The sequence below is a fragment of the Pipistrellus kuhlii genome, unplaced genomic scaffold, assembly GCF_014108245.1.
Source record: "Pipistrellus kuhlii isolate mPipKuh1 unplaced genomic scaffold, mPipKuh1.p scaffold_m20_p_18, whole genome shotgun sequence".
Classification (NCBI taxonomy): domain Eukaryota; kingdom Metazoa; phylum Chordata; class Mammalia; order Chiroptera; family Vespertilionidae; genus Pipistrellus; species Pipistrellus kuhlii.
In genome coordinates this window covers 10,371,904-10,429,441 of record NW_023425493.1, presented here as the reverse complement: position 1 = coordinate 10,429,441, position 57,538 = coordinate 10,371,904, and the positions used below count along the sequence as shown (strand labels likewise).

At 51.3% G+C, this 57,538-nt stretch overlaps 1 protein-coding gene and 1 long non-coding RNA gene across 4 annotated transcripts; both read left to right on the top strand.

Moving 5' to 3' along the window:
* The first annotated feature begins 2,151 nt into the window (after positions 1 to 2,151).
* LOC118721338 lies at positions 2,152 to 17,090 on the top strand. Of its 2 annotated transcripts, XR_006741930.1 has the most exons (4): positions 2,152 to 2,687; positions 5,633 to 5,774; positions 14,148 to 14,265; positions 15,364 to 17,090. It is a non-coding gene; the product is annotated as an uncharacterized LOC118721338 (long non-coding RNA). The 2 variants fall into 2 exon arrangements; XR_004988701.2 differs by lacking the exon at positions 14,148 to 14,265 and having other exon boundaries at positions 15,364 to 17,089.
* Positions 17,091 to 19,767: 2,677 nt separating this feature from the next.
* Positions 19,768 to 54,727, top strand: LAMB3 (laminin subunit beta 3). Of its 2 annotated transcripts, none has more exons than XM_036442187.2 (23): positions 19,768 to 20,050; positions 21,498 to 21,562; positions 22,545 to 22,699; positions 33,417 to 33,531; positions 34,055 to 34,128; positions 34,315 to 34,506; positions 35,740 to 35,803; positions 36,206 to 36,402; positions 38,346 to 38,466; positions 39,107 to 39,295; positions 40,696 to 40,851; positions 41,197 to 41,393; positions 41,842 to 41,953; positions 42,720 to 43,091; positions 44,296 to 44,463; positions 44,577 to 44,800; positions 45,069 to 45,266; positions 45,847 to 45,991; positions 48,975 to 49,182; positions 49,585 to 49,726; positions 50,083 to 50,259; positions 51,278 to 51,431; positions 54,191 to 54,727. In XM_036442187.2, the coding sequence occupies exons 2-23, from the start codon at positions 21,535 to 21,537 to the stop codon at positions 54,325 to 54,327; spliced, it is 3,525 nt and encodes a 1,174-aa protein (XP_036298080.1). In that variant the 5' UTR covers positions 19,768 to 20,050; positions 21,498 to 21,534; the 3' UTR covers positions 54,328 to 54,727. The 2 variants fall into 2 exon arrangements, with proteins under 2 accessions (XP_036298080.1, XP_036298079.1); XM_036442186.2 differs by having other exon boundaries at positions 19,769 to 20,050; positions 42,720 to 43,098; positions 44,303 to 44,463.
* Positions 54,728 to 57,538: the final 2,811 nt, after the last annotated feature.

Sequence of the window (57,538 nt, the reverse complement as noted above, 5' to 3'; positions counted from 1 at the left end):
TCCGGTGTTTCTGTAACTCGAAGGACGCAAACCACATGTCCCTCAAGGTCAGCAGACTGTAATGTATCTGGGGTTCCCCTTTCTTGTGATTTTTGGTGGGAGGGCACATCACCAGCTCAAATGAGTTCTTTCCCTCTTTGACAATCTGACTTCAACCCCACAGACCTCACCAGTTTGCTGGCCAGGGCTGGGCAGAGAGGGCAGCAGGTGGTTTTGGGGTTGCCCTTGGACCTGGTGTTCCTGGTGTAGGTGTTAGCTGGGGCTGAGAGAGAGATGAAGGGAATAGAAGGCTGAGGAATCCATGACCACCCCCAGCTAGGAATTGCTGACACAGCTCCTCTGTCTGGGTGGGGAAAGAGAACCCAGCTTGTAGGGTGAGGGATTAGGTAGAGCTTGGGAAACCAAGCCCATGCCTTAAAGCCCTGATGTCACTTTAGAGATGTAAAGTCTTGCGTTGCAACACACAGGTCAGTCACAGGTTATTGCTGTGAAGTTCTGAGCAGCCTTGGTGACCAACTGTCCCTCTTTGCTCAGGGCTGAGGGGTTTCCCCAAGATGCGTGACTTACAATGCTGAAACTGGGGCTGTTCTGGGCAATCAGGAACAGCTAGTCTACCCCAATATTTAATTCTTGACATTTCTAGGAAGACAAAGAAGGCTAGTTTAAAATTTATTTTGCTTTCCAAATCCCTTTCTTCCAAACATTAAGGTCCCCAGAGCCACCTGCAGAGAAAACAATAAAAAGGGGGAAGTAGGGAAGAGGAGAGAGCTGTCCCTACCACTGTGCCTTGGAGACTGAAGGAGCAGGGGACAGAGGTCTTTTGGGTGGTTGGTTATGTGTGAACCTCAGTTATTAGTAGCATTATTTTGTTAACCAGAGGCTTGCTGCCTACTGAAGTCACTACCTAACCCAGGGTTCCCTGCAGCTGGAGGGAGGGTAACATCATGGGAGACATGATAAAACTAGTTGTGGATCTTACACTCAATTTTTTTCAATCCTTGAGTTACTTTTATTTCATGTAAATATCTTTTGGAGAGAAAGTTTCTTTTTAAAAAAAATATCTATATATTATTGATTTTTTACAGAGAGGAAAAGAGAGGGATAGAGAGTTAGAAACATCGATGAGAGAGAAACATTTATCAGCTGCCTCCTGCACACCTCCTCCTGGGGATGTGCCAGCAACAAAGGTACATGCCCTTGACCGGAATCAAACCTGGGAACTTTCAGTCCGCAGGCCGACGCTCTATCCACTGAGCCAAACTGGTTTCGGCTGGAGAGAAGGTTTCTTATCACTCTATGGAACCTACCTTTCTAATTTCTATCTTCCTCTGTTCTGGAAGATTAGCGTAATAGAGTCTAGACCTTTCTGTGTGGGTATCCTTCTTTTGTCACAGCTTGACACACTCCCCACATTGTCTGTACTCTTACAAACTAAGTCACCTTCTTAGCCTCATTTCTAGCAGCGGCATATCCATTTCACCTGTTCTCTGGGCTTGAAATATGGTGGCATTTTCTTGGAGGCCTTCCTGACCAGTTCACCCCATCATCCCATCACCCAATGCCTTGCTTTATTCTTCTCAGTAGCCCTTAGTACTGACTTTATATAGATACTAGAGGCATGGTGCATGAAAATTCATGTCCTGAGGGGGGCGAGGGCCCTCAGCCCAGCCTGCCCCCTTTCACAGGCCGTGAGCTCTCAGGGTATGTTGTACTGACAGCTTTTGGGAGCAGGCCTAAGTTGCAGTCTGGCCTTCCTCTTGGGAGGCGACTGGCCGATCAGGGGAAGGCGCTGCCCCATCACCCCACTGATGCTGCCACAGCTGCCTGCCTTCCTTGGCCCTCGCAGTGACTGCAGCTTTGTTCAGAAGGACACCTGGAAGACGTCTGGTCTACCTGGTCTAATTAGCATATTGCCCTTTTATTAGCATAAATCAGTAATCAGCAAACTCATTCTTCAGCAGAGCCAAATATCAACAGTACAATGATTAAAATTTCTTTTGACAGCCAACTTTTTAAAACGTAAACTATATAGGTAGGTACATTGTTATTAACTTAATTAGGGTACTCCTAAGCTGGCCTTTGCTAAAAACTCAAGGGGCCAAAGAGCCGCAAGTGGCTTGAGAGCTGCATTTTGCCGGCCACTGGTATAGATAGATGATTATTGGTTTGCTTTTTGAGTTGTCTTCCATATTCTTTGGAAAATGAGCTTCATGAGGACCAGGACTTTGTTTATTTCTTCCCTAGGTCTCCAGGGCCCAGTAAATTTCTTGGTACATAGTAGATGCTTCATAGGTGACTATGGGATTAATGAATGTCGTTCTCACTGGCCTGTGAGGCCTGGTGTGTGGGGAACCATGTAAGATTTTTAGCGCATGCTCAAAGAAGCATTCAGCATTTTCTTTTTTTTTTTTGGTGGTGGTGGTGTGTGTATATGGGGGGAGTTTGCTGTTAGTTCCTCACAAATCCATCTCAAACAGTACAACCGAATAAATCTTCCTAAATTACATTTTATTCTTCATTGCCTATGTGAAGCCTCAGGTGATTTCTCACCCACAGGATGAATTTCTGGATTCTGCGTGTTGAATTTGCTTGACCAATATTCTTGGAATCCAGAGCTTCTGTGATCTGATCTTCTCTACTCATCTTTCTCCCCTTCTCAGCTCCAACAAGAACCCTGAGCTCCACAGGTGGGTTTCTCACAGCCCAAGAAGTCACTCGTTTGCATTGTTGCTGCCTCCCCTTGGCTTGTACGCTTCTTTCTCCCTGGAATGCTGATCCCTTTCTATTCTGTCTTCCCTCCTTCAACTCATGGGCTCCAAGAAGCCACCACCGCCTGTGCCAGTGGTCCCTGACCGCTCCTTTCTATGGACTGCAGCCGCCTCTGTGTCTTGTGCTGCGCAGGTTGGCACTGTGTGGTGGACGGTGCCATGCAGCTCGCCATCGTTTCCCGTGGGCTTGGCCCGGAATCTGTGCTAGACCAGCTTTTTGTTCCCTTCCTGGTGCGAACATATAATAGGGGCCCAATCCATGCTGGTTTCACAGACCTGGAAGTCAGTCCTGGGACAGAGACTGCAAAAGGCTCAGTGAAGACTCTCTCGGGAAGTTATTTTGGGCACATTGGCTTGTCCTTAGGGTTATAATTACCCAAGCCCTGGCAACCTGGCTTAGTTCCCTCCACTCTGGGTTCCTCACCTTTCACTTGCATTCCCAGCTTAGTGTCTGACAACGTGGCAGCTATTGGCTCACTCTTGGGCACCCCTCCAGCCTGCTCTTGGGACACCAGGACCTTGTTAAGTTAACTCTGAGGAACAGACTTTCTGCTTTTGTCCCTCATGGCTCCTGGTCACACAGACCCACGAGCTGCTGGTGCATGCCCATGTGCTAGGAGCCTTGGGTAGCCATGGGCACCCTGCTGCCCACATACCACGTCTGAATCGCAGCGCTATACTTTACAGACTGCCACTGGCACAAGGGACTTCCCCCAGCTCAAATATCAGCTGGACTTGAGAGTACAAGGATCTGGAGCCAAGCAGATTTGGTTTCCTTTAAGTCTTAGCTCCTCTTCCCAGGGTCTGACCTTGGAAAAGTGACTTACCTTCTCCAGCCTCCATTTTCCTATCTGTGAAGTGAGAGTGATGGGAGCCCCTATAAGATGGTAGCCCCTATTTGAGGCTTGAGTGAGCTAGACCACTATAAAGGCTTAGTGGTCTGGCTCAAATGAAGTAATCAATCCGTTATTGATTCAGTTATTATTCTTTTATTATTCAGTTGTCTTTACCTCCTGCTCCATGTCAGCAGTTGTCATGGTCTTTTTTCCCCCCCCTAATATATATTTTATTGATTTTTTACAGAGAGGAAGGGAGAGAGATAGAGAGCTCGATGAAAGAGAAACATCGACCAGCTGCCTCCCGCACCCCCCCCCTCCCACCGGGGATGTGCCTGCAACCAAGGTACATGCCCTTGACCGGAATCGAACCTGGGACCTTTCAGCCCACAGACTGACGCTCTACCACTGAGCCAAACCGGTTTCGGCATGTCATGGTCTTTTATCTTAGCCCAGGACATTCACATTCCCCGGGGGGGACGTATAGGCAACAATAAGGTCCAAAAACCTTTGTTGATGCTAGCTATGTATTCAATACCGTGTTAAGTATAGTTATAAAAGCAGAATACGAAATTGTCCTTGCCTCAAAGTAGCTCATATTCTAGTTGAGGACACAGACATTAAATAAGTTGTTACATCATACCAGGATAGGCACAATAATGGAAATACTAGTATTTGCCTGGTATACAAAGAATAGAATGAGAAATATATTGATTCAATTCAGGAAGGTGGTAGTCAAAGAAGGCCCGAGAGTGGATGAGCAGCTTAGGGTGTTAAAGGATGGATAGTGTCCACCAGGGAACTCTGGGGTAGAGTGGGTGCCAGGGTTGGGAGGTTGAAATGAGAAAGGACTGCATGTAAAAATGGGAGGATGTATGAGAAAACATCACATGGTCCAGGAGAAGTGAGGCAAGACTAGTGTTAGAGCATAAAGGATGGGTTTTGGGAAATGAAGGAAATGAAGCAATGGCAGGCAAGAGCCAAATATTGAACAATTTCATAAATGATCAACTGCATATGCCTAGCAACTGCTGACCACTCCCGTTGTCTAGAAACTCCTTCTCCTTGGCTTCCAGGATGTTATAATCTCCTAGTTTCCCTCCTGCCCTATTCTGGACACTCCTCAGTTCTTTTTCTCACTTATGCTTTTTTTCTTGTTGATATTTTTTTTTTATTGCTTTTACAGAGAGGAAGGGAGAGGGATAGAGAGTTAAAAACATCGATGAGAGAGAAACATTGATCACTTGCCTCTTGCAGACCTCCTACTGGGGATGTGCCCACAACCAAGCTACATGCCCTTGACTGGAATCGAACCCGGGACCCTTCAGTCCTCAGGGGGCCCTCTCTCCACTGAGCCAAACCAATTAGGACTCACTTTTGCTTTTTATAAGACTTATAAATGTCAGCATTTCTCAGGACCCAGTGCTGGGGCCTCTTTTCTTACTCTATACACTCCTTTTGGGGATTTAGTTTTCTCCCAAGACTCCCATTACTGCTTCCATGCAGATGACATACGAACCTGAGCTCTCATCCTGCCTCCCCTGTCTGTGCTGCATCTCCACTTGGATATCGGGCAGGTGTCAAGCTGGTGTAAAGCCAAATTCAACATTTCTACCCCTTAAACTTGCACCACCATATTTAAAAAAAAAATATGTTACTGATTTTTTACAGAGAGGAAGGGAGAGGGATAGAGAGTTAGAAACATCGATGAGAGAGAAACATCGACCAGCTGCCTCCTGCACATCCCCCACTGAGGATGTGCCCGCAACCAAGGTACATGCCCTTGCCTGGAATTGAACCTGGGACTTTTCAGTCCACAGGCTGATGCTCTATCCACTGAGCCAAACCAGTTAGGGCCCAACATCTTTTTTTATTGTAGGCTTCATTGTCTACCGAGTAGCTCAGGCCCTAAGCCTGGGAGCCATCCTTTATTTGTCTCCCCCTCTGTCACCTCTCATTTAAACATTCACCAAGACTTGTCATCCAGCCTCTTAAGCATCTCTTGATTTTATTTCCTTTCTACCCCAGGAAGGAACTGAATTATTCTGCAATGACATCAGCTTGAAGGAAGACCCCCAAGATCCAGATGAGGATGCAGCTCACCAGACAACTTGATTTATTAGCTTCACGAGATCCCAAGTCACTGTGCCAGACATCTGACTACAGAAGTGTGAGTTCATGTGAGTGCATTTTGTCCTAATAAGTTTGTGGTAATTTGCTAGGTAGCGATGGAGAACTAATACAAGCTGCATGCTATGAGCTCTTGTTGGGTTGACAGGAGAAAACTCATTCAAACTTGACAAAGCCCCAGCAGGTTTGGCTCAGTGGATAGAGCATCGGCCTGTGGACCAAAGGGCCCCAGGTTCGATTACAGTCAAGGGCATGTACCTTGGTTGCAGGTTCCTCCCTGGCCCAGCCTTGGTTAGGGCTTGTGCGGGAGACAACTAATCAGTGTGTTTCTCGCACATTGATGTTTCTCTCTGACTTTCCCTCTCTCTTCCACACTTGCTAAAAATCAATGTAAAAATATCCTCGGATGGGGATTAACCAAACAGCAACAACAAACTTGACAAAGACTAGGAAGACTAACCAGGATGGGAAGAACCTGGCTTTGATTCTGTGGTCCATTGTCACCTTGAATTCTCTTGACCTTCTCTGTTTCTTTTATTTTTATCCAGAAAGACTTAACTATCGTTGGAGTCAGTCAGCTATCTGCTCTATGTCAATCTATACCTAAGTAGTTTATTATTGCTGGAGTAAATTATCCGTTCAGGCCGATTGTATTTTCTGTGAATTTAAGACCACAAATCTCAAAAGGGCAATCTGTTATAATTTATTGTGTTACTCAAGTCACTTATCTTTATTACTCTCTAAAAAGATTTTTCCACAGACACCTCATGACCCAGTGAAATAGAAAGAATCAGACAGGAACCACTTAATTTTCCAAACACCAAATCTATCTGCTCTACTTTCTGTCACTTTACCAGGGAGGAAGCATCCCTGATTCTTTTTATAAAGAACTGTCCCTCCATCTAATCCAGACGCATCTAATTAAGGTTTTGGGAGTCCATGAAAAACTCAGGTTGCTTTAGGCTACAAGTAAGAAAAGCTAATTCAATAATAATAAGAAAAATACATGATTTTACTGAGAGGGGATTTCAGAATCAATTCATTCGGTAGTGTAATATTATCAAGTACCCGGGTTCTTTCCATCTTTTCAATCTTATATCCCCAGCATGGAGACTTATTATAGTCTTCACATGTTGGTTCCAAGGTAATTGCCACAGTGCCAGGCATTTCATTCAATATGACAACATCCAGTGAAAAGAGAGAGGATGTTCTTTCTTGTTCATTGCCAAAGAAAGCTTGCCTAGAATCCTTCCAGAGACTTCCTTTCATGGCCAGAACTGGGATGAATGCCCATCCCTAAGACTACTTGAAGGAAAGGATTACCATCGTGAGCTTAGACCAGTAGTCTCAAAGGCTGTCCTTGGGAGCAGCGGCAGCAACATCATCTGAGAACTTGGGAGGAATGCAGATTCTTGAGCTCCTGCCCAAACCTATTGAATTACGCACGCAGGACAGGCTATCTTTGTTGTAAAGAATGCTCCAAGTAATTCTGGTACATGCTAAAGTTTGAGAACCACACGTCTAAGCTAATCTCTGAGCTGGAGAAAGGACAACTGCCCCGAATACTGGAAAAATACTGGAGATCTTTAGCAGGAAGGAAGGAGGGTATGGATTTTGGGTAGGGAGTGAACTTCCTGCATATTTCTCCCCTTGTTAAATAATTATTTTCTCCTTTCATTATAGTATTCTGTTAGCATACAAATATACTCATATATATATATATATATATATACACACACACACACACACACACACACACACACACACACACACACATATATTTTTACTGATTTCAGAAAGGAAGAGGGAGAGAGAGATATAAACATCAATGATTGGAGAATCCAAGATGGCTGCTCGGGTAGGCAACTAGCCGCAGCCGCACACAACAATTTCAACAAAATACAACTAAAATATAAAATGGACATTACTCAGAACTACAGGAAAGTCGACTGACTGGAAATTCTACAACAAGAAGCAAGGAGAAAACCAGAAGGAAGCGCGGAGGAGCTGTAAAAGCCCAAGGTACGGAGACACGCGGCGTGCGTGGAGAGGACAGAGCCAGAGAGGAGGGAGGCCGAGTGCCTGGCTGGCGGTCCCAAGCGGGAAGGAGAGAAAAGCTCCAACTGTGCTGGGCCCAGCTCCAACTGCTCTGAACCCCAATTCTAGGCCAGACCCCGGGGACCCAGGCTCATCCATAGGGAGCCGAGCTGTAAGGCGGGACTCCGGGGAAGCGGCGAAAGGAGGTCCTGGAGGCGCGCACACTGTGCACAGAGAAGGGCCGGCCGGCTGTGCTGCGGGATTGCCCTGACGGGAAGGAGACAGGGGCTCCAGACTGCTCTGAACGCCACCTCCAATCCCACTACCAACTGAACTGAACCCCAATACCGGACTCATTGGGGGAGAGCATAGACAGTTTGGCAGCAGGCGAAAATCAAGGGCACCTTTCTCTCAGAGGCGCTCGCAACAAGTACTGAAGGACCCTGAGTCTCAGGAGTCGCATAGGGCGGGGCTGACGGAAGCCAAGGCTGTAGGCTCCACCCTGAAACCCTGCCCCATCAGGAAAGCTGCCTGCGAAAATGCCTAAACCAAATAGATCACAAACGAAAGAAATGGAGGACAAAAAGTGACTGGATATAGAGTTCAAAACCACACTTATAAGGATGTTCAAGAATCTCCTAGAAAAGGCCGATAAAATAAACAAGACCTATGAGGATATGAAAAGGGATCAACTAGAAATAATAAGGGATCAACAAGAAATAAAGAATACATTGTCTGAAATAAAAAATATTTTATGGAGTCCTAAAAACAGAATGGAAGATCGCAAGAATCAAGCCAAAGATTTGGAACATAAAGAGCCAGAAGACACTCCTCTGCAGACACAAGAAGGCCAGAGAATCCAGAAAGTTGAAGATAATGTAAGAAACCTCTGGGACAACTTCAAGCGAACCAACATCAGAATTATGGGGGTCCCAGAAGATGAGAGAGAGCAAGATATCGAAAACATACTGAAAGAAATAGTGACAGAAAACTTTCCCCACCTGGTGAAAGAATTAGACTTACAAGTCCAGGAAGCGCACAGAACTCCAAACAAAAGGAATCCAAAGAGGACCACACCAAGACAAATCATAATTAAGATTCCAAGAGCAAAAGACAAAGAGAGAATATTAAAAGAAGCAAGAGCAAAGAAGGTGGTTACCTATAATGGAGCACCTATACGATTGTCAGCTGATTTCTCAACAGAAACCATGCAGGCCAGACGGGAATGGCAAGAAATATTCAAGATGATGAATAGCAAGAACCTACAGCCAAAGATAATCTATCCAGCAAAGCTATCACTCAGATTCGAAGGTCAGATAAAGAGCTTCACTAATAAAAAAAAGCTAAAGGAGTTCATCACCACCAAACCAGAATTATATGAATTGCTGAAGGGGGTTCTTTCAGAAGAGAAAGTAAATAAAGATAAAAATTATGAACAACAAATACGTAACTATCAACAAGTGAATCTAAAAACCAAGGAAACTAAAAAAAAAATCTGAGGAACAATATTAACTGTTGAATATAATAGAATCAGAGGTATGGAAGGGGAGTGAACTGTTTATTCTTGGGGAAAAGGGGAGAGGGGGATGTGGGAAGAGACTGAACATAAACTGTGCACCTATGGATGAGGACAATGGGGGGTGGGGAAAGGGCAGAGGGTGGGGTGAGAAGGGGGGGGGAAAGGAACATTTGTAATAATATGAACAATAAAAATTTATTTAAAAAAATAAATAAATAAAATAAACATCAATGATTAGAGAGAATCATTGATTGGCTGCCTTCTGCATGCCCCCTACTGGGGATTGAGCCTGCAATTCGGGCATGTGCCCTTGACCAGAATGGATCCTTTAGTTCACAGGCTGATGCTCTATCCACTGAGCCAAACCGTCTAGGCCCTAGGGCAGTGGTCAGCAAACTGCAGCTCACGAGCCATGGTTTGCCGCTCTGTTGACTAATGAGTTTGCTGACCACTGTCCTAGGGCATACTCTAATATCTGAAAAAGTCTATCTAGTCCATGACCCCAAATCACTATCCAGCTGTTGCATGGTTCTTTGCTCCTCTTCATAACTAAACCTATTTTTCAGTTGTCTACAATCACTGCAACTGTTTCTTCATCACCCATTCACTCTTTTACCCATTGCCATATGGTTTCCATTCCCATCCACCCCCAAAATCTAATAGACTGCAGGCTGTTTATTGAATGAAGTGACTTTTTGCATCCAACAGATATAATAATTTCTTCCTTTTTATTTTTAGTTATTGCTTTAGGTACACTGCGCTCTACTATTTTCCATCCTACTATATTAGTGCCTTCTCTCTAGGTCTCCTTTGTTATATCTTACCCTCTTTCAATCAGTGGCTCTCAGCCTTGAATGCACATTAGAAACATTGGGAAGCTTTTTAAATTTCTGAAAACCAGGTAACACGAAGAGCAATGAAATCAGAAATCCCTCTAAGCAGGATGCAGACATCAGTAATATTTATTATTATTATTATTATTTTTTATTACTTAAATCCTCACCCAAGAATATTTTTTCCATTGCTTTTTAGAGAGAGCTGCAGAGAGAAGGAAAGACAGAGATAAATATCGATGTGAGAGAAACACATTGATTGGTTGCCTCCTGCAGGAGCCTGACCAGGGCCCAGGCCGGGGAGGGGCCTGCAACTGAGATATGTGCCCTTGACCAGAATCAAACCTGGAGCCCTTCAATCCACAGGCTGATGCTCCATCCTTCGATCCACAGGCTGATGTTCCATACACGGAGCCAAACTGGTTAGGGCAATATTTAAAAGTCTAAAAGTGATTCTAATGTACAGCCAAGTTAGAGAGTCACTGCTCTTACTGTTGGGGCACCCCAGTGTCCTGCCATGACCCCTCCCTTCTGCCTGCATTATATTCCTAAGTTAGTGGTTCTCAGCCCTGCTCCACTTTAGTCATCCTGGGAGCTTTTATAAAGGACTGTTTTACAAATTCATCTTGGGAGTTCCCCAAGATGAATCGACTCTGAATTCCTGGGGTGACTCTCATGTGTAAGCCAGAATGGTGAACCACTTCCTAGATGATTTCCTCAGTTCCCTGGCGGGAGGCTCAGTGCTGTCCTATAGAACTCTCAGCAATGACGAACATGTTATATATCTGCATTGTCCAATATTGAACACTTGAAATTGACCTAAGTGACTGATAAACTGAATGGATAATTTAATTAATTTTAATTAATCTAAATTTTAATTAAATGACCCCATCAGTGTGGCTAATGGCTACTGTATTAGACAGCACCGTTCCATACGATAATGACCCTGAAGTTTGTTTCTTTCTCATGAGCTTCAGGCTTACATATTAAGCTGTCTAATAGGTAGCTCTTATTAGATAGCCAATGGGTGTCTTTAACTTAATACGCACAAAAAGAAATTCTTTCATGTTTTTTATTTACAAAAATTCTTGTTCCTTTCTTAGTCTTATCCCTCTTGGTAAATGGCATCACTTTCCATCCAATTCCTAAAGTCCCAAACATGGAAACCATCTTTTATCCCATTAAAAAAAAATTCTCACCCGAGGACATGCTCAGAGAGGTTGTATGATCTGTTGGGTTTTCCCTTGCCCTAAGGATCCATACTAATAAATCAATATCTATTTATTGAGCACTTACTATGTGCAAACACTGGATTTTGCACTGCATTAGGGGTAAAAAGAGTGAGCAAGAGTTGTCCTTGTTGTCAAAGAGTTTGCAATCCAGGTTTGGGGACAAATCACAAAATAACTAAAAGTTGCAAAACTTTTTTTGTCAAGCTGACACAGAAGGGATTCACACAGCAGAACAGAACTGATGACTAATGGAATGGTATCGAGAAGTTCTGCTGCTGGTGTTTGGGAAGAATTGACAGAGAACAGCAGAGTAGCCATCACTGGCCCAGGAACCTGAAGCATGTCTTGGATTTAGGACTTAGCCAAGGACACCGAGGTAGAGAGGGCAGTGTAGAGAGAGCCAGGTGGCTCAAGTCCAAGTGTGGTCAGGGGAACAGCATAGCTGAATCAGAGCACTTGAGTGAAGGAAGCTGAGTGCTAGGGCCAGAAATGCAGCTTTTCTCAGCAGGACCCTAGGTGCCTGGCTGTGGACTCTGGATTTTAATCTGGAGATGATGTAGTGTGTACAGGTCAAAGTGCATTTCAAATCCAATTTAGCAAATGGAGCATCAGGCCAAAACTAACAAGACAATATGTCATAGGTAAAAGTGCAAGGAAGTTGAGTGTTTCTACATGTGTGCCTGTGTGTAAGTGTGCATGTGCATGTTCACTTTAAGAATAGCCCCATGCCCTAACTGGTTTGGCTCGGTGGATAGAGCGTTGGCCTGCGGACTGAAGGGTCCCAGGTTTGATTCCAGTTAAGGGCATGTATCTTGGTTGCAGGCACATCCCCAGTGGGGAGTGTGCAGGAGGCAGCTGATGGATGTTTCTCTCTCATCAAATCTTTCTGACTTTCTATCACTCTCCCTTTCTCTCTGTAAAAAATCAATAAAATACGTTTAAAAAAAAAAAAAAAGAATAGCCCCAAGTCAAGAAGGGGCAACCTGTTTTAACAGTATTTGACTTGAAAAAGACAGAGGTGTTAATGCATCTATAAGCTTGGTATGGGTCTGTGGTGTGTTCTGGCTGGGAAAAGCCTCCTGTCATCAGTTCATAGCAGCAGGAATAGAGTCTCCAAAACAAAAGTCCTTTTGGCTACTATTTTCTTTCCTCAAGTCCACAAAAAAAGACTGCTTTAGCCCGGCTGGTGTGGCTCAGTGGTTGAGCTTAGACCTATGAACCAGGAGGTTACGGTTTGATTCCCAGCTAGGGCACTTACCTAGGGTGTCAGCTTAATCCCTAGTAGGGGGCTTGCAGGAGGCAGCCGATCAATGATTCTCTCTCATCATTGATGTTTCTAGCTCTTTCTCCCTTCCTCTCTGAAATAAATAAAAACATAATAATAATAATAATAATAATAATAATAGGACAGCTTTACTAAGATGGCTAACATTCATACAGGAGCTTCCCGAGTTCTTGCCTATGGGAGAGTTCTGTTCTCATGTGATGTTGCCATCCAGGTTTTTCCTGGACTCAGAGCCAGCTTCACTTTCTCAGATCATTATGCACCTTCACTGAGCCATTTGGGGTGACACTTTTATCTATTTATTTTTTAAAATATATTTTACTAATTTTTTACAGAGTGGAAGGGAGAGGGATAGAGAGTTAGAAACATTGATGAGAGAGAAACATCAATCAGCTGCCTCCTGCCCACCCCCTACTGGAGATGTGCCCTTGACCAGAATCTAACCTGGGACCCTTCAGTCTGCAGGCTGACGCTCTATCCACTGAGCCAAACTGGTTAGGAGATGAGGTAATACTTTTAAACTCGTCTGGGAGAAAAGAACTATCAGTGATCAACCAAGTGAGCATTGATCTGGGCCTGAAGGGTGTCCTGGGACACGGAACTTGCAGAGCTTAAACGAGGAGAGTCCTGGCAAACTAGAATGGTTGGTCACCCCCCAACAAACTGGAATTATCTCTTTGAAGATTTGTCTGACCCCGCAGTGGTTTCTCCCTTAGAAACTGGAGTGGCATGTATGCCTCACAGATATGTACCCTCTGGGTGCAACTTGCAGAGATCTCATTGTCTCTGTTTCCAAAGTTTTCCAGAAGGGCAAACTTGTGATAGTTCAGGTTTTACAAACTAAACTGTTCACCGTGGCCCCAGGAAGAGAAAGTGCCTTCTCTCTGTAGGCCTCACACTTGCCGGACAACTGCCCCAAGCTAAGTAACACACGTGCTGTCCAGAAGGGCGTTGCCTCTTTATCTTAAGCAGGTGTGGACTCCAGTTTTACTAACACCCGAGGCCATAAGACTATGCCATAAATCTATGTCACTCTTACGCTTGAAGCCACTCACTCCTCTGTCCTCTGTTTGTAAACAGCCCCTAGCCCCACCTTCTGTCCTCCCCTGTTCAGAAAGGCCAGAAGCATGGGTGGCCCTTCTTGGGGAGCTCAGTTTGCCCCCGGAGTGCGCGTTTTTCCTTCTGGTCCAGGTCATGGCTCCTGAGAGCCTGCAGCCTGTATGGGGCAGAGTGGAATGCACAGAGCACAGATTCTCAGGTTGGAACCTGGGGCCACCTGAAGGGAGCAGCCCGGCCTCTCACTGCCCTGTGAGTGAGCTGTGAAACGTCTGCCTGGGAGTGATATTTGCTTTTTGGTAGAACAACTGTACAGGCTGCTGATCATGGCCCCAAACACCTCTGTGTGGCGCACACACATGGGGACAGGCACCCATTATAGAGCAGCACCTGGCCAGGCACTTGGCTGAGAGGTTTACGTACACACATTGTTGTCTTCTGTCTCTACAAGGACCCACGAGGTAGATTGTTAACTGTTCCCATTGGAGGCAGCTTGCTTTGCAGCTCCACTGTCAGACGGTCAGAGCTGGTGAGTGCAAAAGCAGACTTGAAGCTTCACCTCTCTCAGGGTCAAGTCCAAGCTTTTCACTGCTGTCCCAACCCACCAGCCCCTGAGAACAGTATCCTAGAGCTGGAGGGGGCCTTAGGGCAGCTTGGCAAACATTGAATGTCCTGCCCCTCTGCAGGCCAATGCAACCCCTGAGTGGGGCCTGGCCTGCAGATATGGTCTTACAGGCTCTGGAAGTAATTTTGAGGGGTGGCCTGCATTGAGAACCAGAAAAATCCAACACCTTTATTTTATTTTATTTTATTTTTTTAAATACATATTTTATTGACTTTTTACAGAGAGGAAGAGAGAGGAATAGAGAGTTAGAAACATCGATGAGAGAGAATCATTGATCAGCCACCTCCTGCATACCCCCTAGTGAGGATGTGCCTGCAACCAAGGTACATGCCCTTGACCAGAATCGAACCTGGGACTTTTCAGTCCACAGGCCGACACTCTATCCACTGAGCCAAACCGGTTTCGGCCCAACACCTTTATGAATCATGAGACTGAGGCCCTAGAGGGGCTAAGGTCATGCTTCTATGGAGCCACAGAGTTGAAGCTAGGTCTCGGATTGAAGAGAGGTTCAAGTTCAAGCACAGACCTCATGTGGCCACAGGCATTGCAGGGTCATGCTGATGAAAGGTCACAAGGATGGACTTAGAAACTAATTTCCAGAGGGCACAGGCAAGGCAGTAGAGGTGGTTGGGGGTGGAGGAGGGGGTGTGGTCATGAGCTGGCCTGTCTGCCAGAGGAAGGTAGGGCAGTGATGGTGGGAGAAATGCCAAGATACTCCTCCCTCTTCTCTGGGAAGCCAGCCAGCCATGTGCCAGCATTTGACTCCACTGAGTTGCAGGCTGCCCTGGCTGTACCCCTCAGGAGGGAGGGGGTAGGACACTTTGGGGGGTACCCGGGAGATAGAACAAAAGGAGTTGAGTGCCCCCCGCCCCAGGTGACTCAAGGGCCTGACCTCAGGGGAGGGGATCTCCCTTCCTGGGGTGAAGGAGGAAGTTGTGTTATCTGTCATCACCCCCTTTGTGGTCATCACGCCCTTTGTGCGAGTTTATCAGCTCACGGTGATGTTTGTCTGGTCACCTTCTTGTCTTCTCACTCCTTCTAGGGTGCTGCTGTCCTCACTCACAGTGGCTTCCTGTTGGGAGGGGAAACCCTGAGGGTATGTATCAGAGTCTCTGGGATGAGGGGTCTGGGGGCCAGCACCTTCTCCAGCTGAGCTCACACAAGAGGGCCCGTTAGTATGGAAAACAAACAAAATGTGGTCTCTGTTCTAGATGTTTCTGCAGTGTCTCCCCAGGAGCCCTCAGTCAATATCAGGGCTCTAAAAGCTGGATTAAGGACTCGAAGAGACATTCTTAGATTGTCTTGGTTTGGTTTGGGAAACATGAAGTTCAGAATCTCAACTCCGGTTAAGGATTCCCAAGGGTGGAGTCAGAGAGTCAGGTGTAATTACAGGTAAGGGTCTGGGACCGCTGACTAGCTGGGACCAAGCTATTGAAAACGTGCCTCATTTTCTCCATCTGTAAAGGGAGGGGAATTGAGTGTCTACCTCCAAAGAAATGTAGTGGGCGTTAACTGAATTAATAGACATAATGCTTGGCATGCTGTGAGCACCCGGCTAAATGCTAGCTGTAGTTAATTTAGGCTGACTGCCTGATGTCTCCCAGACCTCAGGCCTAGGCCAATGTGCACGGTTGTCCGTTGGGCAGACATGCAGGTTGGGGAGATGAGAGTGGGAGTAGAGAGAAGGGTCTGGAATAGAGTCCCCCCCATGACAGGCAGCCCAGGCTCTTCCTGTGCTTACTGCTGGCCTCTGCCCGAGCTGGCGCCTGTCTGCTCAGTAACACAGCAGACCCACTCTCTTCCTGGGGAGGCGCACAGAAGAATGACTGATCGTCTGGGCTCTTGAGCGGGTGTGCTGAAGTGAGGGCCACGCCAGCTTGAGTCACGTGGCAAATTTCAGCACCACTCCTGGAGCCCACCCTGTCCTACAGACAAGGACTCAGCCGTGACTCACTGTGTGGAGGTGAGGCCTGCGCCTTAGTCACCTGGTGCCCCTTCCTGCAACACCTGAGCATCAGCATGCACAGCCTGCACCAAGCTCTCGTATCCTTCCTCATCTCTTTTCTCCTTTTCATCCTCTTTTCCTCCTTTCCTCGCTCCTTATCCGTTGACATCTCATTGATCAGATCTTGACTGATCTCGTTAGCAACTTGGATCGTTTAGGTCCGACAGATGGATAATGGAGACAGTATCTTCCTATGCCACTCCTCTCCTTGTCAGAGACACTGCCAGGAACGCTGATGAGCAGGCAGAGGAGGAGCCTGCCTGCATTGGCATGGGGGCAGTTCTGTCATCTGAGGGAAGCTGCCTCAAAAAACGACCCCTAACCCCCGCAGCTGACTGATGTATGAATTACTACAATACTATTAGCTATTCATTCTAGCGACCGAAAGCCCAGACTGTGCCCTCTGAGAGTGAACTACATTTAACAAGGGCACAGAGACTCATTAACCATATCAGTGATCTACTCTTCATCGTGAATTCATTCATTCTACATATGTCATACACCTAATATGCTCCAGGAGTTATTTCTAGGCAGTTAAGAACTAGTAGTGAACAAAGTGGACAAAAAATCTCTGCCTTCTTGGACACCACATTGTGGTGGAGGGAGACAGAAAATAAGCATGATAGATAGGCAAGTTACAGAGTTAGTTAGAAGGAGGTAAGTGTTGAAAATAAAACCCCACAAAACCCCAACCCCAAATCCCAACCTACCAATAATGTTGGGTAGGTGGGCTTGGGAGTACTGGGGTGAGGGACAAGAATGGGGCAGGGAGCTTGGCTGTCACTTTATTTTGTTATTTTTCAATGACAGGTGACATTTAGTATTATATCAGTTTCAGGTGTTCAGGTGGTTAGACATTTATATATACCTTACAAAGTGATCCCCCCGACTAGTCTTGTACCCACCTGACTTAGTGGCCATTGTAAAGGGGGTCGTCAGAGTGGGCCTCCTTGCGGAGTTACTATTTGATCAGAGAGTTAGAAGAGGTGGGAGAGTTAGCTTTGCAGACATGGGAGGGAGAGGGGTTCAGATGGAGAGAGCAGCTGGAGCAACACCCTCAGATGGAGCAGCCGGCTCATTCTGAAGCACAGCAAAGAGGCCATGTGGCTGGAATGGAAGGAGTAAGGGGGGAGCAGTAGTCATGGAGAAGAGTGATTGAGGGGGGCGGGTCATATCATGTGGGGTCTCTTTAAGGGCTTTGGTTTTAACCTTGATTGCAATGGGGAGCTGGTACAGGGCTCTGAACAGGGGAGGTGGTGACCTGGTGTGTGGGGGCTGGACTGCAGACCGGAGGCCGCTAGAGAAGTCTGGCAGAGAGGCTCAGCTGGGAGGGTAGCCGTGGTGCCAGCTGCCTTTGGAAGGGGAGCCAGCAGAATTGCCTGATGGGTTGATGTGGGGGCGAGGGAGTCAGGAGTCAAGGATGACTTGGCAGCCGCTTTCCGGAGGGGTCAGTTACCATGAGCCAAGGCTCAGTGGGCACGGAGTGCTGAGGGTTCCCGTGCAGCACAGGGGGAGGCAGGGAGAGAGCCGAGGGGAGGCTGCCGTGTTAGAGCCACGCCCCTGCCTCCCCTGTAGCCCTGGCTGGGTTCCAGCCCAGCCTCTGGCTCTGCTTTAGGCTTCTTGTGTCCCGACAAATTGGGCTCTGAAGTTCAAAGCCTGTGCCAGGGCCCTGCAGTCCTGGGGGCACTCGATCTACAGGAGGAGGAGGGCTCCGTGTCCCTAAGGAGCGCGGCTGGCCGCCCGGGCTGCTCCTGGGCACGGCAGAAGTAACGACCTGTTCCCTGTTCGGGGTTTGGCAGCAGCGTGTGGGAGGCCCAAGCAGAACAATCCCTCCTGCAAAGCCGGGCCGCTCCCTGGACTTGCCCTGGCCTGCGGTGTCTGAGCCACGAAAGGCTTCTTTACCTGGCTCCAGCCTCCCAACAGGGGCGTCGGAGGGGATGGAGAGGGGAGGCCCACTGCCCGCCTGGCCCACCTGGGCTGAGCTTCTGGGATTGCCACACGGCTATTCTGCTGAGTTAACTGTCAATGAGCAGTTGTCACATCCTCCTTCCTGGTGGTGGGCAGAGGCCAGGCAGCTCCAGGAGCGGGGAGCTTCCTGGAATTGGAGGAGAGGAGAGGAAGAAGCCAGGCAGGTGGCCTCAGCACCTGGATGTCAGCACCTCTGAGAACCCCATGAGGGTCTCTGTGCTTTGTCGGGCCAACGAAGGGAGGCTGTTATACTGACTCTGGCATGTTGGGCTGAGCCAGGTTTCACTGGAATGCTTATATGGGTCAAGGCGCTAACATTTATTGGAATGTCCATTATGCATCTAAGCAACTCTCTACCCACTGGCTGATGATTCCTCCTGCCCACCTAGATGTCTTGGGCTGAATTAGAGACTGAGGGTTAAAGTGCCCAGCTCAAAACCCACGAAATGCTGCGGACCTAAAGGGTTCTCAAACCGATTCCTTGGACGGAACCCTCCATGGTGGAGAGAGCTTCCTGCTCGGGAGAGACTGACCGGCCAGGATTCCAAGTGACGAGTCCCCTTTAAATAGAAACTTGGAGGCAGTGCTGTTCCTGAACAAGGCCAGTGCAGGCTCTCAGGGCCAAGCTGTGCACCGGTGACCTTCCAGAAGTCTCTAAAGCCCTCAGACGCTAACCTGGCGGGGGGAAAGGTATTCTCTCGACCTGGCCTGGTATGCCATTTACAGTGGCTCGGCCCCCGTGGCCAGGAGCCAGGAGCCGGCCCAGGGTCCCACAAAGGAAGCTGTGTTCCCCAGCCTGGCGAGGGGCCAGGGCCAGTTGGTCCAGTTAGGCTTCAGCCTTGGCCTCCACCACTTGTGGCCGGGCCTGTTTTCTGGCCGGGCCTGTTTTCTGGCCCTCCAGGCTGGCATTCCTGCCCGGCAGGGAGAGGCCAGGAGACCAGCCCTCCTCCGAGGCTGGGGGCAGTGACTCACAGGTAGTTACCTGCCCTAGGGCTCCCTGCCAGCCCAGGGAGGGAGCCGGAGGGGAGGCATTTAGAGCTTAGTCCTACTCATGCCTCTAAGCTTCCTTCGTGTGAGCTGGGCCTTGACCCCTTCCTGATGAGCTGGGGCCTTTTAAGGCTCTCCCGAATTCCCCAAGAAGCAAGGGATTTTCCACCGTTTCTGTTCTCCGTGGGGGAAGGGGAGGAGCTGGTGCTTTCCGGGATCCTGGGGGTTTGGGTCTCCTCACCCCCCAGCCTGGGCCAGGTCTGGGCTGTAACACCCCATCTCTAAGCCCTGATCTTGCGTCCTCTGCTTGGTCTCCTGCCCAGGTGGTCTAGGACACGAGAGGAAGCTGATCCCTCCAAGCACAGTGCCTGCCACAGATGCCCCCCGAATCCTGGTCTGGAATGACCCTGAATACTTGCCCAGTGCTTTCAGTTTGCAATGCTCCCTCCAGCACAGCCCCCCTCCCCCCGCCCCCAAGGCACCCACTGGCAGGCGGGCACTGCCAGGCTTGCTGCGAGGCCTCTGGGACTGACCCACTTGCCCAGTCCTGTCCTGGGGCTGCGGGGCTGTGGGGCTGCAGTGACGGTGAATGGGCGTGCCAGCTGCCAGATTCCTGAGGCCCGCCCTGCAGTGGGCTACGCCCAGCCTGGGAGTCTCCAGAGGTGAGGCGTTGTTTAAAAACTGGGAGCCAGGAGCAGAGACCCCCCACACGCCAGGGGTGCTCTCGGAGAAGCGATCTGGAGAAAGGACAGTGGCAGCAGGGAGCCAGGTATGTTTCCTGCCCGGTGAGGGCGGGAGGGCGGGCGGGGAGGAGAGTTCTGCTCTGGGCCTCTGGGGCCTGGCTGCAGGGCCCCATTCTTTCTCTTCCTGCCGCCTCACCTGAGCCAGCCACCTGCAAAGGCTCCATTGAATGTCTGCCTCTATTTGCATTGCCTTTTCTCATCTGATAAGCAGAAAGCAAGTTCAGATGGGGGCCTGAGCACAGAGAGCAGCAGGAAGGGTGGGCTGGCGGGGCCAGGGCTCTTTGGAGGCCTTGTTCTGGGAGTGAGGGGCAGAGACAGCTCTGGGGCTAATCCAGAAGATGGGTCTCCCTCTTGGGCCATGGTTAGCTGTATGTCCTCAGGTCACCTGTCTCCTCCCTGGGCCCCTGATGCTTCTGGGAACTGACTAGAAGGAAGGAGTCCAAAGCATTAGGATGTATAATTTAAAATAGGGGTGTCGAACTCAATCAGAGAAGGGGCCAAAATCTAAAATCCAGCCTAAATCGCGGGCCGAATGGTTTACTGAACAGTCATAAACTGTCATTGTGATGGAAACGCAGCGGAGTGCAGTGATGACAGCGCGGTGCGGGCCACATTGCAAGGCCTGGCGGGACGGATTTGGCCCGCGGGCCTTGTGTTTGACACATGTGATTTAAAAGATGCCAGCAGAGCCCCAGTTCCCTCTCTGGCCCTGCCTTGCCAGCCTCCCTCCCCCAGCCAACGTAGCTGTGGCTGACAGGAGCAGAGTGAGCACCCAGGCCCAGGCAGAGGTGGGTGTTGCATGAGCTGGGCAGGCCTGCCTGCCTCCAGGACCCTTCCACCATCCATCCCCAGCCTCCTTCAGTCCCCGCTCTGTGGCCTCCAACCCTCCCCTTCCTGCACAGCCCTGGCCCATCATTAGAGACATTTGGGATTGCTTCCGGTTTAGATAAAATCCTCTAGGCCCCCCATCACATTCCAGCTAACTGCCACAGCCTGACCCTCCAGGTGGTTTGAAGGCCATGCCCATGGAAGTACAGGGCTCCCTCCAGACTTTCAGCCAATCTGACCCACTGGCCTTTGGACCCGTGGGCTGGGCTCTGAGAAAGCCAGTCCTCTTTCTCGGGCAGCAACAAGGCCTCAGACCTCTCTGCAAAGGGCTCAGAGGTTTATTGCTCCCCTTGTCCTTATGACTACCTGGGGCAGTTCCTCCCATTGCAGAGGAGGAAGCTGGAGTCCGGGAGGGGATGGCATTCCCCCAGGGCGCCCCATGAGTCATATGCCAGCTGGGACAGCAGTCTGGGGCTCTGGCATTTTCCAAGCTTTTGGCTCCAGATGTACCTGCTGCCCAGAGGTGTCCTAGGTCAAGACCCGAGGGAAAGACTTCTGAAAAAACGTGAGCCCCGAAACAGAAAGGGGGCTAGTGTGCCCTAGCAGTTTGTGTGGCTTTACCCAGGCTGCTTTGCTCTGCCTCAGGTGAAGTCCTTTCTGGGGATCACCCCTTTGGCTGAAGATGAGGTCAATCCTTCTCCTGTGGTTCGGTAAGTATCCCTTCCCATCCTCTGGGATATGTCATATGGCAGAGCAGGGTGGTGACAGCTATGGGTGGAAGGACAGATAACCACAATGTGAGCATAACCCGGAGCACTTGTCTATTGGGGACACCCATGAGGTTTCTCTGCTCCTTCAGGCCTTCGGGAAGATGACTTGCTGCCCCTCTTGAGGTGTCTTCCTAGTCCCACCTGGGGGTGGTTTCTGCTCCCCAACTTCCCTGCACCGTCTCTTTCCCACCCTCTCACTCCCAGGCTGGCTCCAGTCCCATCATGGCTCAAGTTCTGGAATTTCCAGTGAATTGGAGCGAGGCGCTCACAAAATGCGGGGCAGCTTTGCAGATAAGGGGCAGCAAGAATGCAGGCGCCTCCCAGTGCCCCACAAGTGGCCAGCAGCCAGCCCTCCTCCGGGCTGTTGTCAGCGAGGAGAGATGTGGACTGGGTCCTGGTGGCCAAGCGTGTGTCTGGAGCTTGACGTGAAAGCTACATGCCAGGGTCATCCATGGATGTTGGCTGCCTGTCTTTCCTTTTTTTCCCCCCCGCCTTTTTTTAAGTTGGGGTTACAGAACATGAAATCAGCTTTTTTGCCTAATAGCACCAGGATTATAATAATTACCTTCACCAGTGAGTGTGAGCAGGAGAGAAGGAGAGGGTCTAGTCTTGTTGATGTCTGCTTCCCCTAGGGATGCGGGGGTGGCTGTCTAGACCCGTGGTCGGCAAACTGCGGCTCTCGAGCCACGTGCAGCTCTTTGGCAATCTTGAGTGTGGCTCTTCCACAAAATACCGTGGCCTGGGCGAGTCTATTTTGAAGAAGTAGCATTAGTAGAAGTTGAAGTTTAAAAAATGTGGCTCTCCAAAGAAATCTCAATCGTTGTACCGTTGGTATTTGGCTCTGTGGACCATTGAGTTTGCCGACCAACTGGTCTAGACCCACCGCTCTTCAGGCTGAACCCCAGCACCCCTGTGATTTCAGTCTTGCCCAGCTTCCTGTGTACCCAGCAAGCCTGTTCCCGTGGGGCCTGCTACCCTCCCGTTGGGGACCTGCTCATCGGGAGGACCCGCCATCTCCGAGCTTCATCCACCTGCGGACTGACCAGGCCTGAGACATACTGCACGCAGTATGGCGAGGTAGGCCTGAGCGCCACGGCCTCCGGTGCTGGAGGAAGGAGTGGTGGGTGGGGTGCGGAGCCTGCCATTGGTCACTGAATATTTACAGTGAACTTGGTATAGGCCCAGCCCCATACCAAGGTTGGGGGAGGGGTGCAAGAAAGTATAAGGCGGGCCCAAACCGGTTTGGCTCAGTGGATAGAGCCTCGGTCTGTGGACTGAAGGGTCCCAGGTTCAATTCCGGTCAAGGGCATGTACCTTGGTTGCGGGTACATCCCCAGTGAGGGGTGTGCAGGAGGCAGCTGATCGATGTTTCACTCTCATCGATGTTTCTAACTCTATATCTCTCTCCCTTCCTCTCTGTAAAAAAAAAATCAATAAAATATATTTAAAAAAATAAAGGAAGTTTAAGGGCGGGCAAGAGAAAAGGTACTCAGAAGTAGCTGAATAGCTCTATTCTCTCTTCTGCTCCATAAAACTGGAGCCCAGGCAGGACCGTTATTCCTCAGCCCCTGGGCATGGGCAGGGCAGTCATTTAAGTCTTGGGGATTGGAGATCAGACAAGTAGAGATGCTTTATCTGTAGGGTCTGATGTGCCATGGTTGGTGGGCAAAGTCAAAGCCAGTGGAGCACAGGCGCTGGGATGTGGGCTTGTGTCTTGCCAGGGCGTGAACTGGGTGGCACCACGGTCACTCTATGGCCAGCATCTCTTTGGCCAGCATTGGGGGATGGCCGTGGACAGAGCTAGTGGAAGAGTATATGGCTGTAGGCTGGAGCTTACCTCTTATGCTTTGTAGTTCTCACGCATGAAGATCCAACTTCCTTACCTCTCAGCCTCCTTGGCCCAAATGCTTGGTTCCCCGAGGCAGAGGGGGAAGCATTCAAACTTTTGTTGAGGGCCGAAACCGGTTTGGCTCAGTGGTAGAGCGTCGGTCTGCGGACTGAAAGGTCCCAGGTTTGATTCCGGTCAGGGGCATGTACGTTGGTTGCGGGCACATTCCCAGTAGGGGGTGTGCAAGAGGCAGCTGGTCGGTGTTTCTCTCTCATCGACATTTCTAGTTCTCTCTCTCTTCTCCTCTCTGTAAAAAATCAATAATATATATATATATATATATATATATATATATATATATATATATATCTCCCACAAATACACAAACTGTTGTTGAGGGACATAGATCAGTGAAATAAATGAGGAAGTGATGGGAGGTTAGCAAGGAGGTGCAGGGGCTCAGTGGATTAGTCAGGAAACGAGCTGAGTGAATCCAGGAGCGCCAACTCTTCAAGCTACGCCAGTTAACATCGCCTGTAAGGCAATGGATTTGTTCAAAGAGCCGTTGTGAGTTTTCTTCTAGACTTTTCTTCTATACTGCCTCTGGAGTTTATTATTTTTTTTGTAGGAACTTCAAAAAGGACGGGGGCCCTTCTTTGCTTTCATGTTCACGAAGGTTGAATCACTCAGTGTTTTCTTGTTTCCCAGCGGCTTATCTCATTGGACCATTTTTTTCTGCCCTCAAAATACAGGTTTGGATGAAGGAGTGGGTGAGGGTGTGGTTTGCCTTGAGTCTCTGCAGCCTTTTGGGGGAGCGGGGAAGAGAGAGACAGAGAGAGAAAGGGAGTGAGACAGATCGATTGCCAGGAAGGAGACTTGTGTTCTCCGGGGTTTCCTCTTTCCAGAATGTTCTTGTCCTCAGGACCCTGGCACTGTATCTGATACTGCATCTGGGCCTCACTGCCCTTCTAGTCCCCAGTGTTCTTTTGGCAACTTTAAGTCACAGATGGTATTGAGTTGTCCTTTGCATGTGCTGAGCAGAGACGGCTGTGGTTTCTGCATCTCACCCACTTGGACATGGGAAGACCGTCTGACAGTGTTGGGTAAGATGGCCAGCATCAGGCGAGGCCTCCCTGTGGGCCCAGATTACTCCACAAGCATCCGGGGACCTGGCCGAATTGAGCCTTCTGGGCAATAGAACGATTGTAGCTGTCCCTTTTCTCACCCTCTCAAAATCCTGTGCCATTGAGCCATGTCTAGAAATTTCAGGGAGACCTCTGTCTCCCTTCCTTAGGCTGATCCACCTCTGGGAGAGGAAGCAAGGAGAGGTCAGTGGCCGCAGTGCTGGGCCGTCCCCTCCGCCCCGGGCCTGTCTGGACAGCCTCTCTTTCTTGGGCCTGGGGCTTTGGCTTCACCCTGGCTCACCTTCTGAGTCTCTTGGATGCCCCAGGAAGCCAACTGCGTTCCCTGCTTTTAAGTCGCCCCTCGAGAGCGGAACAGGGTGCTTGCAAAAGAGACGTCTAGACTTACAACCCTGGGGATCGATAAAGCTCGGCTGTTTTGTAGCTCTGACTGTTGAGAAACATTGGCCCTTTTTCTTTTTCTCGAAGGGGAGTAGATCTGTGGGCCCTCTTGGAAAGAGTAGCTGGCAGGGCCTCTTGAGTGCAGAGTGCAACCCCAGGTCTGCCCCTCACTTTTGATGTGATCAGATGCTACCCCTCTCCCAGTCTCAGGTTTCTCTTCCGAGAATGAGTGTCAGATGAGATGAAATGGTCTTCAGGGCTGCTCCTTGTCCCAGCCCTCTTTGGGAACGAGCTAACGTCTAACCAGCTTCTCTCCCACCTGCTCTCTGTCTTGTCTGATTTTGCCTCCCCTCTCCCTTTCCAGCCTAGTCTTCCAGAGGCCATGGGTTGCCAGTGGTGAACCCACACACTGAAGAACCCTTCCTACAATGTGCCCCAAGTCCTCACCGGGTGCAGAGGTGGCTGGGTGATGAAAATTAGAAATCCCCCGGCTGACTTCCAAGTTCAGTTTTTAAGTTTATTTTATTAGTAGATATTATAGCAGTTATAGTTTATTAAGCACATGCTATTAATCCCAGGCATCATACTAAGAGGCTTATCTAAATGATCTCAGTTAATTTCTCACAATACTCCATGAGGTGGGTCTTATGATCCCCATGAGCTCCTGGAAGGGGGTGTGCCAGGACCCCAAACTTCTGATGGAAATTCATCAGGGTTGAGTTTTCTGAGCAGCCCCAGCTGGAAAGAGGGTGGCATGATACAGAGATGCAATGCTAGTGCCCCTCCTCTCCCCCATCCCCTGTCCCCTCTCTACCAGCCCCCACTCCCAGACACACACCTTCCTTAAGTCAAGGCCTCTGGTTAGTGCCTCTGTCCTATTTCCATCCAGGGGTGACATTGTGAGCCCTGAGCTCAGTACAAGATCACTCAGCACCCGCTGCCTGCCCACTGCCCTGGCATGGATGCAAGTCCGTGCCATGGGGATTTATGACCTTGGACATTTCTGCAATGCTCACTCCCTCCCCCCAGCCGCATGGGGACTCAGTGGAATAGGCATTGCAGAAGCTGGTGGGACCCCTTCCAGTTCCAAAATTGCCTGTCCCAGCTCTAAATATCAGAGTGTGTCTCTTTCTGTGTGGGCCATCTTAGCCTATTGGCATGCTACCTCTGCCCAATTTTATCTCAGTGGCTAAATCCTACTGGCTTGGGGGCTAGCTTTGATGGCACTCCTCCCCACCTACTTCCAGGCTTCCTAGCTTGACTACCCATGAGCTGTCTGGGCTGGAACTGGGCAGTTTTTTACCTAAATGGCCTGTGGCTGCAGTACCATCCTGTCCCCTTGTTCTCTTTCTTCCAGCTTCTAGGTAACATTGCACCATTGTCCCCCGAAGCTCAAGCATGAATGAAAAGGTCTATGACCATCCCTAGTCTTCGTTCTCTTCTGTGCTTTCCTGGAGCCTCAGTCCCTCATTTGAAAAAAAATGAGAGTAAGGACAGTGTCCACTTAAGTGAGTTGTTGTGAGGACTGTGTAAAAGAGCCACCTGGCCACTGGTGTGGGGCCTGGAAGATGCTAAATGTTTCATCTCGTTTCCCACCCACCTCTGGGACCTGTGTCTACACGCAGAGACCACCCCGTCTGTGAATCACACTCCTGAGCATTTCTTCCCTGATATTTGCATGTTTGTGGAAATGAATCCATCCTTGGGCCATCCACTCTCTGCCACCAAGGTGACTGCCACCAATCTGATTTGCAATGGGTGTTAGAGGATCTGTAGGAATTCATGGTCAGCGAAGTCGCCTGCCTGGTTCTGGCTGTCGCTCTGGTCCTGGCTCTGACACTTAGAATAGAAATGTGACCTTACAAAGGTCGTGGCTCATCTCTAGACCCACTTAAGAAGTGAAAGAGTTGGGTTAGTCAACCTTTACATTAGCTCAGCTTTAATATCTCCACCAGCTTCTTGGAGTTGGCTGGACCGGTGTGTGTGTGTGACCTTGAGGGTCTGCCGTGTTCTTTGTCAGGTGAGCACTGGCAGGGCCTGAGCCATGCCCTTTTGTCTTCTCTGGGCTGGTGTATGCTCCTCAGGAGACAGTGGGCTTCACCTGGAAGCTCTCCAGCCCCATTTCTGCCCCTGACAGTGTCTCCTCCAATGCTGTGTCTGTTCCCCCAGATGCTTTATTTATCCCCCACTCCCTCCTTGGTGGGGGAAAACTTAATTACCCAGCTGCCTTAATAACAGTCTCATGCAGTGCATTCCTCAGGTTAATTAGCTGTGTATACCAAACAGCTGTCTTTTTTTTTTTTTTTTTTTTTTTTTTTTAATCCTCACCTGAAGATATTTTCCCATTGATTTTTAGAAAGAGTGGAAGGGAGGAGGAGAGACAGCGAGAGGAAAACATTGATGTGCCCTTGACTGGAATTGAACCTGGGGCCCTTCAATTCTGTGGGCTGATGCTCTACCCACTGAGCCAAACTAGCCAGGGCCAGCTGTCATTTTTATTACTTGGAAGCAAGCTGAGGGGACAGTAGCCAGTTGACATCCCTTCCTCCCCAACATACAACATGCATGTGAGTGCACCCACACCCACATGCACACACCCAACAACCACTGTCTTTATTGTTTTCTTGACCTTTGTCATGGCTAATGTGTAGACAGAGGATGGTGTTCATGTAAGTCTTGAGAGCCCCATTCTCTTTGCTTTCAGAGGACTTTGAGACTGTCTCTGGGTCAAATACCTGCACTCCTGTTTCACAGAAGCTCTCAGCAGGTCTGAAACTCTCAAAGCAAGACTCTAATCATTGGGGTTGAAGCATTGTTGAGTTCCTTGTTTAAAATGCAAACACCCTTGGGAAAGGCGCCATATAAGTCTATTATCAACCGTTCATAACTCAGCAAGGATTTGCTTATGAGAAAATTAGCTCTGGATTTTGCAATAAGACCTGGGATGAGGTGACTTTTGAGGGGATAGAAGAAAATGGAAAGGGACGTTGAGGAAAAGAGTTGTTGTCAGAGGGAAGCAAAACTTGGGTTGGTGGAATATGAAATTCTTGGGTCCTACTCGTTATGGGATGAGGAGTGTGGCTTATGGAGCAAAATGGAGAGACGAGAGAAGGGTGTGTTGGGAGGGCCTGGACACAAACCTGAGTGGGCTCACAGCCTTGCTGGCCTGACCTTTCACCCCATTGCTTCAGGGGTTCAGGTCACGAGAAGTTCTGGGCAATTTCTTGCAGACCTACTTTGTTCTGTTGTTATCAGGAACTGTAGGAACCATGGTCGCTGGTAGAGTCTGCAGAGGTCCAGGCCAACTTTCTGCACTCAGGTGTAAGGGGAACCCTCCTTCTGTAGACGTCTGGGCTGGTCTGCCCTTCCCAGGACAGAGGGGAAGGAGCCTCTTGACAACCAGTTTTAGTCCCTGTGATCTTCCATGGTTGCCAACCTACCACCGTATCCCTTGACTTAGAACAGGACAAGAAGGTTTGGAGGCAGGTAGCCTGGAGCAGGAACCCCTGCTTCCTCTCTTCCTAGCTCTATGGACTTGGTCACATTTCCTAACTTCTCTGAGACTTACTCTCCTAATCTGTGAAATGAGGATACCTACCATTTAATATAGTTCATCTGCCTCAGAGGTTTTGGAAGGATGAAATATGGTAACACAGGAGAGAGCACAGTGCAGTGTAATTTCTGGATGTGTGGTGGGCACCCATTTTATAATCAGCTTCAGAAAGTGACCTTTCTGAACTTAGTTTGGATGGAGATAAGGGTGGTAGAATTAAGGCTTTGGTCAAAATGTACCTCATAGCATTGGGGCATTCCTCCTACCTGCACCCCAGCAGGCCCCGACTTTTGACCTTTGCTGGCAGCATCCATTGACATGGAAGTGGTGAGCTGGTGGATCTCAGTGGGGTCTAATGAAGGCCTTGCTGACAAAGGCCTTTAGGGACTTTTCTTTCCCTGTCCACTTTGCTGGGAAGAGTGTTTCTCCAGTACGGGGTCTGGCCAATGGCTTATATTTCTCTTGCTTCCTTCCCATTATTTCCTTTAAAAAAATTAAAAAATATATATCTTATTGATTTCATAGAGGAAGGGAGAGGGAGAGATAGAGATAGAAACAGAATGATGAGAGAGAATCATTGATTGGCTGCCTCCTGCCCGCCTCCTACTGGGGATCAAGCGCACAACCCAGGCATGTGCCCTTGATCAGAATCAAACCCGAAACCCTCCAGTTCACAGGCCAATGCTCTGTCCACTGAGCCAAACCAACGAGGGGTCTTTTGCATTCTGTTTGGAGTCTCTAACTTCTGAGCTGACAGGCTGGATGGAGTAGGGGAGAATTCCAATAGAATGTTAAAGCAAGGAGGCGACTTCATTATCTCATCCCACCCCTGCATTTAACCAATGAGGAAGCTGGAGTGGAGGGAATGTTTTTTTCTTGCTGAGAGCTGGATTTTAAAAATTTATTATTTTTTTTGTGTCCTGGTTTTTCTTCTTCTTCTTCTTCTTTTTTTTTTTTTTTCTTTTGGCCCTGGCTGCCAGCCACGACCCTGACTGTAGCTCCTTATATAGACACAGGTGGCCTCTGGCTTGCTCTTGGGCGGGAGCTGGGCCATGTCTAACCAGGGCCTGTTTTTCTATCTCAGCCCCCCCCCCCCCCCCCCGAATTAGCTGCAAAGACACAGAGCTTTACTTGCATTGCTGTCTTTTCCCCATCCCTCTCCGCTGTGTTTGCCTCATGCTGACTCTTGCTCTCTCCTTTGCCCTCCCTGAGCTCCCTGGGAGGGCTTGTCTTCTGGCCAGACTGAGCTGAGCTTCTAGAAGGCTCCAGGATAAGGAAAGAGGCTCAACCTTGCCAGATGGAGAGCAAGCAGGAGCCAAACTGGCTGGAGGCCTGACAGGCCGGATTGATATTAACTCTGTGTCTCCGAGGCAGCGCTGCCAGGAGAATGCAGCCAAGTGGCCCCAGAGAGAGCAGCTGCAGCTGTGAGCTCCTATCACTGGAGAGACAGAGGCACGCACACGTAGCACACACCAGGGGAACAGCCTCACCATGAGAAACACGCACACGTGCGTGCGCACGCGCGCACACACACACACACACACACACACTCACTACATAGAGGCATACCAGAATAGAGTACAAAGGGCCACTGAGGCCCCGGGGGAAGAAGAAATCAGCAGCTCGTCCTCACGTGGGCTTCTGCCATGAGCAGTTCTATTTCGGGCCGTCATCCCGCTAGCTGGTGGGCAAGCAAAGCTACTTAAAATACCTGTCGCAAGCCGGCTGGCTCAGCCTGTCTCTGAGGATTGAGACAAATCCCTCCTGTAGCCGTGTTACTATGATAAGCAGCACATAGTGTTAGGGGTACGAGCCATCTGATCCCTCCGCCAGTGCCCACACACGTGGAGGGAGGTTGGAGGAGGCATGGGCACCTGAGACCAGGAGGACTGAGGGAGGCGGCAGGGTAGCAAGTCCACACTGAACACCTGGGACATTCTTAGTTTGCTTTATTTGACAAGAATGCCTGTTTTCCCGAGTATATATTGTAAGTTAACCAATGCCCAAAGTAGGAAAGGTTTAAGTTATTAAAAAATTACAAAGATGGAGGAAAAGTTACCTACAATTCATTTCCCAGAGGTTTTAGGTTAAACTCCATGCAGTTGTCATTTTTGTGGGTCAACATGGCTGAATATCAGCACTTTTATAATATTGGCGTATTTCCTTCCAAACATTTTTCTGTTCTTTGAATATATATATGTAATTAAATCTTTTTTTTTTTTTTAGAGATCTTGATGAGATCATGATGTATATTCTGAGATCATGATGTCTATTCAAATCTATGCCCAACTTTTTTCGTAAAACATCATAATGTGAGCATTTTCCTCATATGTCAACAGTTTTTTAAAAGTTACATACTATTTCATCATTTGGGAATATCAAAGGCATTTGCAGAGTCCCGGGTTGAGCTGCTGGAGCTCCCATTCCCGTGGCCCCAGGAAAGAAAGAGCCTGCTGCTGCCGCTCTCTTGGCGAGGGAACAGCTGGGGCCAGCTCCCAGCAGAGCGGGGAGACAGCTCTGGTGACAGGCCACCGGAAGGCAGCGGCTCTTGTCTCCGAGGGACGTGTGCTGAGTGCAGAGGGCGGGTAGTAGGAACATGGGCCCCTGGGAGGCTGGGCAGAGTGGGGAGAAGGGCGTGCTCTCTGCCAGGGACCAAAATAGGGACCTGGGGGAGCGCCGGGTCCCAGCAGGAGGCTGCTGCTGCCCAGAATGGATCATCTGAGGTGGCACGTCACTCTTTCAACCACGGACACACCAGCAGTCTCTGTGCTAACTGAGCTGGGTCAACCCGAGCAGCTGGCTTTCTTCCCAAGGTGCTGTCTCTGCCATGGCCTCCCCCAGGGCCAGCTTCAGGGTCAGAAATGGCCTTTGGGTGAGACAGACATTGTTTCTTCTGACCATGCTTCCCAGATGGCTGTGAAGAGAGGGGAGGGGGGTTGGAAGGGGAGAAGCAGGAGGAAAGGGTTCTGATGCTAATACTGCCTATCAGTCCATAGGAAAGTCACGTAACCTCTTTGAGCCTCAGCATGCTCACATGTAAAATGGGAACCATACTCCTTGTCAGAGGAGGAAGATCACAAACAAATACTGTAAGCAAATAAATAGATGGTGAATGCACAGATGTCCAGGGGAGGTATGTACTGTGAAGAAGAATGTGGCCGGGCAAGGAATGGACAGGGACAGAGAGCGGCGGGGGCACCTGTGTCTTGCAGGCCACATGTGCCAGCCATAATGGGCACATTAAATGTCCAAAATTATTATTTACAAAAGCACTTTTGGACACAGTGAGGACAGCTCCAAGAACCAGGATGGTGCCGATTCTCTTGCAGATGGGAGGTGAGAGCTGGAAAGGGGTGGGAGGCAGAGGCTCCGTGAGCCAGGGCACCTGGCAGCTCGTCTGCAGTCACCATTCCAAGCTGTCAGCTGTGGAGAGGAAGGATGGCGTTGGGCAAGGAGTTTGTAACTAAGTCACAGGCCTGACATACTAATTAACTGGGTCCCTTTGGGATGGAGCTTTGGGGCTAGTCAGTAAAGGAGACATGACCTCGGTAGTTCATCATCTTCCCTGGCAGGGGGGAGGGTCAGCAGCTGGAGGGCCTCAGAGGAGGAGGCCCAGGGGAAAATGGAGGCATGAGGGGCAGGGAGATGGAGGTACAGTGGTTTCTACCCAGGAGGACCAGCAGAGCAGGGAGGTTCTTCTCCCAGCCTTGCTTCTACTGATGGGTAATTTGGAGCCCTCTGCACATGGATCTTTGCCCTGGGCATAAGGTTTGGAACCACGGATACTCTGTGAAAACAATTTTATATGTGTTGAGGGGGCAGCTGGGACAAGGTGATGCTTGCTCTGTGGGGTGCGCTCACACACAGTAACTAAAAGAGCAAGGGCAGTGTTCTCTGGCCATGTTCTTTCTTGGCGATCCCTGCCTTCCTGGGCAGCCCATGGCGCTCAGCTCTGTCTCTTGTCTCCCTCCAGGGCACATGCTAGGGAAGGCGTGGTTATGGGACCTCACCATGAGGCTGTTTCCTTTCTGGCTGCCCACTTCAGCCCCCATCTTCAAGAGCAAGAGCCATTGTCCCCAGCCCAGGGCTGCATGCTTCTCTGGCCTCGGGACTGCTATCTCGAGTCCCATTTGGTTGGGGCCCCCAGGATTCTCTCCTGGGGTGGGGGAAGGCCAAACCTAGGAAAGAGCCTCGAGCCCCAGACATCAGCATTGGAAGGCCCTAGGGATCCCCTAAATGTTATCAGAATGTGGGGTCCCTGATGGCAGGGTCTTTGTGTTGTTCATTATTATAACACCAGATGCCAGAGGATCCAACACATACCGGTAGTACATGCTAACACATAAGTATGTGTTGAATGATTTGATCACTCTTCCAACCTCCACTCAGTTTACAGAGGAGAAAACTGAGCTCAGAAAGTGAGTTCCCAGAGCTAGGGCTGGAACCCCAGATTCCCTGGCCCCTCTCTTTGATCCTCAGAAATGCAACTCCCCCCACAGGCTGCCAGCATTAAGTGGATGCGGTATAGAACTCTGTAGCCTGCATTTAGCACATAATAGATGCTAAATGAATGTATTTTTCCTCCCCTCCTCCCCCTTGTCATCATTTTTAAGTTTCTCTTGGAGGCAAGGCCATATACCAATGACTTTCTACCACCTCACCCCTCTTTCCCAACCGATCTTTAATTTACTATTCATTTAGCTATGTTGTAGGATGGACACAAAGGAATTACATTTAAAGATAACCACCCTCCTTGTTTTAAGAGGTTAATCCCCTCAAGTGTATCCATGGAAGGTTTTCCATGGAGGGCGTCCCCTGGGCCCTCAGAACCCATGGGGAGAATGCTGTATGGACCCCACCCCTGAGTCTGCTGTCTGCCTGTCCCCACAGTGGAAGGTGAAATGCTGCAAGTGCGACTCCAGGCTGCCTCACCATTACAACAGCCACCGCGTGGAGAATGTGGCTTCGTCCTCAGGCCCCGTGCGCTGGTGGCAGTCACAGAACGGTAAGGGCCGCCGCTGCCTCTAGGGTACAACATGAGAATTAGCCGAGCTCGAGGAAGGTCCCACAGGGGTGTGGCCGAAGGGTGCCTGGGAGTCTTTGGGGTTCACGGGCATTTGTTAGGGCTCTGGGATGGGTGGTTGGCAAGCAGACGTCTTCCTCCAGGTGTGAGGGCTTGTAGATGTTACAGGTTTTTTACCCCCACTTAGCTGCCATGGGCCTGTTGGAGGAATTGGGGTTGGGAACAGGTGTGTGTTGAATAGACAAGTTGAAACCCCTTTAACGTCTCAAGGGCAACACGTCACGGTGGGCAGGAAGTCTGGCCAAATGCACACAGGATGCTGAACAGATAGTATAAGTAGAAACAGGCTGGTGCTGTTCCTCCCCAAGAGGGAAGTCAGAGAACCGGGGTCAGCGAGTTTCTCTCTGCTTAGAGCTGGGGGGCATCCAGAGCCTTCTTCTGGCTGCGAAGACTCTCCCAGACTGGAGAGTCTCTGGCCTGACGTTCCTCCTTTTTGTCCTTCCAGACGTGAACCCCGTGTCTCTGCAGCTGGACCTAGACAGGAGATTCCAGCTCCAAGACATCCTGATGGACTTCAAGGTGGGCTTCCTGGGACGGCACGGGATAGGAGAGGGGACCATGGGTGATGCGAACTGTCTCACGGGGAGCGCAGAGTTCTTGCCTGCCTGGGCTGGGCTGATGGCACCACATGCTGGGTGGGCCTCTTTCCCTTAGGCTGGGCGGCACTCCAGTCACTCAGGCCTCACCCTGTCTGTGTCTCCGCAGGGGCCCATGCCCGAAGGGATGCTGATTGAGCGCTCCTCGGACTTCGGGAAGACCTGGCACGTGTACCAATACCTGGCTGCCGACTGCAGGTCTGCCTTCCCCCGCGTCCACCAGGGCCAGCCTCAGAGCTGGCAGGACCCTCGGTGCCAGTCTCTGCCCCAGAGGCCTAATGTGCACCTGGATGGGGGCAGGGTAAGTAGAAGGGACCCTGGACATGTAGCTCGGGGGATCTCTGACATGGCGTCGCTCACACCTTCACCCAGACTCTTAAGAGATAAGAGCCGCCTTGGGCAATGCTCTTCAATGTTTTTCCTGAGCTCTCCATCCTCAAAATATTCATTGCTTGTCCTCTTTGTGCCCAGGAAGGGTATTTCAGAAACATGTTGAGCGCACTGCTGACCCAGCTCTGCCCTCTGCCACGGCCCCTTACCCCACAGCTCATCTGCCTATCTCCATAGTGGAGAGGGTACAACCGACTTGGCTCCAGTGTGAGGATTTTGAGACAAGACACACATTTCATTTGACCTCCGCTTTCACCTCCATAGGGTATAACACGAGAATTAGCTTTTCCATTTAATCCATTGTTGCCTTGGAGGAAATCCAGGTCTAAGCCACAGTCCCCTAAACCTAAACCCTGGGCTGGAAATGAGAAACTGCTCCTTGAAACATTTCAATACCTCTCCTCCGAATCCTCCCACCCGGTCACATCCCCTCCTTCCTTCCATCACTGCGTCCCCCACCGCCAGCAGGAGGCTGTTTGTTCTTTCGCTGGCCCAGGCTCGGGAAGCCCTCTGAGCTGCTCTGACCTGTGGGGTGCTTGGATGGCCTCTTTCCTTCGCTGTAACAGCCACTCCCTGGTTATTACCACACCCAGATCCTCCCTGAGCACAGTCTCCAGACTCCAGATCAAAATATCAGGGCTTTTTCCTGCTTTGTGGAGGGTTGAGGTGAAAACTCTTCTTGGGGGTATGAGATAAAGTCACACCCAATAAATGACTCTTATTAAAAAGGAAAAGTGCAGTTAAAATTGGGGTGTAGAGGGTGACAGAGCACCCCTTGGGCTCCCGATCCTCTCGTTCATCCTGGGTTTTGGAAAATTAGTATTCCCTAAACCTGTGCATGTACAGTACATCTCCCACTGTAATTTGTGGTCCTAGGAAATCAGGGGATTCTTGGAACTGATATATTTTCAATGGAGAGGAGAGTCCCTCCACACACACACACACACACACACACACACACACACATGTGCAATCATCTTGCTCTCCGAGGGCAGGTGGCAGGCCTCAGGTTCATGGTGGTCTTGGGTTCCAGGTTAGAAGGACTTCAGTGTAGCATGAGGAGGGTGGGACATTGGAAGGGAGACTTCTGAGCTTGGGGACACATTCTACCTCCTCCTCAGCGCCTGCCTCTTTCCTCTCTTAGGTCCAACTTAACGTGATGGATTTAGCCTCTGGGATTCCAGCAACTCAAAGTCAAAAAATTCAAGGTCAGCATGGCTGACCCTCAAGGGACTGTGGGTGGAGAACAAAACGGGGGTGGGACCCAGGTCTCTGGAGCATCCCTGCTCTTCCCTGTTTCTGACAACACGGTGGGATCAGACACTTGCCCTGCTTGCCCCGGAGGGTTACCGTGGTAGCCCAGAGCTGCAGAAGGCCTGAGTGTGTGTGTGTGTGTGTGTGTGTGTGTGTGTGTGTGTGTCTTTTGCCTCGGAGGGTTGAGGATGGGGAGGATGACCCTTGGGATAACCTCATAAAGGCAGGGAAGCGGGTTGGTAAAACCAGAATTTCCTTCTTTTCCCACCTTGCCCATGGAGACACGAATGGCCTCTAACTTCCTCTCCTTATTGTCTTTTTTCATCCCCCTCCCTCCCTGTGTTTGCCCCTCTCAGAGCTGGGAGGGATCACAAACCTGAGAGTCAACTTCACCAGGCTGCCCACCGTGCCCCAGAGGGTCCACTATCCCCCCAGCGCCTACTACGCGGTGTCCCAGCTGCGCCTGCGTGGGAGCTGCTTCTGCCACGGCCACGCTGACCGCTGCGCCCCAGAGCCCGGGGCCCCCGCTTCCGGCCCCTCCACAGCAGTGCAGGTGACGGTCCAGGGTGGGAAGGACGGGGGCAGGGGCAAGACCAGAACAGTTAGGGACATCTATGGGCCTCCCTTAGAGCAGGGTGGGCACTCCATGTACATCGTGAATATTTCCTATGTTAGCAATGGTGAGAAAAGTGTAAGTGATTATCATTTCAAAGACTGGGATTTTGTAGCCCAGCCTGAGTCCTGCAGTTTGGTGTTCTCAGTTACATGTGAGCATGCGTGTGGGCGTGGGGGAGGTTAAGGCAGTGTTTCTCAGCCCTAGCCACACACGATCAGTTCCCGGAAATATTGCCATGCCCTTGTATTCTAAAGCTTTGAGATGTTCTACTACCCTCCCAGGGCTGAGCGCTTCTGGCCTGGAAACTCTGAAGTCCCATCTAGCAGTGAGCGATGGGCAGGGTGAGAGAGAGAACATCTCACATGGATGCCACCTGTGCCCTAGAGCAGCCGAGTCGGATGCATCAGGGATGGGGTTAGAGGCTCCAACTTATCCAGCTACCCAGGGGCTATTGTGGTGAAACCAAACTTAGAACCACCAGTGGAGGAGAACCCTGGGCCAGGAGGAGGGAGCTGTCATTTCGCGGTGCATCTACCCACACAGGCAGCCTGCTATTTGCCCTGTTCACAGCGGGGCACCAGGCAATCATGTGACATGGTCCGAGAGGGAAATACAGGCGAAATGAACATCGGTCAGCTTTATTCTTTCTGCTTCCGGGCCAGCTCTTGCCCCAGCTGCAGAGGAGGCCATAGGGAGGCCAGAAGGCTCGGACCAGAGCATGGGGTTGCCAACACGGGGAAGACAGCGTGCTGTGGGCTGGAGCACAGGGAGCGGGCTTGCTTAGCCCCAGCGGTTGGCAAATCTGGCTGTCCAAGGAAATCGCCACTTTAAAAAGTACCGATGCTTGGCCTTTGTCCCTGAGATTCTAACTGAATTGGTCCTGTTGTTGGTATTTTCTTTTTTAAATATATTTTATTGATTTTTTACAAAGAGGAAAAGAGAGGGATAGAGAGTTAGAAACATTAATGAGAGAGATTCATTAATCAGCTGCCTCTTGCACACCCCCTACTGAGGATGTGCTCTCAACCAAGGTACATGCCCTTGACCGGAATTGAACCTGGGACCTTTCAGTCCCCAGGCCGACGCTCTATCCACTGGGCCAAACTGGTTTCGGCCAGATTTTTTTTTTTTTTTTTTAACTCCCCTTATGATTCTGGAGCACAGCCAGGGCTGAAATCCATGGGACTGAGGGGCCCCGGAGGCCTGCGAAGGAAGTGCTATTGGAACTAGCAGGGTTTCGTGGGTGCACAGGGAGGGAGAGGTATTCCAGGCAGAAAGGAGAACATCAGTGAAAGCCAAAGGGTGAGGGAATAGGGCTGGTGGAGGGTACTGCTCCGGAGCTCAGTGTGGCTATGCTGTCGGGAGGGAGTGATGAGAATGGAATAAACGGTACAGGTCCTTGAATGCCAGGCGGGGGGTGGTGGGCTGGATTTGGAAGACAATTAGCACACAATTGCTATTCTATTTTTATACCTTAATGAGTCTAGGAACGATTCATCATGCAGTCCATTAGCCAAACAACCTCAGTCATAGATGGCTGCAATAGAAAGCTCTACGGGGCCCGCAAACTTCTCGAATCACAGTTTACCAGAGAGGGTGTCTGGGTAACTTCCAGGTGCTGCTCTGCTCTGGGCATCACAGGGGTATCCAGGTGCAAGGAATGAGTTTGTAGAAGCCCAGCTAGAGGACCAGAGCACGCATACACACACACACACACACACACACACACACACACAGGCACACACAGGCACCTCGGAGGAGCTGGGGTTTGAGCTGGACTCTGAATGGTGGATCCAGGAGAAGGTCAGAGGGAAAGGGCAGGCCCATCCCGGGCCATTCCTTTGATAATCCTTCCTCATGACGGACGGCCCCTCTCCTAGGTCCACGATGCCTGTGTCTGCCAGCACCACACCGCCGGCTCCCACTGTGAGCGCTGCGCGCCCTTCTACAACAACCGGCCCTGGAGACCTGCGGACGACCAGGACCCCCACGAATGCCAAAGTATGACTGAGTGGGGTGCTGGCCCCTCTGGGCCTTGGCGACCTTTCCTGGGACACAGGGAGGACGGATTCTTCATTGTTTAAATTATAGTCCTAATTGCACCGCTGCAATTTAAGGTCTCCTTGCTCTGTGGGGATGGAGAGAGTGTTTGGGTTGCAACCTCCGTGTGCCTCCCCATCCTCCTCAGCCAGGCTGGGAGAGGTCCTTGCTCTCTGGCCTTTTCACTTGCCCTCTCCCGTGTAGATGTGTCTGGTTTCCTGTCTCCGCTGGTGCCCTGGAGTCAGGGCCTTTCCCTGCATCACTGAGGGAAAGGAAGAGGGGTCCCCAGTCCAGGAAGAGGCAGTGACTCAGCAGGAAGTCCACAGTGGCAATGGGGGAGGGTTGGGATGGACCTCTCTCTTTGGCCCAACACAGATGCTTGGGTTAGTCCCCACCTTGGGGTCAGGAGACCCAAGTTCTCACTCTGTTCTGCTTTGTGACTGGCCATAGAACCTTCACGAAATCACACAAATTTCCCTGGGCCTCTGTGTCCTCATATCCTGGACCAGAGCCTGTTGTCGAGTAGTGAGGGATGCCACTGAGGTAGCAGGGGCCGCGCTCTGCAGATGGCCCATCAGCCCTGGGAACTCCCTTTTTTCAGAGTGTGACTGCAATGGCCACTCAGAGACCTGTCACTTCGACCCAGCTGTGTTCAGCGCCAGCCAGGGGGCACAGGGAGGGGTGTGTGACAACTGCCGGGACCACACCGAGGGCAGGAACTGCGAGCGCTGCCAGCTCCATTACTTCCGGAACCGGCGGCCCGGCGCCCCCATCGAGGAGACCTGCATCCGTGAGTTGGGGGCTCCCCCCGAGTATCGTCTGTCCATGACGCCCCGTCTGTCCCCTGGAGACACACAAACCCACAGGAAGACGTGGTTGTGTGTCAGGATTGGGGGGCCATTGTTTTAGCTTAGCTGTGTGCTTGCTTCTAAGCAAGGAGCCTCAACCACTAGCCAGTTGGTCAGTCAATCATAGGTAATCCTTCTTTTGGGCAGAGGAGAGAAAAAAGTAAATAACAGACATAGCTCCTGCTGTCCAGAAGCACATACACTGTTTGGTAATATACACACGGATGCCACGTGTGCCCCAGACCAGCTGAGTCAGATGCATCAGACATGGGGTTAGGAATCCTTTACATACTATAAGGTGGTTTGCTCCATATTTTTCTATTTTCCCCAAACACTGAGAATCCCTCCATGGCAGGGATGATATCGTGTATCCTCAGGACCTCGTACAATGACAGGCAAAGAATGGATGCTCAAAGAATGTTTAGTGAATGAAGAAATGAATGACATGTAAGGGAATGCATACCTAGGGGTGACCTGACTCCAGGGATTCATGCGGGAGAGAGCAGGCTGGACGGGAGCCATCCGATGCAGGCAGGCAGGGTTAATCAGGAAAGCCGTTCTAGAGGCAGCGAGTCTGTGTTCTGGAAGGCATGCAAGAGGTCTCGGGGTGGTGGTGGGTCGCTTTCCTTTGATATTATTTATTTATGGAGAGAGTGAGAAAAACTTGTTTGACTTCTGTTTCTTGCTGTGTGACCCAAGTACATTGTTTACCATCAGTGAATATCCGTTTCCTCCATCTGCACAATAGGGATGATCGTCTCCACCTTTCGAGGTTATCATGAGGATGACCTAAGGCAGTGGTCAGCAAACCTCGGCTCACGAGCCACATGTGGCTCTTTGGTCCCTTGAGTGTTCTAACGCCACTTCTCCAAAATAGACACGCCAGGCCGAAAACCGACTTCTGCGCATGGGCCACGAAGTTTCAATCGCACTGTATGTGCATGCCTGCACGTGGTAGTTTGTGGAAGAGCCACACTCAAGAGGCCAAAGAGCCGCATGTGGCTCTCCAGCCTCGGTTTGCCAACCACGGACCTAGGGCAGCATGCCAGAGTGCCTGGCTCAGTGCATGGGGCACAGTAGTTGTTCAGTAAATAACGTGACAGACGTGTATATAGTGCATAACACCTGCCAAGCCTTGGTCCCTGTGACATTGACTCATTTATTCCTCAAAAGAAGCCTCTGAGGACTCAGGCACAGAGGGTTTAAATAGCTCTACTAAGGTTGTCATATTGCAAGCCAGTAGGTGGCGGAACAAGGATTTTCACCAGGAAGCCTGGCTCCTACAGTGGACCCATCTTGGCTTTTCTTTATTCCTCCCGTGGTGGCCGCTTTTGTCTCTCAGCCTGCGAGTGTGACCCGGACGGGGCAGTGCCGGGGGCTCCCTGCGACCCAGTGACCGGGCAGTGCGTGTGCAAGGAGCATGTGCAGGGGGAGCGCTGTGACCTGTGCAAGCCGGGCTTCACTGGACTCACCCACACCAACCCGCAGGGATGCCACCGTGAGTAGGGGGCCCAGCCTGGCGTGGCCCGGGGCTGGCTGCATGGAGCCACCAGATCCATGACTGAACCTGCTCACTGTGCGATGCCTTCCAGCAGGTGGCAGCACAGGCCCAGTTTGGAAGGTGGGGCTGAGTCAGCCAGTGGGAGGCAGGGTGGGTACCCCAGCCGGCAGGTGCTGGGACTGGTGGGGAACCCAGGCGGCCTTGTGAGTCGGCGGCCAGGTCATCTGGAGGGATCCACCCTGCCTGCTGCTTCTCCAGACTGGGCCCCTCTTGGTGCATGTTCTCTGGGGGGTGAGTTTTTGGTGGGCTGGCCCCCACGCTCAGCAGCCTTCCCTGCTGCAGGCTGTGACTGCAGCATCCTGGGGTCCCGGCGGGACATGCCCTGTGAAGAGGAGAGCGGGCGCTGCCTGTGCCTGCCCCATGTGGTGGGCCCCAAGTGTGACCAGTGCGCTCCCTACCACTGGAAGCTGGCCAGCGGCCGGGGCTGCGAGCCGTGCGCCTGCGACCCAAACAACTCCCTCAGCCCCCAGTGCAACCCGGTATGTGGTGGGGGCGTCTGAACAGGAGGCGGGGGGGTCTGTCCACCAGCCCATCCATATCCCCTCCCACTGCCCTTCTGGGCCTGTCCAGAGTCAGGCTGGGCTGCTCTGTCCCCAGCTCCTTTGGGAGGGAGGCCACCCCCTCTCAGTGAGAATTGGCTCTGGAAGCTTCTATAATTAGTTTCCACTCCCAGAGCCCCCATCGACGTCAGGGTCCAGAGCTGTCCAGGTGTGTGATTGACCTAACTCTCACAACTGAGCAGTGAGCTCCCTCTGTGGCCGGGAGCATTGGCACTGCCCATTGGCCACCCCTTCTGCGGGGCCATCCTGGGCTGAGACGTGAGAGCTAGTCTCTGGGTGGAAGCCATCGTGTGGGGCCACACCAGGGGGGTTTTCCGAGGTGGGGCTCCAGGGAGGTGCCCTCACGGTGCCCTCCTCCCCCCCACAGTTCACGGGGCAGTGCCCCTGTCGGGAAGGGTTTGGTGGCCTGATGTGCAACGCTGCAGCCATCCGCCAGTGTCCCGACCAGACCTACGGTGACGCGGCTGGGGGATGTCGAGGTTCGTGCCCGTGGAGCAGGGGTCGTGGAGGCTGTGGCGGGATGAGCACGTGGGTGGGCCCGTGGTGGTGGTGGGGGGCCCGTGGCCTGGGATCTGGGAGGATGTCACGTGCTTCATGTGGAGTGGGCTCTGGGAGCCCCGGCAGAGCACAGGCTCCCCACTGCTCCAGCAGCCGGCGTGGCCTCCCAGCCCTGGCCAGGGACATGGGGTCCTCCCCGCTCCCCATGACAGGAGGGTGCTAGAGCCATCTCCAGGGGGGCGGCCAGGAGGGGCGACATTTCATCCCTCTTCATAGATGGAGATAGTAAGTCCTAAGGGAAAGGAATCATTTGCCCAGAAAGTCCATTTGACAAGTGGCCACGCTCGCTCGCTCGCTCGCTCGCTCGGCCTTACTGGGAGATGGGGCAAGTCACCCCCTCTGCAGGCCTCCGTCTTCTCCTTTGGGGAAGGGGCCCTTGGTACATAACCTCCTGGTGCCTCAGTTGCCTCATCTATACAAATGGGAGCTGGAGTGTGGCCAACTGTCTTGGATCAGCTGTAAAGGTTGTTTGGACAGCTTTGGGCACTGAGTTCCCGTGTGCGTGGTGACTTCGAACAGTGCCTGGGACACAGTAGATGCTAAGACAGCGTTGGCTTTGGTTGCTGGCGTCACCATGATTTCATTCTGGTATCTTATCCTGAGTCAGAAAGACCTCCTCCTCAGACTCTCCCTACTAGACCCCCCTGGCTCCCTGACCCCGGCCTCTTCCTTCCTCCTCCTCCCCAGCCTGTGACTGTGACTTCCGGGGGACGGAGGGCCCAGGCTGTGACAAGGCCTCCGGCCGCTGCCTCTGCCGCCCTGGCTTGACCGGGCCCCGCTGTGACCAGTGCCAGCGAGGCTACTGCGACCGCTACCCGCTGTGTGTGGCCTGCCACCCCTGCTTCCAGACCTACGACGCCACCCTCCAGGAGCAGGCCCGGCGCCTCCGCAGCCTCCACAACGCCACTGCCGCCCTGCGGCCCGGGGCCGGCCCCGAGGACCCCCGCCTGGCCTCCCGGATGCTGGACGCAAAGGCCAAGATAGAGCAGATCCAGGCCATTCTTGGCGGCGCCCAGGCCACCGAGCAGGAGGTGGCCCAGATGGCCAATGCCATCTTCTCTCTCAGGTAATCCGCTCTCTGCCAAGCCCTGAGCAGAATTAGGCCACAGGGCCTCATACCGGGGCCCTGGTATGAGTGGGTAGAGCCCTTTGCTGTGTACAAAGCATTTCCGCAGACGCTCTCTCTTTTAACTGTCACACGGTCCGTGTGGTTGGTGTGATGAAAGTCATCACTTCCGTTTTTCAGGTGAGGAAACAAGCCCAGGTAGATGAGATGACAAGGGGAGGGGGACAAGGGGAGAGGAGGGGACTCTGAGCTCAGGCCCGAGCCCAAGCCGGGCTTCTTTCCAGTGCCTGGCCTGCCTGGGAGAGGGACTCAGCTCTGGATTAGTCACCCGGTGGGCGGAGGGCATCTGAGAGGCAGGGGATCTAAGAATAACTTGTCTTTTTCTTTGGAATGGAAGCGGTCCCACCCACACCCCTCCTACCAGCAGAGGCGCCTTCTTTGTGAGATTTGGCTCTCGAAGCTTCTATAATTAGTTTCCATTCCCAGAGTCCTCACGGACGTCACTTGCCCAGAGCTGTCCAGGTGTGTGATTGACCTGACTCACAACTGAGCAGGGAGTCCGTAGGCGTTTGGTAGGCACGGGCAGGCAGTCCGTGGATGGGCGGTCCAGGTCTGAGCATGCGAGGTGAGAGGCCAACCTCTGAAAGCTCTGGGCAGGTGACCCCCTTGGTTCTGGGCACGTGACCCCCTTCAGGTGCAAACAGCCAGCGGGCAGCAGCTGTAGGAGCTCAGTGGGCAAGTGTGGCTACCGAGGCGAGCCTTGGTGCCTCAGTTACACAGGTGGAGGCTGAAGTCAACCCGTAGGGACCCCAGGAAGCGGGTTGGGGTGCCCCTTAAGGGAGCCAGCTGTGGGCAGGTGCAGGAGAGTTGGGAATGTCAGGATCACAAGCAAGGTGCTGAGGTGTCGGGAATGTCGGGGTCACAGTCAAGGTGCAGGGGAGTTGGGGCTGTCGGAGGCACAGAGTCAGGGAAGAAGAGGATTTTCTGGACCTGCCTGCAGAGGGAGGGAGAGAGGGGGGAGGGAGGTTACGCTGCCCTCTCAGCCTCCGCCCAGCAGAATCCTCAGCCTGTGGCATCCATGTCCCATTGCCTTTGCTGAAGGCCTCTCTGTCTGTCCTGACTTGGCAGCAGTTTCTCCAAAGGGAGGGCTGTTTCCGGGGAGTCAGCCCCTCCGATATGTCAGTGCACTCCCCTCGCCTCTCAGGCGGACCCTGCAGGACCTGCAGCCCTCTCTGCCCCTGGAGGAGGAGACCTTGTCCCTCCCCGGAGACCTGGAGACGCTGGACAGAAGCTTCAATCACCTCCTTGTCCTGTATCAGAATAAGAGAGAGCAGTTCGAAAAGATCAGCGGTGCCGACCCCTCAGGTGAGGAGGGGGACCTGAGCCACCTGCACGCCCACACCACACCTCGCCTCTTGCTCCTCCATCTCCAGACCTCCGGCCCAGGGTGACTCATTTTCCCTCTCCTCTTCCCACAGGAGCCTTCCGGATGCTGACCGAGGCCTACCAGCGGTCATCCCAGGCCAGCCAGCAGGTCTCCCACAGTTCCCAACGGCTGCTCCAAGTCAGGGTCAGCCGGAGAGAGGCTGAGAGGCTGGAGCAGCAGGCGGGAGGCGGAGGCGGAGGAGCTGGGGGCCCCCAGCTCGCAGCCTTGAAGCTGGGTATGGCTTCCTTGCCTGATCTGACGCCCACCATCAACAAGGTGAGGCCTGGCATGGAGCCCCACTTCCCAGAGGCCCGGCCCCAGCTTGTCACACACCAACTACTTGTATGCATTTCCTGTTAGGGCAATGTGAATCTACCCCACCCTCCCACCCATCCTGACCCTTGGCCCCTCACGGTGTGCTTAACTGTTGCCAAGGAAACAGGTTTCTGGTGCCCCGTTGCCATGGAAATGTCTGGCTCTTTATGTGGGATGGGAGTGGTTGTTGAGGCGCCTTGGGTACCTCTGATGGCCCCTCTCTGCACAGCTCTGTGGGGGCTCCAGGCAGACACCCTGCACCCCAGGAGCGTGCCCCGGCGAGCTCTGCCCCCGAGACAACGGCACCGCCTGCGGCTCCCACTGCAGAGGCACCCTCCCCAAGGCCAGCGGGGCCTTCCGGACAGCGGGGCAGGTGGCCGAGCAGCTACGAGGCTTCAACGCCCAGCTCCAGCAGACCAGACAGATGGTAGGTGCGACCAAGGCGAGGTGGGCACCCGAGGGAAGGGGCAGAGAGGACAGAGTTCCCTGGGGAGGGTAATCTCCTTTGTACAGACCAGAGATGTCCCCTGGTGTGTCCCGGGCCACACAGCAAGTGAGAAGTAGATTTTGGTGCCAATGTTTTGGGCTTTCTTTTTTTTTAAAAATATATATTTTATTGATTTTTTACAGAGAGGAAGGGAGAGGGATAGAGAGCTAGAAACATCGATGAGAGAGGAACATCGACCAGCTAGCTGCCTCCTGCACAACCCCTACTGGGGATGTGCCCGCAACCAATGTATATGCCCTTGACCGGAATCGAACCTGGAACCTCTCAGTCTGCAGGCCAACGCTCTATCCACTGAGCCAAACTGGTTTGGGCTGGGTTTAAAAAAAAAAAAACAAACACAAAAAACTGACTCCACATCACTTTTCTCTGGGACCAAACGGAGTTAGTTACAAGTGTTTCCCAGGCAGATCTTGGGGGGCGGGTGTCCTCAGAGCCTTGGGGTCTGCGGGAGGCTCTCCTGGGGTTCTGGAGATTGCTGACCTGTAGCACGTGTCTGCAGATCAGGGCGGCCGAGGAAGCCGCTGCGCAGGTGCAGTCAGACGCTCAGCGCCTGGAGACCCAGGTGAGCAGCAGCCGCTCCCAGATGGAGGAGGACGTCAGGCGCACTCGGCTGCTCATCCAGCAGGTCCGGGACTTCCTCTCAGGTGAGCCTGGCCTTTGCCCAGCCCCGGGCTGGTGTGTCCACTCCTGCTGTCCTGGCAGGTCAGCCAGCCGCCTCCTTCCCTTGCCTCCAGGCCACCTGGGCCAGGCCATGTCAGTCCCCTGGCTGGCTGCCCCCACCTCCCCTCCTGCTCCCTCAGGTTCGTCCTCCACAAAACAGCCAGAAACATCTTTTAAAAATGTGTGCGTGGGATCCCACTCATGCCTAAAATCCTCCCCGGCTTTCCCTGGCTCTTGCAATAAACTCCCAGCTCCTTGCACCTCCGGGGCAGGCGGCCCTGTGGCTTTCTGCTTTGCTCACTGATGACCTTGACCAGGCCAGGCTCCTGCCTGTCTGGAGATTTTGGCTTGGTCTTTCTCTGCTTGGTGAGCTCACTCCAAGGCTGCGGATTCTTGCCCTCCAGGTCTCAGCTTAAATATCATCTCCCATGCAGGGGGGGGGGGGGGAGAGAAGGGGGGAACAGCTTCCATGGCTGTCCTACCTAGGCCACCCCTCCTTCCCATTCCCCTTTGGCACCCGACCTTTGAGCCCGTGTTCTAGAATCCATTCGTCCAGGAGTGAATTGTTTGTCTCCCCACTTGACTGTGAACTCCAAAGGGCAGGGATGGCTGTCTGTCTTGTTTTCTGTGTCACTGGCACCTAGGGTAAGGCCAGACACCCAATGCTGGTTGCATGAATAAACGAGCCAGAATCCCTCCCACACCACCTGGGAAGTGCAGAATTCCCTGAATGGGGACGCAGGAACCTGGTGACTTTGGGCTTTGCCTCATCTTTTGCTACTGCAAACTGGGACGATAGTATTTCACAAGTGTGTTCTGGGGATCGAGTCACTGATGTAAAAATATGTTTTGAAAAATGAAAGGTGCCTCAGGAATATGAGTTGATATTATTAGATTTCTGGTCCTTGCCAGGGAATTTGCTTGGCTGGGAGCCTCGTTAAAAGGAGCTGAGGATTTGGTGTGATGAGAGTGGCTCTTCTTGCTACTATTGAACTGTCTTTGCTCCAAACAAGCTAAAGCCCCCTCCTGAGAGTTGATAGTGGGTCAGAGAGGGGCAGAAGGATCCCTTGAGGTCCCCTGGCTTCTCTGAGGTCATGCTGGAGCCCTCCTCCCAGGGAACCTCAGAGTAGGGAGGGAATTACCTGGGGATGCAGCAAGATGGTGCCCGACAAACATGGACAGAGGGGCAGGGCAAAGTTTGGGGGCTCAGACTCAGACCAAGGCTGTCTTCAGGGTGCAAGGCTCATATAAACAGCAGGGAGTTGCAGGCTGGGGTGGGGGGGTGGGGCTATTTCATCCTCTCAGTGATATTAGTGTGTCAGGTCAAATCCTATTACAGAGCCAGGGGCAGAGAGAAGGAGGGGACAAGGACAGTTCTCCATGGCAGGGTCTGGTCTCCAGAGTCCTGGTGCTGGCACTCAGGGTCACAGTGTGGTGGCGGAGACCTTGGGGGAAGAAGGGGTGTCACCTTTCCTGGATCTTCAAATAGAACACACAAAACAATAGTTCAGGTTTACTGAGTTCTTACTAAGTGCCTGGCATTGTTCTAAGTGCTTCCCATGTGTTACATCATTCCATCCTGACTGCCTACCGCTCTGCCGATGAGGACTGCAGGCACAGAGAGGCTGAGTAACTTGTCAATGGGCATCCAGCTTGGAGGGAGTGCAGAGGACTCATCTTACTTCATAGTTCACATGGACCACACGAGCATGAGCACACATACAAGCATGAGCGCACACACATACAACACACATACAAACACTTTTGCCTCCTTGCCTTTGCTAATGTTTTTCCTCTCCCTAGATTGTCTTCCCTGTTCCACTTCTCCTTACCTGCTGACTCCTATTTTCCTCTAGGAACTCTCCAGGTATCTGACTCTCTAGGAAACCTATCCTGGACCCCTTAGATTGGGTCCTAGGGCCTCAGAAAAGTTCAAGTTCAGGGCAAACCAGCTGGGTAGGTGGGCGCCTCGTTCCCTTCCTGACCACATCCATAGCAGTGGAATCTGTAAAAGTGAACAGGGAGAGATGAGGAGGAGATGCTCTCTCTGTACTTCTGAGCTTACTCTCTGATCCAGAGATGGTTTGTAAAATTCTTGCTACTTGACTGTGTCATTTCATCCCTTCAGGTTGAGGATGGTTATTCCCATTTCACAGATCAGGAAACTGAGAAGTGCCTTGCCCCAGGTTGTTCAACTAGCAGTGGGGAGGCCTGGGTCTGGAGCCCTTGCAATCATCCACTCACTCTGCAAACACTGAGTGTGCCCACCTGCCAGGCACTGTGCTGGGGGTTGGGGACAGAGCTGTGGATGAAACAAACCCTGCCCTCATAGAGCTCAGATCCTAGTAGGAAAAGAGACAAAAAACCAGATAAACGAGCTATGGGTTGGCATGTGGGTGGTGATAAGGCAGGGAAAGATATGCAGAGAAGGAAGGTAAGGGGGGTCAGCGTAGGGTGGAGGTTGTGCTCTGAGATTGGATGGCCAGGGCTGGCCTCTCTGAGAAGGTGACCTTTGAGCAGAGACCTGATCGCTTTCATCTCCCTGCCTTTGCCCAAAGGAGCACTCTGGTCTGAGGGGGAGCACTTGGAAGGAGCCGTATTGCCAAGGGAGCAGTTCCAGTTCCTGGCCGCCCTCCCCAATTTAGGGCTGATTATGTTTGTGCTCCCGGCTTTGTGCGGGACCAGCTGTCTGGCACCGCCTCCTTCTCCCCAGCCTGCAGTTTCCTGTGCCACCAGACACTTAGTTGTCACAGCTGTGCCGACACTCATCTTCCCACATTCCGGAAACCCTCAGAGAACGGGCCGCTGAGTGTGCCTGAGAGGGGGCGGCAGGGCCTTGGGGCACCAGGAGAGATGCCACAGCGGTCCCCCCCCCCCGCCCCCATGGGTGCCGCTCAGCCCAGAGAGGCCTCTGACCTCGGGGGAGGTGGCGGGGCTCTCCCAGTCTGACCACTGGCTGTCTTCTAGACCCTGACACCGACGCAGCCACCATCCGGGAGGTCAGCGAGGCGGTGCTGGCCCTGTGGCTACCCACAGACTCGGCCACGGTCCTGCGGAAGATGAACGAGATCCAGGCCATCGCAGCCAGGCTCCCCAACGTGGACCTGGTGCTGTCCCAGACCAAGCAGGACGTCGCTCGGGCCCGCAGGCTCCAGGCAGAGGCCGAGCAGGCCAGGTAGGGCCCTGGGCCTGAATGCCTCCTCCCTGCCCAGGATCGGGCTGGCGTCCTGCTCCCCAAGTCTGTTGCTAGAAGAGAGAGAAGAAGCTCTCCAAGTCAGAGGAGTACAGGGGGGCTGGGAGACAAGAGGGGGTGCTCACTGTGGTGGGGGATGGCGACGTGAGACACAACAGAACTTGACTCAAAGGGGACCCTTGCAATCCACATGGGAAACCGTGCCCACAGGGTGTCTCTGACATACTAACCTCCCTTTCTTCCTGTCTGCTTCGAGGGGGCGTGGCATGGAAAAGTTAGTTCTCCCTTGACTTGGCTTGGGAGGAACATTCTCTTGGACTGTAGAACCACTCGCCTCTTCATTCCTGTCGACGCACTCTCTCCCCTCTGCCCTGTCCGCCCCAGGAGCCGGGCACACGCCGTGGAGGGCCAGGTGGAGGACGTGGTGGGGAACCTGCGCCAGGGCAGCGTGGCCCTGCAGGAAGCTCAGGACACCATGCAGGGCACCAGCCGCTCCCTTCGGCTCATCCAGGACAGGGTCGCTGAGGTGAGCTATCATGGCCTCCTTCCCTCATTTTGGGGATGAGCAAACAGATTCAGGCACAAGGCACAGAAGATGCCAAAAAGTGACGTGGATGGAATCTGAGCTGGGGCCCCGAAGAAGGACGGTTGTAGCCTTGAACCCGGCTTTGGGCCTTGGAGTCAGGTGCAGAAAGGAGTGGGGTCGCCAAGCTGGAGAAGGGGGAGGCCGGGAGGCTCTGGACAGATGGGGGTTTGGGAGGGGGCTGTAGGGGTGTTCTGATTGGAGAAAGCTGTAGCTGCCTGGTGCACTGGAGAAAGGAGGGATTGAGACCACTGCCTGTGAGACCCGCCACCGAACCAGGTCTTTCTCTTTCCACAAAGGTCCAGCAGGTGCTGGGGCCAGCGGAAAGGCTGGTGACGGGCATGATGGAGCAGCTGGGCGGCTTCCGAGCACGGATGGAGGAGCTCCGCCTCCAGGCCAGCCAGCAGCAGGCACAGGCTGCCCAGGCTCAGCAGCTCGCGGAGGGCGCCAACCAGCAGGCGCTGGATGCCCAGAAGGTACAGAGAGGTCACAGTTGGCCTGAGGAAGCACAGCCGCGGGGGGCTCTCGAGCAGGAGAGGGCACTTTAAAGAAGATGCTTGTACACTTTGGAGGACCATGGGTTCAAGAGCAAGTAGAATGACAGTTATTCTAGAACACCAGCAGGGCCTTCAGGAATCACCCAAATCTGGCCAGACATCTGAGTTCTGCTTCTGGCTGCCTTGGTTGTAGCTGACTCAGACATGCTGGACGCCATCTAGTCCAATCCTTCTCCTTTTGCAGATTAAATGGTAACTTTGTCCAAAGCAAACCTCATCTGCAATGCAGATGTCTTTTCTTTTTTTATTTCTTTATTGTTGAAAGTATCGCATATGTCCTTCCCTCCTACCCCATTAGCTCCTTCCAGCCCTCCGCCCCTGCCCCAGGCCTTCAGCACCCTATTGTCTGTGACCATCTGTTATGCATATACGCATACAGGGTCTTAGGCTGATTACCTTCCACTCACCCACCCTCCCTTGCCTTCCCTCTCAGATTCTGCACTCTGTCCCATGCACAAAGCAAGTCTCTTGACATCCGATCCAGAGCCTGTCCCTGTCATGGCTGCCCAGCCTGGACACACTATTGACTTAGCCTAACCTGAGAGGCCCCTCTCTCTCTGGCCAGTGTTAGACCAGAGAGAAGATCAAAGAGCCATTCTCAATGTTCTCAGGGTACCAGGAACGTTAATACTTAGTCCTGGTGCAATGGGCAAGCTGCCAAATACTTCTAAGGGACAAGTATATGCCCGACACTGTGCTGGAGGTGAGTGGGACGTGACAGGGACTATAGGTGAAGGGAGGGACATGCAGAAGAAGTTTAAGATAGCTTATGGTTATTGTAGTTTCCTTTATAGGCAAAACCAATCCTTTGGGGATATTAGGTGGTGCCTTATCCCTCGGTGTTGATTTGCATGCATGACATCAAGTGCTCTAGCCAAAGGCTTTTAGGACTTTGGAGGAGGAGGATGGTGACAGAGAAATGTTCTACCTTTTTCAGGGATTTGACATAATAAAGAGAAAATATGCGGAGCTGAAGGAACGGCTGCGTCAGGGCCCTTCTCTGGGGGAGCAGGGTGAACGCATCTTGGATGTCAAGATGGAGGCAGAGGAGCTGTTTGGGGAAACCATGCAGATGATGGACAGGATGAGAGGTGAGAGGGCTGGTCCCACCCAGGGCTTCCCAGGTTCAGTCTTGTTGGAGCTCGCGGTGCTAAGGGAGCGAGGTCAGTCGCAAGTTCCTGGGCACATAGCAAGTATGGTCCACAATGGCAGGGCAGTGGGGGAATGTAGATATGTTCATATGACGTGGCCTGTTTTCAAGAAGCTTGCAATCCAGATGTAACCTCTTTTCCTATTATACACGAGGTGCATGGCACTGTAGTTAATAGCATAAATGTGATAGGTCTATGATAGGATCCCAAACAATAAGAGGTCTGGGGATTCAGAGACTAAACAATGTCAGAGAAATACTCAGTAAGGGATGCTCAGAGCAGATAAGATTAGACGTGGGCCTAAAGGATGTTTAGACATGGGAGAAGCTGTGAAGAAGGGAGGGATCTCAAGACAGAGTAGGTGGGAAGGAGGAGGCATGTTATGAAGATGGAGCAGGAGCACCCAGCAGGAGAGGAGGGCTGAGGAGGCTCAGGGTGGGATGGAGAGAAGTAGCAGAGGTCCGTGCAGCTGGGTCTGTATGCCTGGCCTCCATGCCAGGATGGAGGCAGACTCAGCCCTCAAGGCTATAGGGGACCTTTCAAGGGTTTCAAATATGGCAGAGACATAATGAAAGGAGCTTTCGAAAGGGTTCTGAGTGTCTCAGAAAGGAGGCTCCATCTCTAAGATGCGATGCTGATGGGGTTGCTGTATGGGTGTGCCAGCGCACACCTCAAACAGTTTCTCTGAATTTCAGAGAAACAGACAAAAATCTGTTTGGCGAAGGTTGGGCTGTTGGGTCAACACTAAGTAGATGTGATCAGCCAGATCTTAGGCTGAGGTGAGAGGAATTGACCTTGATGGAGGAGCCAGGGGCTGGGTCAGTGGGTGCTCGGTCTGGTCCATTGATGTTTCAGATGAAGATAAAGAATATGCTAATTAAATTTGTGTATAAACATAGTGAATACACTAGACAAGAGAACCAGTGTTTTAGGCAATCTCAGATGTCTAAAAGGATGGACTGAAAAACCATGAAATTAAATGAGAAAGGTTACCTTCCCGCTGGCCTCATTTGGGCCTAAACCCACAAGGACAGCACAGGTGAGTCACGCCTGGCTTCTCAGGGGCTAATGTAGTGAAAACACTCTGTGAACCAGTAAGTGATAAGCACGTGTGAGTTGTTACTCACTTGAAAATGACTTGAGTGCTGAGTAACTGTAACCTTGACATAAGTCAACCATGCATTGTGACTGGCAAAGGAGTGAACACATATAAAGCAGTCGAAATACGTACTGGCTCAGGGATGATGTTAAAAATATTCAGAAACGATGTAAGTGTGTCATGCACTTAACCAATCAGAAAAAGCTCAGGATGTGGCCTTGGGACAGCTGTTTAGCTGCTTGCAGGAATTTGCCTTTCACAAGATTATAGGATGATCATGCACAGGGGCCCAAGGGTGGGCACTGGGAATAGGACAGCAGCTGTTAAAATGTCAGTATTTTACCAGCTCATAGGCCCACATGAGTGCTCACCAGCTGAATGTCAGCCCAGGAACAGCCTTGTTACACTCTGCTGATAGGAGCTCACCTGGGGGTGGTGTGCAGTGGTGGCTGCTACTGCTTCAGAAAGGGTAGTGACAAACCAAACATCAGGGGGAGAGTGACCAGGTTGGGAGGTAGGAAGGGGCTTTATGATTACATCCAATAAGGAATGGATGGAGGAATTAAGGAGGTTAATCGAGAGAAGATGAGCCTCAGACATTTGAAGGACTGCAGTGTGGGAGGCAGAGCAAATATATTCCTACACCCCCAGGAGATAGACCTGGAACGATGGGTATAAGCAAGAAGTGGTCAGATTCTGGCTCCATGACTAGTCTTTTTTATTTTTATTTTTAAAAAATATTTTTATTGACTTCAGAGAGGAAGGGAGAGGAAGAGAGAGACAGAAACATCAATGATGAGAGAATCATTGATCAGCTGCCTCCTGCATGCCCCCCATTGGGGATCGAGCCCGCAACCTGGGCATGAGTGATTGACCAGAATCGAACCTGGGACCTTTGAGTCTGCAGGCCGATGCTCTATCCACTGAGCCAAACCAGCCAGGGCGACTAGTCTTTTTTTTTTTTTTTTTTTTTTTTTTAAACTAGAGATGCCTAATGTTGGAGCCTAGGGAGGCAGTGCACTCCCCCCATGGAAAAGCCCAGCTGAGGCTGGGTCTCAGCTCTGGTGAATGTGGGGGAGGGTCTCCTTACTAGTGTGACAGGACAGACTGGCTAGGCTAGGCCACTTAGGAGTCCTTCAGATCCTCCACACTCAGTCTGGTGGTGGTGGTGTGCAGAATGGACTACAGGGAGAGGACTGGATTTATCTGGGGAGAAATTCTGGTCACTCGGCCAGCTCTTCACCAAGGGGCCCCCTTGAGGATCATTGGTGGGGTGGTGGCTCTCTGGGTCCAATAGCAGCAGGTGCTCATCTTGGCACCAGCGGCCTCCCTCACTAGTCTGGGACAACTGAGGGAGCCCAGAGCAGAAGAGAAGGGTAGGGACCATGGGATAAGCGGGCCAAAGGCTTCCTGGGTCTGGCCTCTGCCAGGTTTGTCTCGCCAACAGTGGGATAGGGTTGGAGGGGCATGGAGCTCCCCAGAAGTGATTCCTCCTGCAGGGGCTGCCTCTAGGTGGGTGGGAGGAGAAGGAAGGGTTGGAGTTTTTGGGGGGCGTCTCACCAGCCTCACCACCTCCCCCTGCTGTTCCATCTGCCCTCAGTCATGGAGTCGGAGCTGCTGAAGGGGAGCCAGGCCATCATGCTTCGCTCTGCGGACCTGACGGGGTTGGAGAAGCACGTGGAGCAGATCCGCGACCACATCAATGAGCGGGTGCTCTACTACGCCACCTGCAAGTGATGCTCCAGCTGCCCTCCCCGGCCCCACGCATCTGCCCTCTTTTCTGGAAGGGAGGGGGGCGCAGACTGGTTTGGAATGCTTTCCAGCTTCTTTTATGCAGCTGAACACACACTGCCAGGACCACCCCTGGTGTGCAGCTAATAGTACTCTGGGCCACAGCTGAGGCTGAGCGGATGGGTCAGCCACATGTGAGGGACAGAGATGGCAGAGATGAGCCATACCCTTGTGACCAGGGGCTCTCACATGGAGGGAGAAGGTCTGGGCAGTGTCCTTGCTCTTCATTCTCCACTGAGGATGAACCCTGGACCAACACAGAAACTTAACCCAAATGATGTATCATACAAGTGAAAAGGCCCAATAAAATCTTTGGAAAGGAGCCTGGAGGTTCAAAGAGGGAAAATAGTCTGTCGCCCATAAAGTGACGCTTTATCACGTGTGTCTGCCTCCCCAGGCCTGGTGGTGTAGGAGGTGTGGGCTGCCCCACGCTGCTCCTCTAGCTTGCTCATCACCCAACCTGAGGGAGACCTGGCCCCTTTGTCCCAGGGCCTGACAGATTCCATCCTCTGAGAGAACCAAGGAGCCATTTTGTCTTTGAACAATGACTGGATTTCACGGTTATAGATGAGGAATAGAAATCCAGAAAAGGGAAGCAAGGTCTCCAAACTCACATGGCTTCTAGAAGAAGCACTATGACCAGAGCCTCTGTGGTTTGGGATCTCAAAGAGAAGTTGTAATGGACGTGTGTGTGTGTGTGTGTGTGTGTGCGTGTGTGTGTGTGTGTGTGCATGTGTGTGTATGGGGAGTGGATTTGGAAATGGCATGAGGGTTTGTGTGCTGCCATAGCCCAGGCACTGTGGTAGACATTTATCTATAGGAACATCTTGATCGTTATTAGGCATTCTAGTGGCTCAGTGCATGAAATGCTTGCACATTAAATAGGAATTAATTAGGGGGAAAATTTTAATATTGCTATTTGCCCTTTCTCTATAATAGAAGTGTGAGAGATGAAAGGAAATTAGTAAAATGAATATGAAAATAATTTATTAATAAACAGTAACAAAAGGATATAACAACAGAGGCATGATATAAAAACAACAAAAACATGATATGAAAACAACAAAAACATGATATAAAAACAACAGTGATGCAAACAATGACTGATAAAGTGATTAAACTTATTTTAATATCTCCCTGTACAACACATTAAGAGTGAAAACTCTTTCAGAGTGCTTGACCAAGTTCCCTTGTGATAAAGTATTTATAATTTTAATGTCACATGATCTTTGAACTTGAGAGTAAGCAACTTATAACTGACCATGTGCGAAAACGGGTTCAGGTAGGAATATTACTACTCTGTCTGGAGTTTGTCCTTGTGATTTATTAATAGTCATCGCAAATGCTGGCATCATGGGAAATGTCATCGAATCAATTTAAATGGGAGGCCAGTGTCAGATGGGGACAAGTCAATTCTTAGAATCAGAACAGCCTCTCCCTCTGCAGATCCTATTAATAATTCAGCTTTGATAATGTTAGGTCATAATCTTTTGATATTAAATCTAGTACCATTACAAAGACCCCATTTACTGTTAAGATTTCTCAATAGCATGATGATTGTACCCACTTTCAATTTTAATTTATGACACGGCATTCCCAAAAGAGTAATACTATTAAGAAATTCGATGGGAAAATTTTCCTTTTCAGCATCATGTGTTGAGTCAATGGAATCATCACTCAAATATGTGTGAAAATTTCCATTGAGTATATAGAGATTTAATATTTGAACATGCTCATTTTTTGGACAAAGAATCCCACATTTAGGTATATTTTTAATATTATCTATAGATATACTATTTCCAAAGGTAGCTTCAATAAGACCCGTTACAAATAATTTCATGGGAGCATGAAATTATTTGTAACGGGTCTTATATTTCAATAATATCCATTCCTAAATGAAAACTGCTATCAGGTTTGCCATCTCCAAGTTTACTATTCAATATAAGCAGAATCCTCTGATCTCATATTTGTTGTAAGAGACAACTTTCTGAAACATCCTTAAACATCACAGTACTTTAAACTCCTTTGTACTATGGCCGATTGCATAGCATGCGGTACAATGCTGAGACATTGTGGAAAGATCCAAGGAGAATTTTCCCACCAAATACAACATTGAAATTCATAATTTCTCTTAGTAATCTGCCTATGGCGTTTATAGCATGACTGGATGCCATGGAGCATTCATTAATAATGAGAAGTTGAGCCTTTTTAATAGTTTTAGCAACTTCACTGTTTATATCGAGTCTAGAAATTGAAGTTTCATTTAATGGAATTTGTAATTTATATTGGGAATGAAAGGTTCTTCCACCGAGAAGTAAATTTGCAGCAATTCCTGTAGACCTTGTGGGTAAAACAGTACCACCACGACCTCTAATATAATGTATTAAAACTTTATACTGATGTGGGGAGCAGCTACAGTGTTTGGACCGGTCCAAGCCTCAAACTGATGAGAGGGCACAGTCCTCTCGTGGCCACGTGCAAGTTCCAGCTTGGAGGGCAGAGCTCTCCAGCACAATGATAGCCAACAGCTATGGTTGTGGGCTTGAACCTGTGGTCTGAACACATGGCCCTACATGCCTGAGTGATGTGGGCTTGCTAGAGTTCAGGTGCATGTAGTTGAGTAGGATTGAAACCCATGAAAATGCTGTAAACAGCTTGACCACGCCTTTACTTTGCCTCGTGACACGGCTTGTGGACGCGGACCCTGTCTCTTAGAGAAGCAGCGTCCAACCGAGACCCCGCTTTCATTCTCTTGTCTGTTTTTTCTAAGCCTTTCAGCTGCCCCCACTCAGGGTCACCCTTGGCCGTGCAGGGACGGCACATACAGATATGCAGGTGAATAGGATTCCTAGCTGGCAGGCCCCTGACAGCAAGCTGTCCACCTGTTGATCCATGAGGAATGGAGCTCCCTCCTCCCTCCTGCCAGGGCCTGGTTTGAAGACTGACCACGCCCCCTGATGGGCCAGACCCAGAGTTCTACCACACCATGGCCTTGGCCTGGGCAACCCAGGACTGTCTGCTGTTCCGAGAATGGGTTCTTCTCTCAGGCCTGGAAGGAAAGAGCTCGTGGAGGGCGCAGTAGTTGCCAAGGTAATCCAGGACCTTCCACACTTCGAGGGTCTGTTCCTGCCTCAAACCTCAACCTCGATGGGAACAG

Excerpts from the sequence above, each read along its gene's own strand:
- LAMB3 (XM_036442187.2), top strand. The coding sequence starts at position 21,535 with ATGAGGTCAATCCTTCTCCTGTGGTTCG. Across the intron at positions 34,507-35,739 it reads TGCACCTGGATGGGGGCAGG|GTCCAACTTAACGTGATGGA; the intron begins GTAAGTAGAAGG and ends TTCCTCTCTTAG. Across the intron at positions 45,992-48,974 it reads GGTCCGGGACTTCCTCTCAG|ACCCTGACACCGACGCAGCC; the intron begins GTGAGCCTGGCC and ends GCTGTCTTCTAG.